The sequence below is a fragment of the Scyliorhinus canicula genome, unplaced genomic scaffold (assembly GCF_902713615.1).
Source record: "Scyliorhinus canicula unplaced genomic scaffold, sScyCan1.1, whole genome shotgun sequence".
Lineage (NCBI taxonomy): Eukaryota > Metazoa > Chordata > Chondrichthyes > Carcharhiniformes > Scyliorhinidae > Scyliorhinus > Scyliorhinus canicula.
Genome location: NW_024055490.1, coordinates 653,230 through 725,318, shown reverse-complemented (window position 1 = coordinate 725,318; position 72,089 = coordinate 653,230). Strand labels below are relative to the sequence as shown.

The 72,089-nt window shown below is 45.8% G+C and overlaps 1 long non-coding RNA gene, 2 other non-coding genes and 1 gene segment (V, D, J or C); 3 read left to right on the top strand and 1 right to left on the bottom strand.

The window, feature by feature from the left end:
* The first annotated feature begins 37,815 nt into the window (after window positions 1-37,815).
* LOC119960155 lies at window positions 37,816-38,390 on the top strand. The segment is given in 2 exon segments: window positions 37,816-37,892; window positions 37,978-38,390. Coding segments are annotated over 2 exon segments (459 nt in total).
* A 1,758-nt stretch (window positions 38,391-40,148) lies between these two features.
* trnap-ugg lies at window positions 40,149-40,238 on the top strand. Its single transcript is given in 2 exon segments — window positions 40,149-40,184; window positions 40,203-40,238. It is a non-coding gene; the product is annotated as a tRNA-Pro (tRNA).
* A 1,709-nt stretch (window positions 40,239-41,947) lies between these two features.
* trnar-acg lies at window positions 41,948-42,020 on the bottom strand. The gene has a single exon. It is a non-coding gene; the product is annotated as a tRNA-Arg (tRNA).
* Window positions 42,021-44,933: 2,913 nt separating this feature from the next.
* On the top strand, window positions 44,934-47,377 carry LOC119960169. The gene is made up of 3 exons (XR_005459329.1): window positions 44,934-45,051; window positions 45,726-45,832; window positions 47,317-47,377. It is a non-coding gene; the product is annotated as an uncharacterized LOC119960169 (long non-coding RNA).
* Window positions 47,378-72,089: the final 24,712 nt, after the last annotated feature.

Below are 72,089 nucleotides of genomic sequence, written 5' to 3'. Positions count from 1 at the left end.
AAATTTAGAGTCAGCAATTCATTTTTTCCAATGAAGCGGCAATTTAGCGTGGCCAATCCATCTACCCTGCACATCTTTTGGGTTGTGGGGGCGAAACCCACACAAACACGGGGAGAATGTGCAAACTCCACACGGGCAGTGACCCAGGGCCGGGATCGACGTCGGCGCCGTGAGGCAGCAGTGCTAACCACTGCGCCGCCGTGCTGCCCATCCTCATTCAATGATGCCTGCTGTGTTTCTAATCGCCTATCTCCTGTTTTCTCCCCCTAACCCCCGATCCCCTTATTAATCAAGAAACTATCTATCTCTGTCAGGCTGGTCAGATATTGGGAAAGATCCGTCGGCACTGCCACATCAAATCCTCACCACACTGTGCAGCTCAGGTTAGATACAGAGTAATTTTTTCTCTACAGTTCTCACTAAACACTACAAGGTAATTGAATGCTCCAACCACCTTTTGGAGGAAAACTCTCTCTATGTATCCCAATTCATTGGATTAGATCCATTTAGTTGGAAGCCAATGGGGTGTGATCGGGCTGAGAGAATATATTGGGCACATGTTGACTTCAATTTGTCGATTACAGACAATGACACATTGTGGAGAGACATGAGACGGAACCAATTGGGAGAAAGACACAGATATCAGACACAGGAAAACTTTACGAACACATTTGGCATGTCATAATATTTCGAGATTAAAGGGAAACTTTCCTCATTCTGAACATAGATATCATGATGACATTTTTCTCATATAACTGATGAAGAAGCACATGTCCAAAAACAATTACTACTTGAATCCGTTAATCTATTTACATCTTCATCTCTATTTCTGTGCTGTGTCGGCGGGGAAATAGTTGTTTTGTTTTTGTCAGTCTACAATCTAAACTGGGCCTTCTATTTCTGTGTTTATTTACATAAACAGCTCACTGGCACAATGTCAGCAAAACGAGATAAACTCATTCACTTATTGATTAGTTTCAACTCAAAATAGCGGGTTATTTTAAGAATATTTACAGTCTGTTAAAATGTATAGAAACCTCCATTAGAACAGATGTTACTTAATTGAAATAAAGAATACAGTTGAATTAGGTATTAATTCTGAAAGTTCTGATGTCTCAATTAATGAAGCATCTTCAATCAGGCTGTTATTCCACTGAATGCTAATTTGATTGACATGTTAACCGATTTAAAGTAGATAAATTTATACATCAGGCAGAGGAGTGAGCGATAGTCACATGAATCTTAGATCTTTCAAAATATTCCAACCTGCATTTTAAAATGTTGACATTTGGAAAGAGCTTGCTTTTGTGAAACGCTTTACTCAACGGTCATCCCAACGCCCTGACAACTCACTGATGTATTTTTGCTGAATTTAGTCACTGCTGTAATGTTGGAAACATAGCAGGTAATTTGTGCACAGCAAGATCCCACAAACTGAAATGTGATAAGTGACCAACTAATCTGTGATTTATGTTCAAGAACGAATACTGGTCGAGGATGCTGGGAAAATCAGCTCTGCTCTTTATCATTACGTCAATGAGGCAATCCACTAGAAATGTGAATCTGTTTCTCTCTGCTGATGCTCACTGACCTGCTGAGCAGCCTTTTTTAAATTTTGTTTTTGTTTTACATTTCCGGATTCTGCAGCACTTTGCACGGTTTTTAACATTCATTCCCTGCCTATGATCCAGACAGGTAACGTCAGCATTGCCTGTCCATCCTGAGAAGCCGGATGTGAAACACCTTTTAGATAAGGTGCACTTTGGACGTTTGAATTCACATTTGACTTTATGTAGCAGCCTCTCTTCAGCTGATTGGCTTGGTCGGCAATATCAGAGGTAGTTAAGCATCAACCACATCACTGCTGAACTAGTCACGTATAGGCCAGACAGCGTAAGGCGGGAAGATTTCTTCTCCTGAAGGACATTGGTGAACCTGCTGGGCTTTGGGAAATTTCGATAGCTTCATGAGTATTATGAATGACACGACGATTTTTATTTCTGATTTATTAATTCGTTCAATTGAAAGCCCCCCAGCTGCCATAAAACCATAAGATGTCGGAGCAGAAGTTGGCCATTCGGCCCATGGAATCTGATCTGGCATTCAAAGATATCGTGGCTGATCTGATTAAATCCTCAACTCCACTTTTCCACTTTATCCCCATAACTCTTGATTCCCTTACTGTTGAAACACCTGTCTGTCGCAGCAATTAGCATATATATTCACCCGGCCTCTCCAATTTGCTGCAGCAAAGAATTCCATAGAATCACTCCTTCTGAGAGAATAAATTCCTCTTCATCATCGTCTGAAATGAACGACACCTTACTCTGAGATTGTGCCCTATGGTCCTAGACTCTCCCACAAGCAGAAACAACCTCGAGCATCTGCACTGTCAAGCGCCCTGAGAATACTATATATCTCAGTAAGTTCGCCTCTCATTCTTCTAAACTCCAATGCTTGGAGGTCTAACGTACTTAACTTCTCCTCATGTCAGTCAATTTGGTGCAATTTGTCAACGTGTTTGGCTGTAAACCGAAAGGTCTGTGGTTCAAGACCATCTAGGGCCGGATTCTTCTCTATTTGGTGACAGGCGCAGTAACGATGGGCCGAAGGAATTCTTGCTGTGCTGTGAAATTCCAGCTACCTATGAAAATCCATCCATATGCATTAGCCCAATGAACCTTCTCTGGACTGCCTCCAAAGTATCTATCCTTAGTTAAGGAGACCAAAACTGCTCACATCATTGCAATATGCCCTGGTGGAATTTGTACTGCCTCTGGAGTAATAGTGAGGGCCTCCAGATTACCACTCCAATAATAATATTGCGAAACGACTATAATATCATCACATCCAAAAGATAGAACAACTGAACAAAAAATACTCCTACATTGGATCACAGGCTGTTGTGAGAGGTGATACTGATTCTAATGAAACAAGACTATTGACCTCTCAAGCTTTGCATTTTGACATTACATTCTGAAATCTTGCTCAGTGTATCTAAAGTTCGAATTCTGGGTCCAGCCTTACATCGGTCAATTTAATTTTCAGAGGCTAGTCTGTTATTAGTTTTGTGTCTTATTCTTTTATAAATTTAGAGTAGCCAATTATTTTTTTCCAATCAAGGGGCAATCCACCTACACTGCACATCTTTGGGATGTGGGGGCGAAACGGACGCAAACACGGGGCGAATGTGAAACTCCACACGCACAGGGACCCAGAGCCGGGATCGAAACTGGGACCTGGGTGCCGTGAGGCAGCAGTGCTAACCACTGCACCACCGTGCTGCCCCCGTCTTGCGTTTTATTCTGACACGATGGTAATGGTGAATGGGAAGTTCCACTGGCTCCAAATAAAATGTCAGTAATGCCAAAAATAGCATCTGAACACAAGCAATGCAGAAAAATATTTACAACTGGGCCTTCCCACTGCATGAGCTGCACGGTCAGAGCGGTTGGAAGCAGGGATTGTTTTCGTTAGAACCGAGCAGGTTTTGGGAGGAGTGGTAAAAATGGCCAAAATTATGAAGGGTTTTGTTTGATTAATTAGGAAGAAACTTGATTCACTGGCAGGAGGGGCAGACATCAGAAGACACTAATTTATGAAATATTAAGCCCCCCCCCCCCCCTCTGATTATAAACCTATAAAATTGCAATAGGACTAGACAGAGCGGATGGAGAAAGGATGTGTCCGATGTCGGGGAAGGTAAAACCAGGGGTCACAGTCGAAGGATACGGGGTAAATCATTTAATACTGAGATGAGGAGCAATGTCTTCACCCTGGGAGTTGTGAACCTGTGGAATTCTCTACCACAGAACAAAGTTATGTCCAAAGTATTATATGTTTTCAAGGAGGAGTTAGATATAGCTCTTGGGGATCAAAACTCTGAAGGGACCAAATTATGTGGTGGAAAGTGGGAACAGGTTACTGAGGTGGATGATCAACCATGATCAGAATGAATAGCGGAGCAGGCTCGAAGGGCAGAATGGTCCACTCCTGCTCTATTTTCTATGTCACTGTATTACATCAAATCTGTTTATTCTCATGTTAAATGAGACCCTGTCTTTATTTCTATCAAAGTAACCCCTGTCCCTGTCTATACTACACTGTACTGTTTGTGCTGCACTCAATTAATAATACGCTAGAACATGCATGGGATTATATTACATTAAATTCCGCCTCTATTATATTCCACCGGAATTTGTATTTTTACATCACACCAACGCCTATCTCTGTTGATATTACACCGGACCATGTTCCCGTTGTCTCTCGATATTAGAAATGATTGTACATGTTTGCTTGTTTCTCCGAGTAAAATCACCGTTGATTTTGAGATTATGTTAATTCCTGTTACCAGCCTCTCGTACCAGCCTCCCCGGACAGGCGCCGGAATGTGGCGACTAGGGGATTTTCATAGTAACTTCATTGAAGCCTACTCGTGACAATAAAGCGATTTTCATTTCATTTTCATAATATCTATAAGTAGTTGCATTAAATGTGTATTTGCTCTGCTATCATGTGGGCAATATTGAGTTGAATATTTTACCAACATCCCAGTAATGAACTGGTCTTGTGAGACATGTCTACATGTGAACACAGGTGCACTGCAATTTCCAACATTTAGTGGAAATCTCTGTTTTGTTCAAAATTATGAATTTACTCTTGTGTTATACTCGATTGATTGGAAAGGTTTTTTCACGATGATGATTATTTTCCTGCCTCGAATTATATTAACCAATCACCTGATGCACTGGCAGAGTTAGACAGAACCGTGTTCTCACAGTACCGTTGCGATGGTAATGGTGGGCACCCATAGGAGAAATGTCCACCCAATCATAAAACACTCATCTGGTTAAGGAAAGCAACTAAAATCGCTGCAAAAACGTATTGACCGTTCGTACAGGTGTGCATATGAAACATTTCTCGTAATTTTTGCAACTCCAATCGATCAAGACGTATTGTTATCTTCAGAATTATTTGGTTCACTTTGCGATGCCTTCATATGTCTCGGTCTTTAGCTCTGGTATTCATTTCCTACTCCTCTTTACCTCAATTCTATTATTAAAACCTGCCTCGTCAACCACGTTTTTAATCATCTGGCCTCATAACTCTTTACACATATATTAATCCAGAACCTGACCAGGAATCAATGCAATGGACCCTGTCTCAGTTTATAATATTCTAGATACTGTATGAATAATCACTGCTTTAGATCCTATCTCATTTAAGGTTAATCAAACTTTGTGTCAGTAATCGCTGCACTAGAACCTGTCTCGGTTCATGTTAATCTAGAGCCTGTATCAGTAATCACTGCAGAAGATCCAATCTCAATTTTGGTTAATCTACACCCTGTATTAGTGATCATCGCTTTAGACCCTGTCATAGAGTCATGGAGTCTGAGAGCTTTACAGTATAGAAAGATGTCCTTCCACCCACCATATCTGCGATGTCAATCACGCACCTATCTATGCTAAAATCGTCCACAGATGGTCTTCCTACCATAAAATCATAAAACATAGGAGCGGGACCCGGCCTTTCGGTCCATCGAGTCTGTTCTGCATTCAATCATGACTGTTATATTTCTAATCCCCATTCTCCTGCCTTCTCCCCATAATCCCTGATCCCCTTACTGATCAAGAACCTATCTATCTCTATCTTAAAGACACTCAGTGATTTTGCCTCCACAGCCTTCTGCGGGAATGAGTTCCACAGATTCAAGACCCGCTGGCTGAATAAATTTCTCCTCTTCTGTTTTCAAGGGTCGTCCCTTAAATCTGAGGCTGTGCCCTCGGGTTCTAGTTTCATCCACTAGGCCTCTCACTATTCTGTAAATTTCAATGAGGCCCCCCGCCTGGCCCCCGGCGCCCCTCTCCCCCCACAGCACTTCATCCTTCTAAATTCTACCCAGTGCAGCCCCAGAGTCGTCAACCGCTCCTCATATGTCAGGATGACAAGCCTGTCATTCCGAGGATCAGTCTTGTGAATCTCCTCTGGAGCTTCTCCAAGGCCACCACATCCTTCCTCAGAAAGGGGGACCAAACTGCTCACAATATTCTAAATGGCGTCTGGCCAGAACCTTATCGAGCCTCAACAGTTACACCCCTGTTCCTGTAATTTAGCCCTCGCAACATGGATGCTAACACTGCATTTGTCTTCCCAGCTGCCAACTGAACCTTCATGTTAATCCTAAGAGAATTCTCAACTAGAATGCCTAAGTCCATTTGAGCTTCTGATTTCCTCAGCCCGACCCCAATTAGAAAATACTCTATGTTTCCTCCAAAGTGCAGAACCTCCCACTTTATTACATTGTATTCCATCTGCTACTTCTTCGCACACTCTCTTAGCCTGACCAGGTCTTTATGCACACTCTCGGCTCCCTCAGCACAACCTGTTCCTCGGCGTAACTTTGCATCGTCTGAAAACGTGGAAGCAGTGCCCTCAGTTCAAAAGTAATAATAAAAATCATTTTTCGTTTTTACATTCCATCAGCTTTTAACGGCTTTCCCATCCTCTGGCATCCCATTAATCTTCGCCACATTGTTTGCTTATTCCTTTGCTTTTATGTTATCCTTGACTCCCCTTGTCAACCATGGATGCTCTGTCCTCCCTTAGCATGGTTCCTCCTCCTTGGGATGAATTTTTGTCGTGCCTCGTGAATATTTCTCAAAACGTCCTGCCACTGCTGTTGCAGCAGGGGCTGGTTTAGCACTGGGCTAAATAGCTGGCTTTAGGGCAGACCAAGGCAGGCCAGCAGGGCGGGTTCAATTCCCGTACCAGCCTTCCCGATCAGGCTCCAGAATGTGGCGACTAGCGGATATTCACTGTAACTTTATTTGAAGCCTACTTGTGACAACAAGCGGTTTTCATTCACTGACTTCCCTGCGCGACTCCCTATCCAATCAACTATGGCCAGCTCCGCCCTTTATCTTTGTTGTTACCTTTAATCAATTGTAATACCGTTACATTTGATTCCAGCTTCTACCTCCCCAACTGCAGGTGAATTCTATCATATTGTGGTCACTGCCCTGTGAGGGTTCCTTCACCTTAAGTCCACTACTCAAGTTTCACTCCATATCACCAAATGCAGAATTGCCTGTTCCTGACTGCGCTGTATCACAAGCTGCTCTAAAAAAAACTTCTCGTCGATATTCCACAAATTCCTTTTCTTGGGATCTGCTACCAACCTGACTTTTCAGTCCACTTGCATATTGAAACCCCCCTAAAATTATTGTAATATTGCCTCTCTTATATGCATTTTCTATCTCTTGATTTATTTTCTGCCCCACATTCTGACTACGGCGAAGGGTCTGTACGTAACTCTCATCAGGGTCTTTTTTCCTTTACGTTTCATCAACTCTGCCCACAGGGATTATATGCCTTCTTACCCTAAATTGCTTCTTGCTATCGAGTTAATTTCATTCCATACTCACAACGCTACCCCGCGTCCTTTTCCCATCTGCCTGTCCTTTCGATAGGACACATATCCTTGGATATTTAGATCCCAGCCACGTCTCTGTGATTGTGCACAATGAGTTCATTTACCTTGTTCCCTATACTGCGCACATTTAGGTACAACACCCTCAGTTCTGCGTTGACCATCCCTTTTCAATGTTGTCCCTTTTTCTGCTGTGTCTGAAGTTGCATACCTGCCACTTTCCACACTCCCTACATGTTCTGGAAATTTTACTAACCTCCCTGAGCCCTCGGCCCCTTTTACTTGGTTAATGTCCTGATCATTAACCTGCACTCACACCTTCTCTTTTAACTTTGGTTTTCTAATTTTTCATACAACCGACCTCCCCCTCCCCGCAGTATTTAGTTTTAATGCATCACTTCTCTGCATTGAATTTTATCTGCCACCTATCTGCCTGTGGACATGAAAAAGCCAGTGACCTGTTGCAGCCTAGGCTGGATGCATCCTTGTTCCAACACCAGGGACGGCGGGACTGCCATATGAGGAGAGATTGACTACGTTAGGATTGTTCTCGCTGCAGTTCAGAAGAATGAGTGGGAAGCTCATAGAGACTTATAAAATTCTAACAGGACTAGACAGGGTAGGTGGAGGGAAGATGTTACCGATGATGTGTGTGTCCAGAACCAGGGGCCATAGTCTGAGGATTCAGGATTCATTTCGGACAGAGTTGAGGGGACATTTCTTCACCCAAAGAGTGGTGAGCTAGTGGAATTCATTAGCACAGGAAATAGTTGATCAGAAAACATTTAATATATTCAAGAGGCGGCTAGATATAGCACTTGGGGAGAATGAGATCAATGGTTGTAGGGAGAAAGCAGGGTTAGGCTATTGAGTTGGATGATCAGCTATGATCGTGATAAATGGCGGAGCAGGCTCGAAGGGCCAAAAAGCCTCCTCCTGCTCCTAACTTCTATGTATCTATGTACGTAATCCTCTTTCCTGTTTACTACATTGTCAATTTGGGATACAAATGCAACTTTTGAATTGATATCCTGTGAACCCGAGTCCCGAGTCCTGTCTATTAATATATAACAGGAAAAACAATGCTGCTAATATTACCCACTGGAGAATAACACTCTGTACCCCACCCAATCTGAAACAATTGTTAACAGGTACACTGTATTCTGTCCCTTAGTCGCTGTTGTGTACATTCTGCTCCTGCCCCTTTCATCACCTGAGCATCAATTTTCCCCACTTTTCATATATTACACAGACATTAAGATATTTGTCCCAGACCTTTCCATTCCCCGTGTCCCATCAGGATTCCAAGGGCAGGTTCAGTAACGCTCTGCTTGTCTAAACTATTCCGTCTAATTCTCGCAGGTCAGGTACAGGACGGGGTTGTATACAGAGCAAAGCTTCCTGCACTCTGAACCAGCAAACACTCTCAGGCCAAATGCATCACAGGAAGAGATGAAGAATAAAGCTTCCTGAAACCTGTCCCATTTTATACTCCCAGGGCATCAACAGTAAAGATTTAGTTACTGAGTAAACTTCCCTTAACAATCTCCCCTCAAATACTCGAAGGACAGGTACAGTACAGAATAAAGCCCCCTCCACAACATCCGCCATCTGACGTGCGAAGGACAGGTAAAGCACATGTAAGGGACAGAGTAAAGCTTCTTTTTTGGCGTACTATCAGGTACTCGCAGAGCAGGAAAAATGCAGGGTATGTGGAGAGAAAAGTTCCCCATGCTCCATCCCATTAATCGGTGTATAAAACAAAGGAATTATTTGTGCAGGATTTTGGTGTGAAAATGGCCACAAACACAAAGGCTCAGAAAAAAATGCACATATGTATTAATGCATAAAATCTCAACCATTTAACGGTGAACACCACACTCGGCCCTTCATTGATTAACATTAATCTTGGGCCGACCCTGCAATCGACCCTGTCTCGCTTCGCCACTAGAATCTGACCCACTTTATAGTAATCTCAACGCTCTATCAACAATGAGTGTACTAGAACCCTGTCTAAATTTACATTACTGAAGACACCCCCCATCAGAAATCACTGCACTTGACCTTGTCTCAGTTTATATTAATCTAGACCCTGTGTCAGGAATTACTGTACTAGATCCTGTTTCAGTTTATATATAATTTAGGTTTTCTTGCATTACATAGAACAATAGAGGTATAGAAGCATGGACAATAGGTGAAGGAGTAGGCCGTTCGGTCCCTTGAACTTGCTCTTCCATTCATTCTGATCGTGGCTGATCATCCAACTCAGTAAACTGTTCTCGCTTTCCCTCCATATCCTATGATCCCTAAAGCCACAAGAGCTATATATATAATTCCTTCCAGCAAATATACAAAGTTTTGGCCTCAACTGTTTTGTGTGGGAGATAATTTCACAGGCTCATCACTCTAGGTCAATAAATTTCTGCTCATCTATATCCTTAGACTGTGTCCCTGGTTCTGGACACCCCTCCATGAATCATTGCTGCACACCCTGTCTCCGTTATTATGAATATTTACCCTGTAACAGTAACCCCTGCATTAGAACCTGTTCTGGAAAATACAGAATGTGTCATTTGAAACATAGAGGTCTGCCAACATCTGATCGGGGAGAGTGCAGGGAAAGATCCCACAAGAGGTTGGTGGCAGCTGAAGGGCACAGAAACTGTGGGCAGCAATTTCAGTCTATCAGAATGGTTATTACAACCTACAGCAGGAGAAAGGCAAAAGAAAAAAGTTTTTAAAAATCTCTTTGTGTTGTTGGAAAATTGTGATGGACTGCCCCTTTAAGACCCGAAGTCCGATCCTTATCAGACGTCCCGATCAGAACAGCTGAAACAAAGAAACCAGCGTGGACTTCAGACTCCTCCCCTTTTTCTCCCCACGAGGCAAGAAGCAAGAACAAAGACACCAGCAGCAGAACACCAGCGGCACCCGAAGAAGCAAGAAGGACAGCAGGAGCAGCGGCCCAGGAGAGGGAAGGCCCAGGAGAGAAGCGGCCCAAAAGACCAGACCAGACCAGAAGGAAGACGGCCGAGCAGCAGCCACAGAAGACAGAAGAGGAGGAAAAGAGAAAACTGCACCAGGAGAGATGACCAGGAGGCTTGAAAGTGAAAGAGAGAGAGAGAGAGTCTGAAGGCCTCACCAACCAACCAGACAACATCAAAAAGTAAATAATGTGTTTAATTTAATGAGATAAAAAGAGTATGTTAATAATAAAATAATTTAACCTGAAAAAGTGGTTATTAGCTTACTTCACTTCCTTAAGAACGCAGGACCCTGGACATCAATGCCATTAAGGGGTAAGTAAGTAAAATTCTTCAGTGAAGGTAGGAGTTATACCGGGGGATAACTTGAAAGGAGAGTTTGACCCGATTAGCACTCTCAGAGGCCTGTACTGGAGTCAGGGAGGTAGTTCCCTGTTCGCCGTTTTTAGAATATTGGCCCGTAAGGTTCTTTGGTATAAAGGGAATTCTAAAACATATAGGTGAAATTAGAAAAACATGGCGCCCAGCGTGGAGGCCTAGAATATTAGAAGTTTCTAGGTAAAGCGAGGCTAGAATATTAGAAGTTTCTAGTTAAGCAGAGTAGGGGCTAGAATATTAGAAGTTTCTAGTTCCCAAGAAAAGCCTAGAATATTAGAAGTTTCTAGGTAAAGCGAGGCTAGAATATTAGAAGTTTCTAGTTAAGCAGAGTAGGGGCTAGAATATTAGAAGTTTCTAGTTCCCAAGAAACGGGTGGAATATTAGAAGTTTCTAACCGGCAAAAAGGCTAGAATATTAGAAGTTTCTAGTCTATGTGTGAGTCAAACTTTACCTTCCGAGTTTAGTTTGGAAAGTCAGGTGTGATTGGCTTTTGTAAGGATATTCTGTGGATCGAGGGGACTGAAGCTCAGGTTGGGTGTGAAAATCAGTAGACTAGAAGATACTGACCCTGAGAAAAAGTCTGCAAGACATTTTGGTGATAGCACTAAAATCTTGCATCCATCACTGGTAAAAGGGGCTAAAGAATAAATCATCCTCAGAGTAAGGCGGATTGTGCGGACATTTTCTGGAAAATAGGGACGCTTATATTCAGAAACCAATAATCAATCGACCCTTAACTAGAGCAGGAAGATAGTGCCTTGGTCAGCCTTGGATAGGGCCCAGAAAGGGTACTTATCCTTAATTTCAGAGTGCACCTGAAAGGGACAACCAGGAACAGAACTAAAAATCCGAAAATGGCAATTAGGGTAATTCTCATGCCCTGGGATACGGTCAAGAGAAATGTAGAAATGAAAAGGGAATGGAAGAAATTAAAAGAGCAAAAGAAATCCTGGACAAGCGATATGTATCCAGACGGAGATATCTCCCTCTTTGTTAGAGTGCCAAAAGCCCTGCAATATACAGATTCAGTCAGGGTCCTTAAAGCACTTTGTCAGTTTGCATTTGAAAAGCGAGCTGAATCACTAATCGTATTTGGACACAGACAGAAGCATGCAGCTGCTCAAGTGGGCAAAGTGTGTTCCAAACTGATTAAAATCATTGACGGAGTAAACAGGACAGAAATAATACAGATCCATAGTAAACACAAAATTAACTCTGAAATGGTAGGCAAATATATAAAACAACTGCAGAAAAATGAACCATTAGAAATGGAAAGTGACGAGGAATCAGGCCTAGAATCAGATAGCCGAGAGAATTCGGACTCCTGTGAAAATTTCCCAACGGGATACAATTTTCCATACCCAGATCCAAGTCTGTTTCAGGAAGAAAATTGGCCTCAGCAATCTGCCACACATAAGAAAGAAGCGTTTATCGATCATTTCGTTGAACCACAAGAAAGTGAAGAGGAACAAGGCATAGTTGGGATTATGGCGCCTCCTGTGATGGGACAGGAAGAATTATCATCCTCATCCGAGAATGAGGAAATAGTCAAACCAAAGAGAGGAATAGGGAATAGAAAAAATTCTAAACCATTAGAAATAGGGGATTATAGCGATCACTGGAAACACCAACAACCTTCCACTTATCAACCAGTAAATAAGGATGTACCGTATTATATGTATAATCCAGAAGCAGAAATGGTACACCATAGAGATCAGGAAGGATGGGAAAGAGAGGTTACAGCTAGGGGACTTAAAATAGGAGAAATATTAGGCGGAAGTCAACAAATTGATTCTACGAAATTACTAGAATTACCAAACGTTACCCCAAAGCTAAAATTTGGCAAATGAGCAAAGGGTATGACAGTTTCGGAAGAGCCATGAGTAGGGTAAGGAACAGCACAGAAACACAAGGCCAGATAATAGCAGCACTAAGACCACAGGAAAGGATACAGAATCGTCCAAGACCCCAAAAAACTGCTCCTACTCCAATGGATAGGGCAAGTTATGCTCCACGAGATAGCCAGGTACCAAGTGCAAGGTTTGAAGAATATATAGAATCGGTGGAAGAGTTTGCACAACATGGTACCCCCTATTTTGAGGAAGAACCGGTACGACGACGGATACATTTCTCCGAATATAGGGACCCAGATAGAGGTGCCCCTTTGAGAACACCATGCCCCAGAAGTGAGAAAATAGTTCAGTCATTTACACCAGGTCCAGAGGAAGGACAGGGAGGCATGGTACCGTATAAAATAGTAGCAGCCGTAATGAAGACAGCAGGCCCAAAGAAACATGGGGAGAGTAAAATTGAGTATTCACAGAGGTTAAAACAGTTAGCGAAGAAAATGGGGGCATCAGGAGAATCCACCAAATTGATTGATTTACATACAGTGGGAGAAATAGTTACAGGCGAAGTCTCAGATTTAATAAGTGAGTTAGATTTGGGAAATGAGAGAGCTAATTTAATGAAAGAGATGACAGAGGCAGCATATGCAGGGGAACACCTCACACCATATATCGACCGAATATATGAGGTTAATAAGGAAGAGGGGGTCGATGTAGTCAGATTCCTGAGGGAATTAGGACCCAAGATTCCAGGGGGGAAAAGCCTCTCAATAATACTGTTAACGACCTCTAGAAGAGAAATAGGAAGAGAACTGGTTAAATTTGATTTGGCAGGCAAAGCATTTAAGGATAAGCCACAAAAGGGGAACAAAAAAGAGCAGCTGCCCAGAATAATGTTTCAACACAAAATGCTCAGATTAGACCACCAAACCGGCAGATACCTGACAAATCGGAACAAAATCCAGCACAACCAGCAATGCCACAACATGGGTATAATTTGCGGTCACAAGGGCCACCTCCACCACAAAATCTAGATTATTTACCAAGGGGACAATTCCTAGCCCTCAGTCGGGAGGAAAGAGACAGATTCATTGAGGATAGGAGAAGAAGAGCAGCTGGTCAGGGGAGGATTGAGCAAGGTAGATATCAACCACCAGAAGGGTATCCGGGACGCTCGCGAGGGGGATTCCGAGGAGGAGGCAGAGGAGGCCCCGGTATATATGGACAGGATTCGGCTTCTCCCCTTAAACAGGCTATACAAAATCTAACAACAGAAACAGACAAAGGAGAATTAGTAGTAGTATACAAGGGGGAAAGATGTATAGTGGACACAGGGGCTGAGATATCAATGATAAGGGAAGAAGCTGGAAATCCGACAGGAAAGAAATACATAGTAGAAGGAGCATTAGGGAATAAGGATATTAGGCCAGAAGTTAGATTGGGAGAATTACTGGCAATATCAGGAACTGATAATCTGATGGCAGGGAAAGATTTAATAAAAATAGATACTGGAAAAATAAGGATATTAAAACCAATTGATAACATGGAGGAAATAAGGAAACAGAAAGAGAAAAGTATTTTAAATGACGAAGCTTGGAAGAAGATGGAAGAAGTACTGATGGGAGCAAACCTAGCGATAGGTAAGAATGACACAGGTTTGCTTAGCCAGCAATTTCAACACACAATTCACGGGGGACAACACAGACCTCAAAAACAGTATCCTTTGCCTAGAGGAGCTAAGAGCGAGCTGGAGATAATAATCAAGGAATTGGAGCAGCAGGGGATTATTCAAGGGGTCACATATGCCTCAACAAATAGTCCACTTCAGGTAGTAAGAAAACCAGATGGTACATTTAGAATGGTAACAAATTACAAAGCTTTAAATAAAGTCACAAAGAAGGACAAGAGATATTTAATAAATCCACAAGCTACCTTAGAGCAAGTCGCGGGAAAAACTTACTTAACTAGTATAGATTTGGCGAATGGATTCTGGAGTGTTCCATTAGACCCAGACAGCAGGGAGAAAACAGCATTCACCTTGGAACTAAGCATTATGTATATTGTAGACTTCCACAGGGATATGTTAATTCTCCAAATCACTTTCAGGCAATAATCAGGGAGCTGATTCAAGATGATTTGGCCTTAGTATATATCGATGATATATTAATTGGAGATGACGATCAGGACAAACATGTGGAAAGAGTGGCCAGGATCATTAAGACACTTGGTGAAGCAGGCTTTAAAATAGGGCTAAAGAAATGTCAAATTGGGAGAAGCGAAGTCAACTATTTGGGTTATTCAGTATCGAAGGAAGGTAGAGAGGCCAGTATTGAAATGAGGAAGAAGATAGCTGAAATTACTGCGCCGGTTTCGAAAAAAGGGGTTCAAAAAATAATGGGAATGTTGGGATATCTAAGGCCAGTAGTGAAGGACTTCAGTCTCTATGCTAAAGCCATTTATCAAACCTTGAAAGGGGATTTTATTTGGACCAGCGAGGCCCAGAGAGGGTTAGATCAGTTAAAGGCAGCAATTGCGATATCGGGGTCATTAGTTGGGAGACAAGAAGAGGATGATTTAAGCATTAAATTAGACATATATAAAAATGGATATGGTATGGTACTTGCTAATCTTAGCAATCAGACACCTATCAAACATCTGACAGGAAACTGGTCGAGAGCTGAACAAAAGTTTTCAAACATCGAGAAATGTCTAGCAGCTATAACAAAGAGAATAGCAGAGATAGAAAACTTGTCGGGTGGTAAGAAAATTTATGTCACCACTGAGTTTTTGGAGTTAAAGGAGCTAACCAAGAGACAGATTTGCCAGCAAGGCGCGAATACAGCTCGATGGGAAAGATGGGAAACCATTCTTCTAAACCCTGACTTAATGTTTGTTCATAATATTCAAAAGGGACAGAAACTTGATGAGCCAGTTAGTAAAACGGAGTTGGTGAATGCTTGGGTATTATATACTGATGGTAGTAAAGTCAAGAAGGACGAAGAACAAGCCAGATGGGCATTCATTTTTAAAAATTCAGGAAACATAGTAGTAGAGGAACAGGGAGTAATCATTGGATCAGCTCAGACAGCTGAGGTAGAGGGAGTATTGCAAGGGTTAAAGGAGTGTCACCAGCGAAAGCTGCAGGAAGTTACCGTTGTAACCGATAGCTTTTTCGTGCAGCAAGGATTGGAGAAAGATTTGGAGTTTTGGAAACTAAACGGTTGGACGAACGGTAGAAATAAACTACTGGAACAGAAAGAACAGTGGGAAGAGATAGATAAAATTTTAGCCGATATGGAGATCCAGACAATTCATCAAAAAGCACACACAAAAGGAATTGGGGAACTGTGTAAGGGGAATCAGGAAGTGGATGAATTAGCCAGACTTAGGACAATAATCTTGGGGACTCTTGGGAACTCAGCAGCCGACCATCAAATGATAATTAAGCAAGTACATGAAGCCACAGGACATGGGGGTCATGTTGTAGTCGCAAGGGAGTTGAAGAAGTTGGGACTTAAAATAGCCTATTGGAGACAACATTTAACTGCAGTAAGGAGAAAATGTGAGAGATGTATGGCCTGTGGAGGACAGAGAGGAAATAAAACATATGGGAGCATAAAAACTGAGAAACCAATGCAGGAATGGTCATTAGATTATGCAGGACCACTTTTTCCCAGAAGCAGCAAAGGTAATTTGTATTTTTTAGTCAAAGCTGATAGCTGCACGGGAGAAATTGACCTTAGAGCAACCAGCAAAGCAAATGGAGCCACAACCAAAAGGGTATTGGCAGAAATGATGACCTCCAGAGGTAGACCAGAATCGATCCGAATGGACAACGCGCCACACTTTAGAAACAATACTGTTATTAACTTTTGTGCTGACAGAGGAATAACAATCAATTGGGCCGTGAAATATGCACCTGAGAGTAATGGAATGGCTGAGAGGTCTGTAAGAAAAGTAAAGGATTGGATCATAAAGAATCAGAATAATAAAGGCTGGGATAAAGACATTGAAAGAATAGTATTTGATCTTAATAGCAACCTTGGAACCTCTGTCCCCCAGGGACAAGGAGACCCAAGTGAATCTGGGAATTATCAAGTAGGAGACGAAGTTTGGGTGAAGTTACCAACTAAGACTGCGGGGAAAATCATTCGCGAGACTGTAAAATGTAAAGACAAGATTGTTCAGATTCTGGGTACACATACAATTGAATTAGAGAAGCATGGTGTCTGGAGCAAAAGAAATTGTGTCACGCTTGAAACACACGACCCAGTGAGCATCAGAGGAGTTTGAGATTCTTCGAATCTCACTCAGGGGTGCAATGACAGAAGGAGGCTTGACTACATCAAGGATATGGAATATAAACCAGTTCAAAAAGAAATGATGGCAAAAGGAATCCGGAAGTCCTGGAGAGGGCACTTCTGGGATAATCCGAATTAAAGAATAGGGCCCTCTCCACCCTTGATCTGTTCATTTGCTTTTTCAGGTGGAAAAAATTAATAACAAACCAGGTCGCAAGAAGGAAGAGAACTACACTCCAATAACAAACCAGTTCGCGAGAAGGAAGAGAACTACACTCCAGAGAAGAATCTGTTCGACAGGATTGGGGGGAAACTAATGATATAATTGGCTACAAATTTGAGGGAATTAAATGCAAATTAGAATATCAAATTATAACTGGACAGTGAAACCCCCGGTCAGACATCTCTAACTGGACATTAGTTGATGGATGATCTGTGGTCTCCATGGGGTATGTACTACGCAGTGGAATCATTAAGGTCTCGGCAGCAGATAGCAGCGACTGACGAGGAACCCCAATATGATCAATGATAATAGGTTAAGAATTTCAGTAGCTTGATACTACGGCGGGAAAATTGTTACCAATGCAACAAAACAATATTGCATTGAAGAGCTATAATCGTTGATAAGAAATTTTTTTTATTTTCATGTAAATTGATAGGGACTGTTGTATATATATGAGAAGGGGGGTATGTGTGTCGTTAAATAACTTGATCCGCATTTCTAAACTGTGAATGTTTTAATAGAGGGTTAGTTAGTATGTAATAATGATTGTTCCAAAAGCCAAGAAGCAATGTTTCGATATTGATATTAAATTGTTAACAGTTGAAAATATGTAAAGTGTAACACACAGTCTATTGGTTAGGTAATGAATAAGGTGTTAAGATAAGATAAAAATTTTACTATGTATAGAACAATAGGGAGAATTTGTTTGGGAAGAAAAAAAAAGAGACGGTTCAATGCGGTTTTGTAAATGCTGAAATGAAAAATATACACGGTCAGAAATATGTTCTCTCATGTAAACCAGGGGTTGGCAGACTTACATGATTCACGACAATGTTAGACATTAATGGGGAAGTTAGGAATACAAGCAGGATCAATTGAACATTTTAAATTAATAAGACTAGGGGATCAGTGGGGGGTAAAAGATATCACAATTACCACATTCCAATCAGAAATGGAAAACAAGACTCGTATTGACACTGGTCTATGATATGCATACAAATGACAATGATCAGGGATGTAGGTTAGTACAATTGGATGGGGGGACAATAAACCAAATTATAGTAATGTTTCAAATGTCAAGACGGGGTGTTCTGGAAAATACAGAATGTGTCATTTGAAACATAGAGGTCTGCCAACATCTGATCGGGGAGAGTGCAGGGAAAGATCCCACAAGAGGTTGGTGGCAGCTGAAGGGCACAGAAACTGTGGGCAGCAATTTCAGTCTATCAGAATGGTTATTACAACCTACAGCAGGAGAAAGGCAAAAGAAAAAAGTTTTTAAAAATCTCTTTGTGTTGTTGGAAAATTGTGATGGACTGCCCCTTTAAGACCCGAAGTCCGATCCTTATCAGACGTCCCGATCAGAACAGCTGAAACAAAGAAACCAGCGTGGACTTCAGACTCCTCCCCTTTTTCTCCCCACGAGGCAAGAAGCAAGAACAAAGACACCAGCAGCAGAACACCAGCGGCACCCGAAGAAGCAAGAAGGACAGCAGGAGCAGCGGCCCAGGAGAGGGAAGGCCCAGGAGAGAAGCGGCCCAAAAGACCAGACCAGACCAGAAGGAAGACGGCCGAGCAGCAGCCACAGAAGACAGAAGAGGAGGAAAAGAGAAAACTGCACCAGGAGAGATGACCAGGAGGCTTGAAAGTGAAAGAGAGAGAGAGAGAGTCTGAAGGCCTCACCAACCAACCAGACAACATCAAAAAGTAAATAATGTGTTTAATTTAATGAGATAAAAAAGAGTATGTTAATAATAAAATAATTTAACCTGAAAAAGTGGTTATTAGCTTACTTCACTTCCTTAAGAACGCAGGACCCTGGACATCAATGCCATTAAGGGGTAAGTAAGTAAAATTCTTCAGTGAAGGTAGGAGTTATACCGGGGGATAACTTGAAAGGAGAGTTTGACCCGATTAGCACTCTCAGAGGCCTGTACTGGAGTCAGGGAGGTAGTTCCCTGTTCGCCGTTTTTAGAATATTGGCCCGTAAGGTTCTTTGGTATAAAGGGAATTCTAAAACATATAGGTGAAATTAGAAAAACAAACCCTGCCCCAGTTATTGTGAATCCCGGTCTTTTCAAAGAATCATAGAATCCCGACAGTGCAGAAGGAGGCCAGTCGGCCCATCGAGTCTGCACCCGCCCTCCAAAACGGCACCCCACTGAGGACCAATCCTCCATGCTATCCCCGTAACCTCATCTAACCTTTGCACACTCAGGAAAAATCTTTTAGAATGGCCAATCCACCTAACCTGCGCATCTTTGGACTGTGGGAGGAAATTCTCGGTTTCCACTGCACTGCACTGTCTCCACCTGTATTAATCGAGGCCCTGTTTTAGTAATTCAGGTACACCGCCGGCTCCGTTTATTTAATGTCAGTTTCTGTACCTGTAAATGTTACGCTACATTCTGTTTTAGTTATTACTGTGCGATATAATACCATTATTAATCGTGCAATGGGTTGCATCTCATTTATTACCGCACTCGTCATATCATTGTTTAAAATAAAAAAGGTCCTTTCTCAGTTCTCTCTAAATTAGACCCTCTCAGTGTTTATATCTTTCGATATTATTTGTAAAACTGCACCAAATCTCCATTTATATTATACGATGCCCGCTCTCTGATATTATTTTGTTAGACTCTGTTTCATTCACGGCTGAAGTCTTCTGTGTCTCACTTTGTATAACAAACGTTCCTACCCCACAGAATAGAGCATCAGATTTATTTGCATTGGTTACCGCACAATCAGCATCCTGGGGGTTGTCATTGACCGGAAACTAATCTGGACAAGCCAGACGAATGCTGTGGCTGCCAGAGCAGTTCAAAGGCTAGGAATCCTACAGCCAGTAACTCACATCCCGATTGTCCAAAGCCTGTCCATCATTTGCAAGGCAAAGGTCAGAAGTTTAATGGAATACAAGCTCCACTTGTCTGGAGTGCAGCTTCAGCAAACCTCAAGAAGCTTTGCACCATCCAGGGCAAAGCAGTCGCTTGATTGTTGCCATCCACAAGATTTACTGTTGGAACTAATGAAGGTTTCATACTCAGCACCTACCTGACCCACGGCGACAACCATCAACAAGGACCTGAGCAGCAGATACTTTGAAACACCACCAACTGGAGATTCCTCTCCAAATCACTCACCATCTTGTCTTGCAAATATATCACCGCTCCTTCACTGTGGCTGGATGAAAATACTGGACTTCTCTCGCTAAAAGCAGTATGGGTGTAACTGCATATCAGGAATTGAAATGAAATGAAAATCGCTCATTGTCACGAGTCGGCTTCAAATGAAGTTACTGTGAAAAGCCCCTAGTCACCACATTTAGGCGCTTGTTGGGGAGGCTGTTACGGGAATCGAACTGTGCTGCTGGCCTGTTTCGTCAGCTTTCAAAGCCAGCGAATTAGCCCTGTGCTAAACAGCCCCACTGTAGGGACTGCAGCGATTCAAGAGGGCAGCTCACCACCACCTTCTGAATGGCAACTTGGAATGGGCCATAATTGCTGACCCAGTCAATGGCACCATAATCCCGTAAATGAATGAAAAACATAACGTTGTCTAAAATATAGACGGATAGATAGATAGACGGATAGATAGATAGATAGATAGACGGATAGACAGATAGATAGATAGATAGATAGATAGATAGATAGATAGATAGATAGATAGATAGATAGATAGATAGATAGATAGATAGATAGATAGATAGATAGATAGATAGATAGATAGATAGATAGATAGATAGATAGATAGATAGATAGATAGATAGAATGAAAGAAATATGGAATTTCATTTTCAAAATGCTAAATATTTTTTATTCATTCATGGGATGTAGATGTCGTTGGCTGATCCTGCAGTTGAAATGAAATGAAAATCGCTTATTGTCATGAGTAGGCTTCAATGAAGTTACTGCGAAAAGCCCCTAGTCGCCACATTCCAGCGCCTGTCCGGGAATTGAACTGTGCAAGAACAAGCTAGACTGCTTTAAAAACCAGTGATTTAGCTGAATGAGCTAAACCAGCCCCTGTTCTTACCCATCCCAGAGTCAACCACATTGCTGTGGAGTCATCAGGCATCATATGTCAACCAGACTAGTTAAGGGCAACAGATGCCCTTCTCTGAAGGACACCAGTGAACTAGATGGGTTTTGATTACACACGACAATGGTTTCATGGTCATCATTAGACTTTTAATTCCAGATTTTTCTTGATTGAAATTTCACAACCTGCCGTGGTGGAAACCCGGGTCCCCAGAGCTTGACTCTGGGTCTCTGGATGACGAATCCAGCGACAATACCACTGAGCCACTGATTTGTGACACTCACTTGTGTTTGGAAGAATACATTTTGTCGTGTTAATAACTATTAGCTGTGATGGACGTTCGTTGCAAAGGCAAATACATCTTTAAAACTACTGCCAATCTGATCTCATCTGTTTCAGTCTACACCTAGATTAATTAATCTCTCTGTCCTCTCTCAGACTTAATTCACTTATAAAAGCATAATGCATAATGCATAACTATTTGCTGTTGTGTGATTGGTCTGGTAATGGATGTGTAACATTTTGCTGAAAGATCGGAGTGAAATTTGTGCCAATCGCTTCATCACCAGACTGAGGAACAGAAACATAGGGGCGATATTGAAAATCACATTGCACAACACAGTCACAAATTCCATTGTGGTAGACATAGCACACAGAACATAGAACATTACAGCGCAGTACGGGCCTTTCGGCCCTCGATGTTGCGCCGACCTGTGAAACCATCTGAAGCCTATCTGACCTACACTATTCCATTTGCATCGATATGTCTATCCAGTGACCACTTAAATGCCCTTAAAGTTGGCGAGTCTACTACTGTTGCAGGCAGGGCGTTCCACGCCCTTACTACTCTCTGAGTAAAGAAACTGCCTCTGACATCTGTCCTATATCTACCACCCCTCAAATTAAAGCTATGTCCCCATGTGTTGGTCATCACCATCCGAGGAAAAAGACTCCCACTGTCCACCCTATCTAATCCTCTGACTATCTTATATGTCTCTATTAAGTCACCTCTCAGCCTTCTCCTCCCTAACGAAAACAACCTCAAGTCCCTGAGCCTTTCCTCGTAAGACCTTCCCTCCATACCAGGCAACATCCTAGTAAATCTTCTCTGAACCCTTTACAAAGCTTCCACATCATTCCTATAATGTGGTGACCAGAACCGTACGCAGGACTCTAGGTGCGGCCGCACCAGAGTTTTGTACAGCTGCAGCATGACCACCTGGATCCGAAACTCAATCCCCCTACTGATAAAGGCTAGCACACCATATGCCTTCTTAACAGCCCTATTAACCTGGGTGGCAATTTTCAGGGATTTATGTACCTGGATGCCGAGATCTCTCTGTTCATCTACACTACCAAGAATCTTGCCATTAGCCCAGTACTCTGCATTCCTGTTACTCCTTCCAAAGTGAACCACCTCACACTTTTCCGCATTAAACTCCATCTGCCACCTCTCAGCCCAGCTCTGCAGCTTATCTATGTCCCTCTTTAACCTATAACATCCTTCAGCACTATCCACAACTCCACCGACCTTCGTGTCATCGCAAATTTACTAACCCACCCTTCTACACCCTCTTCCAGGTCATTTATAAAAATGACAAACAGCAGTGGCCCCAAAACAGACCCTTGCGGTCCACCACTAGTAACTGAACTCCAGGATGAACATTTGCCTTCAACCACCACCCTCAGTCTTCTTTCAGCTAGCGAATTACTGATCCAAACCGCTCAATCACCTTGAATCTGGCTCGTTGGTCTCTGGGTAAGATTCTCGCTTCGGTGTTTGTGCTATATGAGAATGTGAGAGGTCCCGGGTTCAAATCCCGGACGAGCCCTTTGACAGGGCCTGGTTTAGCTTACTGGGCTAAATTGCTGGCTTTTAAAGCAGGCCAGCAGCATGGTTCGATTCCCGTACCAGCCTCCCCAGACAGGCGCCGGAATGTGGCGACTAGGGGCTTTTCACAGTAACTTCATTGAAGCCCACTCGTGACAATAAGCGATTTTCATTTTTCATTTCAATCCCATACTTCCGTATTTTCTGCAGTAGCCTACCGTGGGGAACCTTATCAAACGCCTTACTGAAATCCATATACACCACATCAACCGCTTTAACCTCATCTGTCACCTGTTTGGTCACCTTCTCTAAAAACTCAATCAGGTTTATGAGACATGACCTGCCCTTCACAAAACCGTGTTGCGTATCGCTAATCAACTTGTTCTTTTCAAGATGATTATAAACCCTATCTCTTATAACATTTTCCAACATTTTACCCACAACCGAAGTAATGCTCACAGGTCTATAATTACCAGGGTTGCCTCTACTCCCCTTCTTGAACAAGGGGACAACATTTGCTATCCTCTAGTCTTCTGGCACTATTCCTGTCGACAAAGACGACATAAAGATCAAGGACAAAGGCTCTGCAATCTCCTCCCTGGCTTCCCAGAGAATCCTAGGATAAATCCCATCTGGCCCAAGGGACTTATCTATTTTTACACTTTCCAAAATTGCTAACACCTCCTCGTGAACCTCAATCCCATCTAGCCTGGTCGACTGTACCTGAGTATTCTCCTCGACAACATTTTCTTTCTCCAGTGTACGCACTGATGAAAAATATCCATTTAACGCTTCCCCTATCTCCTCTGATTCCACACACAACTTTCCACTACTATCCTTGATTGGCCCTAATCTTACTCTAGTCATTCTTTTCTTCCTGATATACCTATTGAAAGCCTTAAGGTTTTCCTTGATCCTATCCGCCAACGACTTTTCGTGTCCTCTCCTCGCTCTTCTTAACTCTCCCTTTAGGTCCTTCCTGGCTAACTTGTAACTCTCAAGTGCCGTAACTGAGCCTTCATGTCTCATCCTAACATAAGCCTTCTTCTTCCTCTTGACAAATGCTTCAACTTCCTTAGTAAACCACGGTTCCCTTGCTCAACAACTTCCTCCCTGCCTGACAGGTACATACTTATCAAGGACACGCAGTAGCTGTTCCTTGAAAAAGCTCCACATTTCGATTGTACCCATCCCCTGCAGTTTCCTTCCCCATCCTATACATCCTAAATCTTGCCGAATAGCATCATAATTGCCTTTCCACCAGCTATAATTCTTGCCTTGCGGTAATTACCTATCCCTGCCCATTGCTAAAGTAAACATAACCGAATTGTGATCACTATCACCAAAGTGCTCACCTACATCTAAATCTAACACCTGGCCGGGTTCATTACCCACTACCAAATCCAATGTGGCATCGCCCCTTGTTGGCCTGTCTACATACTGTGTCAGAAAACCCTCCTGCACACACTGCACAAAAACTGACCCATCTATAGTACTCGAACAATAGTATTTCCAGTCAATATTTGGAAAGTTAAAGTCCCCCATAACAACTACCCTGTTACGCTCGCTCCTATCCAGGATCATCTTTGCAATCTTTCCTCTACATCGCTGGAACTATTCGGAGGTCTATAGACAACTCCCAACAGGGTGGCCTCTCCTCTCCTGTTCCTAACCTCGGCCCATACTACCTCAGTAGACGAGTCCTCAAACGTCCTTTCTGCCGCCGTAATACTTTCCTTGATTAACAATGCCACCCCCCCCCCCCATCCCCTCTTTTACCATCTTCTCTGTTCTTACAGAAACATCGAAATCCTGGAACCTGCAACAACCATTCCTGTCCCTGCTCTACCCATGTCTCCGAAATCGCCACAACATCGAGATCCGAGTACCAACCCATGCTGCAAGCTCTCCCACCTTATTCCGGATGCTCCTGGTGTTGAAGTTGACACACTTCAAACCAGCATCTTGCTTGCCGGTGCCCTCTTTCAAACTTTTAACCCTATCCCTGACCTCACTACTCTCAGCATCCTGTACACTGGGACTACAATTTAGGTTCCCATCCCCCTGCTGAATTAGTTTAAACCCCCCGAAGAGCACTAGCAAATCTCCCCCCCCCCCCCCCAGGATATTGGTACCCCTCTGGTTCAGGTGAAGACCGTCCTGTTTGTAGAGGTCCCACCTACCCCAGAATGAGCCTCAATTGTCCAGGAAACCAAAACCCTCCCTCCTGCAACATCCCTGTAGCCAAGTGTTCAACTCCTCTCTCTCCTTATTTCTCACTTCGCTAGCACGTGGCACGGGTAACAACCCAGAGATAACAACTCTGTTTATTCTAGCTCTCAGCTTCCACCCTAGCTCCCTGAATTTCTGTCTCAAATCCCCATCTCCCTTCCTACCTATGTCGTTGGTATCTATGTGGACCACGAATTGGGGCAGCTCCCGCTCCCCCTTATGGATCCCAAAAACACGATCAGAGACATCACGAACCCTGGCACCTGGGAGGCAACACACCAACCGTGAGTCTCTTTCGTTCCCACAGAACCTCCTGTCTGTTCCTCTAACTATGGAGTCCCCAATGACAAGTGCCCTGTTCCTCTTCTCCCTTCCCTTCTGAGCAATAGGGACAGACTCTGTGCCAGAGAACTGTGTCCCATTGCTTACCCCCGGTATGTCGTCCCCTTCAACAGTATCCAAAACAGTATACTTGTTATTGAGGGGAACGACCACAGGGGATCCCTGCACTGCCTGCCGGTTCCCATCGTTCCCCTGACGGTAACCCATCTACCTTGTTCTTTTACCTGAGGTGTGACTACCTCCCTATAACTCCTCTCAATAACCCCCTCCGCCTCCTGAATGATCCGAAGTTCATCCAGCTCCAGCTCCAGGTCCCTAACGCGGTTCTCGAGGAGCTGGAGGTGGGTGCACTTCCCGCAGATGTAGTCAGCAGGGACACTCGAGGTGACCCTTTCCTCCCACATTCTGCAGGAGGAACATTCAACTGCCCTAACCTCCATTCCCACTGAACTAACTTCCCAATTACTGAAAACGAAAAAATAAATTTAAAAAACTTGTTAGTTTAGCAATCCGACGGACAGAACTTTTTTTTGGTGACTGATTCAGACTTGTGTTCATCTGTGGCAACTACCTACTGTTTCCCTTCATGGGCCGAATTGACTTTCACCCTTTTTGCTGAATGGATTTCTGTTTGCTTTTGGTGTGGCCACTGATTGTGAGAGACAGAGTCTGAAATTGTCTGTGTATGTATGTATGTGTGTGAGTGTCTGTGTGTGGATATATGTGTTTATGTGTGTGCCTGTATGTCTATAAGGGCCGGTTGGTCTGGAACACATCATTATTAATTGTTTGCAAAATGGCGTTGCCAATAATTGCAATTATGTTTTAGCGCATGACGACATTTTATTGAGATTACCTTCCAGGTCCTGTGCTACACTCAATATGTACTTGTAATGTATTGTCTTGAGTGATCTAGACAGTAATATCAAGCTGTCCATTCAATTGAAAAGGCAAATAAATCTTTCAAATTACTTACATATCGGTTCACCTCGCTTTCTCTGTCTCAGGCTGCACCTAAATCAGTTGTTCCCGCTTCTCTCTCTCACACTTAACTCACTTACAAAGACACACACCAGCCGGGTCAGGCACCTCGTGTTTAAATCTTTTTTCTTGAAGGCACTTCATGTCTAAAACAATTAAGCACTAAAACGTCAGCAGAGGAAAATTCTGTGCCAAAAAGGCACCAGCTCATTCACTTAACCGCTCCCTCCCTCTCTCTCTCTCTCCCTCTCAGACATCAAGTGACTTCAAATTTTTCTACTTTAGTATAACCTCGGTTAACAGATTGTTGTTTTAATTTCCCTTCTTCTCTCCAGATTATTATTTGTACTGTGACCAGTGAAGATCATCTGTGCATCTCCCGATCGGTTATTGCGTTTTTAAACACATAATCTAACTTTTTAAAGTGAATGAGAATGGAGGTGAATGTAATGCTGAGGCCGGAAGCAATCTGTGTGGGTGTTCTTGATGCTGTCAGAGTGAGTTCACCCTCACAGGCAGGAAGACTGTTCAGGGTGATAACATGAAACTGACGCCTGCTGTTTCATTCTCAGGTAACACAACTTCCTGTTTCTCTGCTGCCGGTTCCAAACCACACATCTCACTTCTGAGCAGAAAATAAATCCAGAGACCCCAATCTGGTGAGAACATCTGTTAATGCGGTTTATATCTGTCCACAGAGTCAGGGCAGAGTCCCACAGATCACATTGCGGTGACATTTACAAATGAACCTGTTGTGATCTGTTCAAAGCTTCCATTCCAGGACATAACTGGATGGTCAGTGGATCAGTGACTGAGTTTCCCCGGTTCTCTGAAGCCAGGAAATTATATCTTGTTGCATTTCACTATTTTATCATTCTCCCTCTCTGTGTGTAATTTGTTTTTACTGTTTCTCAGTTTTTATCTCTCAACCCCGCGTCTCTCTTTCTCATTTCTTCGCTCAGTTTCACTCTCTCTCTCTCTCTCTCTGTATCTTTCTCCATCTTTATGTGTGTCTATTTAATTAAATTGCTAAAAAAAATCAAGGTTTGAATAGAGTAATTAGAGAGAGACTATTACAACTGGCAGGAGGGTCTGTACCCAGAGGACACAGATTTACTGTATTGAACAGGAGGATTGTTTTTACACAGCCAATTGTTATAAACTGGAACACACAAGGGGAAATTATGATGGAATCAGATTTAACAGTAACTTTGGAAAATGATGGATAAATATTTGAAGGTATTAAGATCTGAAGGATGAGAGGGAATGGGACCAGTTGGATGGTTCATCTATAATCATTGTCCCAGCACCTTTTCTGTATCTACCTCTGTCCTTCATTGAGGCCGAATAAAAAGCAATCATTACACAGCTTTCCTCTTATGCTGATCCTGTCTTTTAGCAGAACCTGGGTGTGTGTAGAAAATTGCCACGAATTTTTCAGAGGCTCGTTGCTGTTTGCAATCCACTACTTTGGACAAAGTAACAGTGAACAGCACTTGTTTCGACAAAGAGCAATTATCGTTAACTTTTGTGGCACTGATTCTTCCTGTGATGAGACGTTGGCTTTTAGTCTTTGAAAATGAAAATCGCTTATTGTCACGAGTAGGCTTCTATGAACTTACTGTGAAAAGCCCCCAGTCGCCACATGCCGGCGCCTGTTCGGGGAGGCTGGTACGGGAATCGAACCATGCTGCTGGCCTGCTTTAAAAGCCAGTCTGACCCGGGCCAGGCAGTCTCTGTTATTGATACACTGGAGCCGGTCTCTGTGATTATTATTTTCCCTGACGGCAGTCTGACCCCGGTCCGGCAGTTGGAAATCCCTTGACAAATCCAATGAGATTGAAGTTGCTTGTTTTTTTCGATGTTGGCAGGAACGTAAACTTTAATGATGTTCCAGGAGAGCGTCACGGAGGTGCGCTGGTTAGCACTAGTGCCTCACGGCGTTGAGGACCCGGGTTCGATCCCGTCCCCGGGTCAAGTCTGTGTAGCGTTTGCACATTCTGCCCGAGTCTCACTCCACAACCCAAAGACATGAAGGATGGTGGATTGGCCAGGCCATATGCCCCTTAATTGGAAATAAATTAATTAAAGAATGATGTCCCAGGAACCCGTCTTTCGCTGGATCGAGAGATTGTTCAGAGTTGTTCTGTCCTTCACCCTTTAGATTCTGAGGCGGGTAGACGGGGTATATCGAGCGAGGATGTTTCCACTCATGGGATAGTGTAGGACCAGAGGGCAGGGACACAGAATAACCCGGATTTGAGGAAGGTTTTGTTCTCTGAAAGAGTGGTGAATCTTGTGAATTCGTCACCCCAGGAAGCTGTGGAGACCGAGTCCTTGACCATTTGCACGGCTGAGATCGAAAGGTTTTAACCAGTAAGGAATAAAGGTTCATGGAATTTATGGTGGAATGCGGATTTAGTGAGTGTTCGATTAGCCATGAATGGGAACCTATTAAATGGTGAAGCGGGAACGAAGGGCTGAATGGCCGACTTTTGTTCCTATTTCTTCTGGTCTTATGGTCCCCTCAATGCAGTTGAGTCGAAGAAAATAATGGATACAAAAAACAAGGATTTTGATCCAAACTATCACCGTGAGAATTGAGAGTCAGGGGTGAGAGTGTCACTAACGAATTAATGGCCACAAAACCTGTTTGCATTTCCCATTACATTAGTACAAAGGTAACACACCACACATACTAGAAATCTAAAATAAACACATAAAGTGCTGGAAAGTCTCAGCAGATCAGAAAGGGGATGGAAATCCGTTTGCTTTTCATACATTCATATTATTTCCGCTCCCACAATAAGGTGTAGAGAGGGTGAAGGATTTTGGAGGCTGTTCAATAACCCGTTTCAGTTGCACGAACACTCCTTCCATGGTCACCAAACCCTGGAGTCGTACTTGAACCCACGACAAACAGCTCCGCAACAGAAGTTCGGCAAAATGTGCTGCTCTGGCGGGTCGTATTTTCGGAGAGGAATACAGTGAGTTTCAGGTTGATGAACCTGGTGCTGATATTCTGTCAGTGACATGAAACGTGAACTCTGTTTCTCTCCTCACATTCTGACTGACATGCAGAGAAATTCCAGCAATGTCGTTTTTTTTGCCATTACACTAACTTCATCCAGTCCATATTGAAATGGTGCTTGACTCTGTAATTAAGCATTTGGGGGAAAATCTGATATATCAATACGCGCTGAAACATTGGCGACAATGCAATGGGCGCTGTCTGTCTCTCTCTCTCACACATACACATGGTTATTTTATACATAACTTTGATTGGCTGTACTTTATCATCAGACCGGGGCCACTGATGTGTTCAATAATGCACTGCAGGTTGTAACTTTTTAAATTGCATAAATCTCTGTATTATTTGCATTTAAAATAAGTATACAATATGGGTGGACACAAAGACACTATGTGATGGTTAAAGTAATAGCATATCTGCCATTCAGGTTTTAATGCTTTGATTCTCTATTTTTAGCCCCATTATTATTAACGTCCCCGAAGACGTGTTTGTTAGGTGAATTGGACATGCTGAAATCCCCCTCAGTGTGCCCGAACAGGCGCCCATGTGTGGCGACTAGGGGATTTTCACAGTAAATTAATTGCAGTGTTAATGTAAGCCTATTTTTGACCATAATAAAGGTTATTATTATTATTTCTGGGAACTCTGTACCTGTCGGTTCTAAGAGGCTGTTTCCTGTATTGCTATTTTGACCTATTCCAATTATTATTGTACAAAGTATTTTTCCGATTATGACCACACAAATACACGCTTATTCCAATGCTAGATCGGGTGCTGACTTTCCTATGCCTACGTAATGCATATATCAATAAATGTTATTGCTCTCATGACAGGTTCGTGTGATCACTACTTTAGCATATATATCTGTCTATATTGGGCCAGATCCTGTATCTGCGCTCTATTGTTTAATTCATTGATGGGATGGGAGCGTAGCTGGTTAGGTCAACATTGCTTTTCGATCTCTTGTTGTCCTTCAGAAGGTGGTGGTGAGTTGCCTCTTAAATCATCGCTGCAGTTCCTAACGTATAGGTACGCCAGAGAGCTGTCAGGGAGGGAATTCCAGCCTATTGACCCAGCGAAAGTGACGTAACGGGGATATATTTCCAAGTCAGGATGGTGAGTGACTTGAAGGTGATCCCAGGTATCTGCTGCATTTGTCCTTCCAGGTGGCAGTGGTCATGGGTTTGGAAGGTGCTGCTGGAGGAACCTTGTTGAGTTGCTCTAGTGCATCTTTTAGGTGGGACAGAAAGCTGCCATTATTCGTCGGTTGGCGGGATATAACGTTTTTGGAAGGGTTAGCAATCAAGCGGGCTCTTTTCTCCCGGATGGTGTCTTGCTTCTCGAATGCTGTTGGAGCTGCACTCATCCAGACACGTGGAGGTATTCCATTACATTCCTGACTTGTGCCCTGGTGATGGTGGACAGGCTTTGGGGACAGGAAGTGAGTTACTCGCGGCAGCATTCCTCGCCTTCAACCTGTTCATGTCGCAACAGTATTTATATGGCGAGTCCAGTTCAGTTTCCGGGCAACAGCAGCCCCCTGGAGGCTGATAATGGGGATTCTGTGATGGTAATGCCACTGAATGTCAAGGGGAGATGGTTAGATCTTCTCGTGTTCGAACGGGACATTACCTGTACTTGCCACTTTTTAGCCCAAGCCTGAATATAGTCCAGATCTTGTTGTATTCTGACATGGATTGCATCTAATGAGTCGCAAAAGGTGTTGAACATTGTGCAATCAAAGGCAAACATGCTCACTTTTGTCCTGTGATGGACGATAGGCCATTCATGAAGCAGCTGGATATGGTTGGGCCCAGACCACTACCTTGAGGAACGTGGCAGCTTCCGGTAAAGCAATAACTGAACCAGTGCCTCAGGTAATACAAACAGTAACATGTTCTGGTTTAGTATCCGTGGAGATTGAATCTAGTGAAGTAACATTTGAGACATGAACTATTACAGTGGTTAGCACTATTCCTTCACAGCGTCAGGGCCCCAGGTTTGATTCACGGCTTGGGTCACTGTCTGCGTGGAGTCTGCACGTCACTGTCTGATGGGTTTCCTCCGGGTGCTCCGGTTTCCTCCCACATGTCCTGAAAGACGTGCTGTTAGATGAATTGGGTATTCTGAATTCTCCCCCTGTGTACCCGAACAGCTGCTGGAGTGTTGCGACGAGGGGCTTTTCACAGTAACTTCATTGCAGTGTTAATGCGAATCTACTTGTGACATTAAAGGTTCTAATTTGTAATAATAACTGAGATATGATCCCATGCTGTACTAACTTCCAGAGTACTTAGTGTAATATAAAGCGGCCTTTGGTTCAGCAGATAAACAGCTGGGATTGAGCCGAGTACAGTAACAACTGACACCTGCTGTCATAAAATCAGAAAGCTGACCTAACTTAATAGAATCAGAGACGGTGTCTGGTTAGATATGAATAGGGAGAGGGTCCTTGGCAGTAACAATGGAGGCAATCTCTGTTTCATGTAATGTCAGCAATCACGGTGTCGCTGCCATCAACTGGCCAAACGTTGCTATTGCAGTTACTGATTTATAAAATATATTTAATGAGATGTGGCCTCATTGGCGAGGCCCACATTTGTTGGCGATTACTAATCTCACGAACTGCTGAGTTACAGGGCCTCTATTTGCATTTTTAAAGCACACTATCAGCTGTAGCAGGATTGACATCTCAATTACTGCCCCAGTGACATTACAGTTAACCCACTGCCATAGTCAGGGGAGTCTTCAGTGCAGACGTAGGCTGTTTGAACAAATATGTATGTGTTGACCGTCTATAGGTGCGATTTGCTGAATACCATTCTTTTCCCGCAATCTAGCATTGTTTTTCCCTTTGAGATAATAATCCAAAACCGCTTTGAAAGCAGCAAGTGACCCTACCACCGCGACACAAACAAAGAGTCCAGTCCATCCTAACCACTCATTGGGTGAAAATGTTTCTCCTTATGTCTCCATGCTTATTTTCCCAATTCCTTCAATCAGGCACTCGGCCCTCCTGCCAGTGGGATAGGTTCCTCCATATCTACTCTGGAGAGAACCCTCATGATTTTGAATATCTTCGTCAGATCACGTCGTAACCTGCTCGTCAAGGGACATAGTCGCAACTTGTCCACTCTATCTTCCGAGATGAAGTTGCTCATCTCTGGAGCTATTCCCGTGAGCATTTTCTGCACCCACCCTAATGACTCACATTGTCCCGTAAGTGTGATACCCATACTGCTTCAGTTCAGTGGGTTCAGGATTTAATACAAGTTTAACATAACGTCCATTCCTCTGTATTTTATATACCCATTGATAATGTCCTTTAATAATTATTTTAATGACCGCGCTCTCAACTGTCCTATCCCCGTCAGTAATTTATCTACATATAAACAGGCCCCTCGGGTAAAAGCAAATTACTGCGAATGCTGGAATCTGAAACCAAAAGAGAAAATGCTGGAAAATCTCAGCAGGTCTGGCAGCATCTGTAAGGAGAGAAAATAGCTGACGTTTTGAGTCCAGATGACCCTTTGTAAAAGCTCCCTCTGATCCTGCATTGCCTTTTGAATTATTCCCTTTATTTTCTTTTGTCTTTCTGCGGTCTGCAAGACATATGAATTACTTCAATCTTTACTGCACTAACTTTAATCTGCCAATTTCCCACCCATTCCTGTGTTTGTTGTTTTGAAGTTGTACATTATCCTACGAATGGTTCGCAACACTGTCACATTGTGTATCATTCGCAGCTGTTAAAAATCTCCCCTATTAAACAAGGTCCAGGTCATTAATGTGTCATATATAAGGCCGCAATATAGATCCCTGGAAAATTCACCACAACATCCCTTCACTCCGAGAAACAGCTGATCCCTACAGCTAGTTGTTTCCTGGAAATTTCGTGTCCACCTTGCTACTGTCCATTTTACCTCAGGAGCTCCATTATTGCTCACATGGTGGCGCTGCAGAACGTTATCAAATGGCATTTGGAAGTTTATCAACAGCAATACTCAGATCAACCATCTTTGCTATTCATCAGAAAATTCAAGCAACTTAATTAAACATGATTTTCCCTTAATAAATCGTCGCACGGCTTAATTTATCAACAAAGCACTGATGTACCAGCTCATAGTCTTCGCTGATGGTCCCAAAATTTAAACTGCAGATTAATGTGAGTTAAGGTCAGCGAAATTGCAAGGTGCCTCAATTGCTGTTAATTTATTTTTTTGATTATCTTATTTGAAAGGATGAATGTGGAGCCATGGGAACCACACGTTGCAATGTGATGATTTGTGCAAGTGAGTGGACCTAACAAACTAAACCTGACGTGAAATTAATCAAACTTACAATGCTGATTAATTATTCCACTTGCTAAAAAGGAAATGAACATTTACTGCTCTGCAACGTGTTTCACATTCATTTCCGATCCACAATATTCAATCTTAACGCTTTAGCTTTATTTCCTCCCGACGCCTTCCAACCTCATAGAATCATAGAATCTTTATAATGCAGAAGGCCATTCAGTCCATCGAATCATCATCGACCCTCTGCTAGAGCAGTAAAAAAAATCCTTGGGTGACATCTGGTGCTGGAATAAAAGAAAGTTGTTGAACATAAAATAAAACGTGTGGTGTTCCTGTGTAATATAAGAAAACCAGAATCTTAGAAATATATAAAGTATGAGCAGGAATCGGATATTCGGTCCTTCGAGCCTGCTTCGCCATTCAATAGTGTATCGGGTGATCCTCTATCTCGACACCAGACTCCAGCTCTGTCCCATACCCCTTCACGTCTTTAGAGACGAGAAATTTATTCATTTCCTTCAGAAATATATTCGGTAATTTGTCCTCTGCAGCCACCTGTCGTAGATAATTCTGCATGTTCAAAACCTTTGAGTGAAACCTTTCTCCTCATCTCTGTCCTAAATGGCTCACTCTGAGACCGTGACCTCTTGTTGGCCACTCCCAGAGGAAACATCGTCCCTGCATCCAGTCTGTCCAGCCCTATCAGAATTTTATACTTCAACGAGATCGCGTCTCATTCTTCTAAACTCCAGGGAAATCAGGCCTGGTTCATCCAATCTGTCCTCACACGATAATGGTGCCATCCCAGGCATTATCCTGATGAACAGTCGCTGCACTGCCTCCATGGAAAGCATTTCCATTCTGAGGTAAGGAGTCTAAATCTGCTCCCAATATTCCAGGTGACGCCCACCAATACCCTGCATATCTGCTATAAGACAGCCTTGCTCCTGTTCGCAAGTCCTCTTGCAATTAAGGGCAACATACCACTTGCCCGCCAAACTGTTTGACGCACCTGCATTCTAATTTTCAGTGATAGATTCCGCCAAAGATCAAGTTAATTTAAAACATTCTGCAACTTTTGTCTGCAGAATTGTTCATAACAGTGAGCTAAGTTTCTGAACGAAGAAGCTGTGAGACGACGTTCATTGTTACGACTTAATTGCACCAGTTGTTACATTGAGAACGCGTCAGTCAGTATTGGTTGTTGCAACGTGACAGGAGGTGGGATGCGCCACCTGGTGGTAGGTTTGAACGAATCTCTCTTCAAATTACGTCACAGACAGGGTAATGGTCCCAGTTGTCCCGGGGCCTTTGTGTGTTGACCTCAGCAGACAGCACTGTCAGTCAGCTGCAGCCCATTCAATGTGAAAATTGTGATATTCTTTGGCGTATTCAGAAGAAAAGGAAACGAATGTTAACCTCTTTCGTTCCAAAGAAATATGTATGAAGTACGAACGTGGAAGCATTGTTCTGGGTCTGACAATAAAAGTAGAACAGAAAAGTTCACATTTGGAGGTTGAACAGATACAATATAAGATCAGCGGATTGAGCTTCTGTTACTCACTGTCCGACCCGATCTCCAGGAACCACTCCTATTTGTGGTTAACACACACAGCAGAATGATGAATTAATAGAAAGTTGATGGTTGCGTCGATATATTAGATTGATATATCAATCGATTGCTCAATAGATAGATACGTAGATAGACAGACAGATGGAATGAATATTAAAGCTGATAGCATTTTATCATTTTCAAGAACCCGTCGGACGGGCGGACTAATGGAGAGACTGGGTGAACCAACCCGAACTTAATACAACGTATAACGTAATACAAAGGATAGTCGCTTTTATAAATCGATCCTCACGGTTAATGGGAAACAAGTTCCGGGATGTTCATGCTGCTAACATGCGCAGTTTGATCGCTATGAATATCCAACATGATATTACCGCACTGACACAAACTCAGGGATTTCCATCCCAGAAAGCTCGCTCGGACAAGTCCAAGGTTTTTGAAAGTGTCTCTGACGGAATTTCTCCTTTGTGTTTCTATGGCTGTGTTAATCTGGCTGCTTATTTACTTTAATTGTTGGCTGTGTGTCTGTTTGAGAGATCAGTTTGTGGGTCGATCACTGTGTTTACCTGTCTCTGTGTCTATGTTTGTGCTGATTCTGTGCTGTAAACGAGGCTGCTGGGAGATGGACATATTCACTTACTTTCACCATTAGCAACTCAGGCTAATATGCACTCAAAAATCATGTCAACGAATGTTGGAATTTATTGCAGTGTCTGTGCATGTCTGGATGATGTTTTCGTACATGTTGTTGCACGTGGCAGTGTGTAGGCGGTTGTGCTGTCCACAGGAGGGCGCTCTCTGATCACGTATCAAACATCACCGACCCGTTCCAGAGGAAGCGGCCGCTTTAAGACGTGAAGGTGGGCGGAGCGAAGAAATCGGATTCGAACTCATAACATCTCGCTAATTGTTTTATCTCCGCCAATTACAGGGCTGGTCCAGTCAGTGATACCTGTCTCTGTATCTGGAGTTCAGATTCGAACCATGGGGCTGATACTCTGCCTGTCTCTGGTTATTGTCCTGATGACAGGTTGGTTATATTGAACCTCTGTACAAAATCCTCCAATTCCCAAATGGGTTCTTATTTCCATCTTCGGGTGCTCATCCTCCTCATGATTCTCCTTCTAACCAGCTTTTTCTTTTTAGGGATGAGTAAGGGAGACTCGGTGTCTCAGGAAGAACAACGAGTCGACGCAGAAGAGGATGAAGATTCAGCCATACCCTGCAGTTACTCGGTATCGAGTTCAGCTACAAGCTATTACCTCTTCTGGTATCGCCAGTATCCACACCGAGCTCCTCAGTATCTGCCCAGAGCCGATAGTTATGGGTTCAACGAAACGGCTCCCGGCTTTGAACGTTTCAGCGGGAAACTCAACCCGACACAAAGCACTTTTCACTTGTCCCTGACAGATTTGAAGATGACAGACAGCGCCGTGTATTACTGCGCGCTGAGACCCACAGTGGATGAGGGCCCGGCGGGGCTCATACACAAACTGGCGCAATTTCCGTATCAAGTAAGCACAAGGAGTTGCATTGGTACAGATAATAAACGGGGCAATCCAGCTCCATCTGAATGGGTTTCCCTCAATGAGGTCAATGGTTCTCACTGTTGGGCCATTTGACATTTGGCGGTCATATTACCCCAGAATCAAATTCCATTTATATAAACCTGCCGATCCCGGAGGATCATTTCATCAATCTGTATTTGTGAAACTTCTTGATCAGGTGGTAATCTACCATGCAGCACTTTTTAAAAGTGATCAAATTCAGAGTTGTCACTGTTTATATTTCCTGGGGTACAAGTGATGACTGACTGAAATCAGTACTTTACCGGTACAAGAGACCCCAGTGGAAGCGCATCTTGGTGTAGAGTTGGATGACTATTTATCCCGTGTACCCTTAAAACAGTAATTATTAATTATGTTTGTGCACTGAATGGCCTCGTTAACATCTGTGTGTGAGGCTGATTTTAAAATATTTATTTTATCATTCACATTTTTGGGGAGGAATATCTACCTCAGGAAAGATGTGAAAGTTGAGGTCGAAGGAAAACGATTTCAACCGAGCAAGTGACAGAATTACGGCAATGTGAGAAAGGCAAACACACAGCCAGGGATGGAATGTGATTGGAGAGAACGCGCCCTAATAAACGCTCAACTGACAGTGATTGGCCCTCAGCTGACGTCAGAGCTGAGAGACCAGCCAAATCGTAGTACTGACAAACGCCCCTCAGTTTCCCACGAATTGATCTGCCTTTACTCTTTGCCTCTGATCTGGGTTTGCACTTTGATATGAGACTAGAAGCAACAACATATTTGAAACAGTGTCGCTGTTTACTGTCCAATCAGGAACCATGTGCTCCCTGTGTGCTTTACTGATAATAATGGTCTTGCTGCCCGGTGAGTCTGAGCTCAAATCCTCAGTCTGTGTTTCATGGGTTATATTTACTCACAGATTTATGACACATTCTATACGTTGTTACAGGAACCAGTGGCCAAGATTCGGTTTCCCAGGAGCCGCCTGAATTAACGGTTCAGGAAGGACAGACAGCAACATTGAACTGCAGTTACAAAGCAAAATATACTGGCGAGACTCTCTTCTGGTACATCCAGTATCCAGGGGAAGCTCCGAGATATCTACTGAGGAAATATAGCACGGGGAAGGGAGAAAGGTCTTCAGATTTCCCTGGCCGGTTTTCTGCTGATTTAGACCAGGATAAGAAAACGGTTCCCTTAAATATCACCGGGGTCTGTGTCTCTGACTCTGCCGTGTATCTCTGTGCGCTGAGCCCCACACTGTTACAGAGGCACAGTCAACCCGTACAAAAACCGGCAATGCACTTTCACATCCTCTCACGGAATCCGATCTTTCACCTGGATTGTGAAGTATTAATGTAAACAAAGCAATGTTATAAAGAGCAGCTAACCCTAATTATTTGTTTCTGTAGTGCTGAACGTGTATCATTGTCTGCTAAATCCATTTTTATAGTAGTTTCTGTGCTTTGCGAGCAGCTCTCCAAATGCCACCGTCATCACAACACTAAATAGCATCCATCTGTGCCCTGTCTCAAAGATACGCTCAGTAACAGGACTAACATTCGCTTTCACGCCCTCTCTGTGTCAGAGAGCGACGGTTGTTCGTCGTTTAGTTGTTTCGAGATATATGTCAGATTTGGGGATATTCGGGGAAATAAGGGATATGAGGATGGTGCAGGAAAGTAGATTTCAGGTCGAACAACTATGATCTGTAGAATTGCAGAGCACCCCCATGTGAAGGGGCAAATCGTCCACTGCATCTCATGCTCCTCATCATCTGATGTTTTTGTGTTTAGTTCATTGTTCTGAAAACAGGTGCAAGTGATTCCGGGCTCCTCGCTCTGACGTAACAAAGAAACGGATCTAATTGGATGAAATGTAGGACACAGGAGCTTTGAGCTGATTGGGTGTCTCCTGCTGGCTCTGTCGGGAATGAACCAATCGGTAGTGAGGCCGGATATTACTCACATCTTCTGAACTCTGGACTGCAACAATTCAGCTGCAACTCACTGAGTTCAAATCCACTACCATCTCTGAACATGTTGTGTATTACCTTTTACATTTTACAGCTGCAACTCACTTAACTGGTAAGTTCCCAAGGGGCACAATTTCCAGACAGCTCGCGATACTTACATTGTGATCCACACTTAACTGTAATATATACAATTCCATGATTGCATGATTTCTAACAAAGTAATACAAAGTTTAAGCTCGGATTTCTATTTTTTGCAGCTGTTATCGGTGCAGATTCGGTTTCACATGAACCGGTTACAGCGACAAAGTTTGAAGGATAATCGATAACTATTGATTTCAGCTATTCGACCACAGCTGATACATATTATTTGCAATTTTACCGTCAGGACCGGGACGAAGCCCCCATATTCTTGATCTACATTCCTAATTACGGAGATATTTTCCAGAGCAGTGGGCGTGGGGAGTCGATTTTCTGCATCTTTGGACAGTTCGAAGAGTGAGGGTAATTTCAACATCCGGGAACTGCTGCTGTTTGACAGCGCGGTGTAGTACTGCGGACTGAGAGACAGTGACAGCAACCAGAGGGAGTCTGGTACAAAATCACTGTCGCAGTGTGACACGGTGAATGGAACTGGGTACATACAGATTGGGAGATAAACCTGCAGATTGTTATAATTTGAAAATATTGAAATAAGTATAAAGCCGCAAGTAATAGTGTGCATTGGGAAAGTTCTGTTCCATTCCATTCACATTAAATACATTCTAGACAGAATGAAAAGAAGTGTTTGGAGCATTTGTACCTTTTTGTAAATGAACGATGTTGAGAAAGAAATGTTGAAAATAATACTTAACGATGTGATGTAGCGGTTACAGGAAGTAACACAAGTTAATGCAGCCGCAGCAGCAGGTACACAAGCTGGATTCAAAAACCGTTTCTTCCCCGCCGTTACCAGACTTCTGGATGACCTTCTTATGAACTGAACTGACCTCGTGTGGTGACAAAAGGTGACGGTGAAAGACGAGCTTTGTTGTCCTGTCGATGAATGCCGCCTGACTCCCTGAGTTGTTGCAGTAATTTCGGCGTTCTCCCCATATGTTAGATTGATTTTCGATGGCAATGACAGTATGCTTCTGCTCCTTTCGCGGGGCTCGTTGGTCTAGGGGTATGATTCTCGCTTTGGGTGTCTTGCTGTCGGAATTTGCGAGAGGTCCCGGGTTCAAATCCCGGACGAGCCCTTTGATGACGTTTTCCGTTGGTCAAGCAACATGTTTTCTTCATTTCTTTGCGGCTTAGACGGCGGGATTCATTCACATTGTGTTTGCTTTGAGAAGCTGAGCTCACACTGCATGGAACCAAGGCGTTCCCGAGAAAATCGAGAAATTTTGGCAAAGCTTGTCGATGTGTGGACATTCACATATCTATTGATTCATTCTGGTGGACTCAGACAGCTCTCTGTCCGTTTTATTTTATCAGTTCAACAATTTCAGACTGTGAACTCTCTCCTCCCCCTCCACCACCTGTTCATTTCCATCACCTTATTTTCATTCCATCCATTGATATGCTTTACCCTCAGCATTGCCCCCCCCATCCATTGATATGTTTTACCCTCAGCATTGCCCCCCCCACCCCCACCCCACACCCCCCCACCCCCACCCCCACCCCCACCCCACACCCCACACCCCCACCCCACACCCCCATCTATTGCTGACACTCTATCGAGGCCCAATAGGGCCCGCCACCCCCGCCCCAGCCACAATAGTCTGAGTCTAACCCTATTTCCCGTTCTCCACCTTTGACAAAGAGTCAACTTGACTGGAAACATCAGCTGCTACCTCGCTCCCCAGAGGCTATCAGACCTGCTGAGATTGTCCAGTGTTCTTGTTTCCGATTGAAGCATCCGCAGTAAGTTGCATTTGTCGTTCATTTATGTTTGGGATGGGAATTAAATATGTTCATCTGCATTTGGAAATCGATGAAACTCTGTTGTGGATGAACTTGCTGCTAATACCGAAATGAGCCAAAATTGGAAGATCCTTTTCCTCTCATTGCCTGTCGAAAATTTAGTACTTGTGACTTAATTTTAGTGGCTCACGTGAGGCGAAATCTCATTTTCCTCCATCATCCGAGACTCCGGCAATATTAAGGATCAGACGTATTTTGTGCAAACGTTCCTCCAGGAATTGCTAAATGTTTGATGTTTTTGCCTGGTTTCGAAACGGGGACTTTTCGCATGTGAAGCGAATGTGATAACCACTACACTACAGAAACCGCTGGCTATCAATGGACGTGCGAAATGTACCACCTCACCGTGCTGCAGATTCTAATGGTGAGGCTGAGAGACCTGGTCACTTATTACAAGACAACAGCTTTTTCTTTCAAAAAAACAGATGTCTCAACATATAAAACCATGAGATGTCGAACTTAATATAAGTTATGCTTAGCATCGGCTCGGTTTGAAATTTGTGCTTCACGAGATGGGGGAACACAAGTGCATTGTGCAAACTTTCCTCACTCAACATGAGAAGCAGTTGATGTGTCTACCCGGTATCCACCATGGGACCTTTCGCGTGTTCGGGGAATGTGATAACCACTACACTACAGAAATCGCTGGGAGTTCCGCAATCAGTGGACGTGTGTAATGTTTAACCTCACTGTGTTGCTGCAGCTTCTAATGGTTCCGCTGAGAGGCCATGTCACTTATTTCAAGAAGACAGCCGTTCCTTTAAAACGGATGTCTCAGCTGATAAAACCATCAGATATCGAACTTTACTGACCTGAAGATAAGTTGTGTTTTGCTTGAAGTGGAAGTTAAATTTAGAAGGCAGGGCTTTCATAAGTAACCACAGCTGAAACGAGAATTGATGATGCCCTGCTCACTTTGCTCTGCATCGGGAACCAGCTGTCCAACCCACTGAACTAAAGGGGACGCCAAAACTAGGAACTGCGAGCCAGCCAGGAGTCGAACCTGGAATCTCCTGATTCGTAGTCAGACGCGTTATCCATTGCGTCACTGGCCCATAGCGTCACTGGCCCATAGCATCACTAGCCCATAACGGTGCATGGCTTCTGGTATTCCTCATCGATGAAGACCAGTTACGAGATTGAGGTAATATTCAGCAACAGACTAAACTAGAAGTACGAGATGTTTCTGCCGGTTTCGGGCTGGGGACCTTTCACGTGTTATATTTTGCTTAAGCTCGGTCTTAAATGTGTGCACTTTGGTCCCAAGGTATGGATTTAGGGATTTTAAATTGAATTTTAATTTCAATCAATACCCATGGGAGCGGTCGTGGGTTTAAATCCAGGACAGGCCCTTTACTCCAGGTTAGACATTGTGAATGGTTTGCGATGCTGACGGCGGGATTGATTTACATTGGCCCACTCTGACTGGAGACCAGTTACCAGCGGTGTGCCACAGGATCAGTGCTGGTCCTCTGCTATTTGTGATTTTTATCAATGACTTGGAGGAGGGGGTTGAAGGGTGGGTCAGTAAATTTGCTGATGATGCCAAGATTGGTGGAGTAGTGGATGAGGTGGAGGGCTGTTGTAGGCTGCAAAGAGACATTGACAGGATGCAGAGCTGGGCTGAAAAATGGCAGATGAAGTTTCATAGAATTTACAGTGCAGAAGGAGGCCATTTGGCCCAGCAAGTCTACATCGGCTCTTGGAAAGTCCACCCTACCCAAGGTCAACACCTCCGCCCTATCCCCATAATCCAGTAACCCCACCAAACACTAAGTGCAATTTGGACAGTAGGGGCATTTATCATGGCCAATCCACCTAACTTGCACTTGTTTGGACTGTGGGAGGAAACCGGAGCACCCAGAGGAAACCCACACACACACAGGGAAGATATGCAAACTCCACACAGACAGTGACCCAAGCCAGAATCGAACCTGGGACCCAGGAGCTGCAAAGCAATTATCCTAACCACAATGCTACTGCACGGCATATTACAGGGTCAATGGCAGGGTTCTGATGAATGTGGAGGAACAGAGTGATCTTGGGGTTCATGTCCACAGATCTCTGAAGGTTGCCACTCACGTGGATAGAGCCGTGAAGAAGGCCTATAGTGTGTCAGCGTTTACGAAGGGGGGCTTGAATTCAAGAGCTGTGGTGTCATGCTGCAACTGTACATGACACTGGTGAGAGTGGTTACTCAGAGAGTGGATAGGGTGTGGAATGGACTGCCTGCTGAGATAGTGGAGTCGGACACTTTAGGAACTTTCAAGCGGTTATTGGATAGGCACATGGAGCACACCACAATTACAGGGAGTCGGATAGCTTGATCTTGGTTTCGGACAAAGCTCGGCACAACATCGAGGGCCAAAGGGCCTGTTCTGTGCTGTGCTGTACTGTTCTATGTTCAAGGTCTTAATCGAACCCAGGTACCTGGTTCTTGAGGCAACAGTGCTAACTGCCGAACCACCCCCGAAACTCTGTCACAATTAGACAATAACCTGCCTGTTATCACAATTCTGGTGTGTGTTACTCTATTTTCGTTATTATTAGACAATAACCTACCTGTTATTCCAATTCTGGTGTACGTTATTCTGTCACTATTATTATTAGACAACAACGTATCTGATATTGCAATTCTGGTGTGTGTTACTCTGTTACTCTTATAATTAGACACTAACAGGAGGGCGAGATGCAAGGTAGCAATAATATTTTGAAGTATCTGTGTTACAATGAGTGTCACTGGGAGGTGTGATAAAATAGGAATGGAAACATTATGACAAAAGGTGGCATGGTGGCAATTGTTAGCTGTTTAGCTCACAAGGCTAATCGCTGGCTTTGAAAGCAGACCAAGACAAGCCAGCAGCACAGTTCGATTCCCGTAACAGCCTCCCCGAACAGGCGCCGGAATGTGTCGACTAGGGGCTTTTCACAGTAACTTCATTTGAAGTCTACTTGTGACAATAAGCGATTTTCATTTTTTCATTTTCACTGCTGCCTCATGGTGCTGAGGACCCAGTTCGATCCTGGCCCCGGGTCACTGCCATGTGGCTTTGCATATTCTCCCGTGTCTCCGTGGGTCTCACCCGTACAACTCAAAGATGTGCAGGCTAGGTGGATTGGCCACTCTTTTGAGGTCCACCAGCAAAATAGAACAAAGGAAATGTTCGGGCAATGCCTCAAACTGGAGCGGCCCTTTTGCTTTTTCCCTAAGTTTGTTTCCTTTGTTCTATTTACCTTGCATCTTGCCTTCCTATTATTGTCTAATAATAATAGTGACAGAGGAGCGTTCACTAGAATTGGAATAACAGGTAGGTTATTGTCTAATCATGACAGAATTACGGGGGTGGCTCAGTAGTTAGCACTGTTGCCATAAGCACCAGGTACCTGGGTTTGATTCCGACCTTGGGTCAGTGTCTATGTGGAGTTTACACATTCTTCCCGTGGCTGCGAAGATTTCCTTCCACAGTCCAAAGCTGTGCTAAATTATCCCTGGGTGGGGTTACGGGGTTAGGGTGGGGGATTGGCCAAGGGAGGGTGATCTTTCAGAGGTAGATTCACTGGGCCAAATGGACTCCTTCAGAACTGTAGGGATTCTATGATTCTACACTGGATCCAAAGATGTGTTCACTCACACACTGCAGCCTGACTCTGATTATGGCAACAGACACTGTCTTTTTTACTCTCAAAGTGAGTGAATCCTTTGCTGTTTCTCCTCTGGGCCCCATCTCCACTATTATTGTCTGATTGTCCCACTGAGACTCTCACTGTTATTATTGGACAATCAGCGAGTCAGCCTGAGCCTGTGGCCGCTCTCACCATCTGGAAGCGTCACAATGCCCGGGTGATTGACGGCAGCTCTCGACCAATAGGAAGATGAGGGGCGGGAGTAGAGGCCCGACCGGGAGCGGCTGGTCGTCCAACCAATCGGAATGAATGTGGTGCGGGGCCCGCTGCCCGCATGCGCAGTGTGGGTATTGGCGAAGGAGACGAACGTGTTGTTCAGATTCGAAATTGTTAACAGGCGTTTAACAATATGGAGGCAGCGAGAGATCGCGGGGGTGGGCGGAAACGTTGTGTCAAGCTGTTGTAAGCTGCAATCCTCGGAAAACAGTTTCCAGGACCCCCTTTGTACAGAGCGGAGCTGCAGCTCCTCATTTCAGTTCGGGTTAACGGGCGCCATCTTTCTTAGATGTGCATCAGGGCGCATGCGCGTTTCTCATCTTTGTCGGGGCGATGTTTCAATGAGTGGGAGGAGCTTGTTCCCCATTGTTCAGAATGGAGACAACTTGTCCATCAAACTGGATTAGTCTTTGAGTCCCAATGTCTTATTGATGATGCAAAACGGTGGCAGAGATGGAAAGAAAAGGAAGCCAATCCTGCTCTCCAGATTCCATTGTCTTATGAGAAATCCTGTCCCATGTGTCCAAAGCTCTGCGGCTCTGTTCAGTCACATGAAGACCCAGGATAGAAATTCACAACCCTGAGTAGTAGACGTCACCCACAAATCGAGGGACTGCTGATGATAACGAGGGTCAGTGCGCAGCGGGGGGTATGAGCGGTCATCCTGGACCCATAAGCAGGAGGGGAGAATGTTGTAAATTTCTATCCTGGACTAACAGTGATTAATTTTGTAAACTCCTTTTACAGGGGATTAGTAGGTGAGGATTTACACACAGCAAATTCAAACCGGGAGAAATATTTATCTTTCCTGAATTTTATTTCTGGACTGACAGTGATGCCTTTGTAAACTTCTTTCACAGGGGCTTAGAAAGAGATTCGCAGACAGGAAACTCACAACCAATCCTCACATCAAATTCTAACACCACTGTTTGAGTTACCGGGACCTGGAGATTATCAACCTTTGTGTGTAAGCATTGAGTTCAGATCATTATCACTCACTGTATAAAATGTCTACCTCCTATCTCCCCTGTAGCTCTTGTTCACAATCTTAAATCTGTGTCCCGTAATCCTTATACAATCTACTGATGGAAACAGTTTCTAAAAATCTTTTGCTGGGTTTGCCGTTGTTGTTTCTGGTGCCTGGGTCGATGCTGGGTGGTCCGTCTGGTTTCATTCCTTTTTCATGTTTTTGTTGTGGTTGAATCAGCTTGGACCAGTCCATTTAGGGCCCAGAACACAATTGAAGTCTCCTCCAAGAATCAATTGCCGGGGAGCAATAGAAGCTGCAGAGTGAGCCGGGAGGCTTCAACCCCCGAATAAAATGTTAATGGTTTAAAAAAAAATTTCTGAGACGGCACTGAACAGAGTGAGAGCTGAGCGGTAACAGACCCGGGTTACCAGCCGCCATCTTTACAGAGGACAATGCGCCGCAGGGAAGGGGCTGGTTTAGCACAGTGGGCTAAGACAGCTGGCTTGTAATGTGAACAGAGCCAGCAGCGCGTGTTCAATTCCCGTACCAGCCTCCCTGAACAGGTGCTGGAATGTGGTGACTAGGGGCTTTGCACAGTAACTTCATTGAAGCCTACTTGTGACAATACATGATTATTATTATTATTATGCGCTGCGAGTCTGGACCGGATGCCAATTAGCCCGGATTGACTGACTGGAGTCTCCAGGATTGTATTTTATTCATTTGTGGGAGTCACTGGCTGGGCCAACATTTATTGCCCATCCCTAATTTCCCTCAAACCGAGTGGCTGGCTTGGCCATCTCGGAGGGCATTTAAAGAGTCAACCACATTGCTATGGTTTGGAATCATGTCGGCCAGACCAGGTAAGGATGGCAGATTTTCTTTTCTGTTCATTCCCGGGATGTGGGTGTCGCTGGCTGGGCCAGCATTCACTGCCCATCCCTAATTGCCCTTGAACTGAGTGCATCTCAGAGCATTTTAAGAGTCAACCAGCTGACTGTGGATCTGGAATCACATGTAGGCCAGACCAGGTGTGGATAGAAGATTTCCTTCACTGAAGGACAGGAGTGAACCTGATGGGTCTTTGCAACAATCGACAATGGTTCCATTGTCATCAGTAAACTTTGAATGAAATCAAATTTTACCTTCTGCCTTGGTGAGATTCATACCTGGGTGTCGAGAAAATCATTGGGACAGTAAAGAAGATTTTTGAATATTTCTCTTCAGATATTGAAAATGGGATAAAGGTTGATTGGCTGACAGTCAATCACTGTCCTGTAAGGTAATGAGTCCTTTTGCTTCCCAATTGGCCGAGGAAGGCAGTGTGTCACAAGGATGGATGTGTTGACCGATTAATGGCTGGAGGATGGGGACAGGTCATGTGATCAAACCTCCAGGAATACATTTAATCAAAGTTGGCGAGGAGAGAATGTTGTGAATTTCTATCCTAAACTGACAGTGAGGTTTCTGTAAATTTATAGGATACTGGAAGAGGAGGTTTAACAGACGGGAAACGCAAACCAAACGTCACATCGTGATCTGACAGAGTCACTCGATTCATTAGAAACTGAATTTCAGCAGCATCTGGGTGTGGAAGGTAAAAGGTTTGTCTGTTCTGTCTGTGAGGGAAGATTTCAGGTCTCAGTGTGACTGGAAAAGCCCCGAGATTCACAAACCCTGGTTAGACCAAACCTGGAGAACTGTGTTCAGTTCCAGGCAACAAGCCTGAGGAAGGATAGAATGGCCTCGGAGGGAGTGTAGCACAGATTTACCTGAGTGATATCTGAACCCTCTGGGGTTAAATTACAAAACTAGATGACACAAACGAGTCAGAGACATGATGGCACAGAGAATGGCATGCGGCCCATTGAATCCATGCTAGCTCACTGGAGCAATCCAGTCAGTGCCATTCTCCTGCTCTATCCCTTTATTCTTGCAGGTTTATTTCCCTCAAATCCAATTTCCTTTACAAATCAAATCATTCATTGTGTCTGTTTTCAAACTCCCTGATCGGCAGCAAGTTTCAGGTCATTGCCGCTCGCTGTGTAAAAACATATATCTCATATCACCTCATATCTCCTGTACCTTTTACATACAAACTAGGATCAGGCCACTCGGCCCCTCGAGCCTACTCAGCATTCAATAAGATTGCGGCTGACCTCATTCTAACCTCAGTTCCACATTCCTGCCTACCCCTGATGACCTTTCACCCCCTTGCTCATCAAGAATCTATCCAGTTCTGCCTTAAAAAGATTCAAGGACTCTGCTCCTACTGCCTTTTAAGGACGTGATTTCCAAAGTTTTACAACCCTCGAGAATAAAAAATCCTCATCTCCATCTGAAATGGGTGACTCCTTATTTTGCAACAGTGATACCCTCGTTCTCGATTCTCCCACAAGAGGAAACATCCTCTCCACATCAAACTTGTCAAGACCCCTCAGGATCTTATATAGATCAATCCAGCTTTTACCCAAAACTTTAAATCTGTCTACCTAGTGCTCGTACGATCAGTGAATGGAAACAGAGTTTCTTTGTCCACCCGATGGAAACCTCGCGTAATCTTGTGGACCTGAATCAAATCTCCCCTCAACCTCCTTTGTTGGAACCATTCTGGCAATTTTCTGCCCCTTCTCCAAGAACCTTCACATTCTTCCTGAAGAGTGGTGACCAGAGCTTTAGAAAGATTCATAGAATAGAATTAGAACCATAGAATTCCTAGTGCAGAAGGAGGCCATTCAGCCCATCGAGTCTACACCGACTCTCTGGACGGGCAGCCTGTCTAGACCCACACCACTACCCTGTCCCTGTAACCCCACAGCACAACCTAACCTGCACATCCCTGGACACTAAGGGGCAATTTATCAAGGTCAATCCACCTAACTTGCCCTTCTTTGGACTGTTGGAGGAAACCTGAGCACCGGGTGGAAACCCACGCAGACATGGGGAGAAAGTGCAAATTCCACACAGTCATCAAGGCCGGAATTTAACCCAGGTCCCTGGCACTGTGAGGCAACAGTGCTAACCACGTGCCACCAGAAGCATAGTTTTGGCATCAATATTACTGTCCATGAAGCTCAAGATCGAATTTGCTTTGCCATCTATTCTCTTTAATCTGGCTTGTAGATATACAAAATCCCTCTTCACCTCTTTCTCTCTCCTCCCAAAGAGGCCAGTTGGGTTTTTATGACAATCCAGCAGTTTTCATGGTCACTTTTTCCCAGTGTCGGCCCCACAAATGGCCAGATTCATTCAGCTCAATTTCACAACCTGCCTTTGTGTTTTTGTGGGTTCTCTCTCACTCCCTATTTTCTGTTTTAAATCAGTTTCACAGGGTGTTCGAAGGGGAGGCTTCAAAGTCCGGAAACTCAAACTAAGCATAACATCAGGATCTGACAGAGACTTCAATTTATCATATCCGGAATATCATGGAACATGAAAGCATTTTTCACAGTGCGGGGAAACCGTACACGTGTTGTGTGTGTGGACGAGGATTCGCTCGATCATCAGGCCTCACAAGCCATAAATGCAGTCACAGCGAGGAGAAACCCTGGAAATGTGCGGACTGTGGGAAAGGATTCACTTACCCATCCCTGCTGGAAACTCATCGACGCAGTCACACTGGGGAGAGACCATTCACCTGCTCCAAGTGTGGGAAGGGATTTACTAATTCATCCCACCTGCTGAGACACCAGCGAGTTCACACTGGGGAGAGACCATTCACCTGCTCCAAGTGTGGGAAGGAATTTACTATTTCATCCCACCTGCTGAGTCACCAGCGGGTTCACACTGATAAGAGACCGTACCAATGTCCAGACTGTGTGAAGAGCTATAAAAGTCCTGGGGATCTGATTCGCCATCAACGTGTTCACACTGATGAGAAACCGTTCAGGTGCTCTCAATGCGGGACTGGGTTCAGACGATCATCTGACCTCACTGAACATCAGCGAATTCACACTGGGGAGAGACCATTCACCTGCTCCCAGTGTGGGAAAGGATTCACTCAGTCATCCAACCTGCTGAATCACCAGCGAGTTCACACTGATGAGAGACCGTTTCAATGTCCAGACTGCGGGAAGTGCTATAAAAGTTCTGGGGAACTGATGCTCCATCAACGTGTTCACACTGACGAGAGACCATTCAGGTGCTCTCACTGCGGGACTGGGTTTAGGCGATCGTCTGACCTCACTGAACATCAGCGAGTTCACACTGGGGAGAGGCCATTCACCTGCTCCCAGTGTGGGAAAGGATTCACTCGGTCATCCAACCTGCTGAGTCACCAGCGAGTTCACACTGATGAGAGACCGTTTCAATGTCCAGAATGCGGGAAGTGCTATAAAAGTTCTGGGGAACTGATGAGCCATCAACGTGTTCACACTGACGAGAGACCATTCAGGTGCTCTCACTGCAGGACTGGGTTCAGGCGATCGTCTGACCTCACTGCACATCAGCGAATTCACACTGGGGAGAGGCCATTCACCTGCTCCAAGTGTGGGAAGGGATTCACTCAGTTATCCAACATGCAAATGCACCAGCGAATTCACGCAAGGTATAGGCCGTTCACCTGCTCCAAGTTTGGGAAGGGATTCACTCAGTCTTTCAACCTGCTGAAACACCAACGAGGCCACAAGTAACCACAGTGATTGGATTTTGCTGTTCTTCACATTCAGAACTGAACCATGTTCATTTGGGTCTCTTTCTGCTGATAACAAACTCCAGCCCATTTACAGGGGCTAATATTCTGCCTAAAAGTCAAATAAATTAGATTTGTGTTAAATACGCAGTGTGTTGAAACTTTTTAATTATTCTGACACAAGTTAGTTCCTTTTGAAGTTCTCTCGCTCTCCCCTGTCTCTTCCATCCTCACCTCCAGCAAGAAGTGTGAGGAGCGTGTGGAGCTTCTTTGTGACTGAGATCGAGTAAATCCGATCAACTGCCTCTGCTGCTTCCCTCCCTTCCACGAGCCCACCGGACCAAACTGTCTCAAAAGTAATCCTTTCCCGAGTCCTGAACTCACATCTTTCACTACTTTCTCTCCCATCTCCCCTCATGCCCTCTCCGAGCTCATCTTGTCCATGAGACCCAGCTCCTGCTCCATCGACCCTATTCCCACTAAGCTACTGATCAGCCAACTACCCTGTGTCCACGGATATTGTCAATATTTCTCTCTCTCCAGGTACTATCCCTCTGTCCTTCAAATCTGCCATCATCACCCCCTCCTCAATAAAACAAACCCTTGACCATGCCATCCTTACAAATTACTGCCCCATCTTCAACCTCCCTCTCCTCTCCAAATTCTTTGAACATGTTGTCACCTCCCAAATCCTTGCCCATCTTTCCCAGAACTCCCATGTTTGAATCCCTTCAATCAGGTCTTTGCCCTGTCACAGTGAAATACAAGAGACAAACAGAATCTTACCCAGAGAGAAAGGCAGACAATTCGTGGGCTTGGATCCAACACGGATATGTTCATAAAACCAGAAGACAAGGGTAGCAGCACAGTCATTATCGAGAGACAACACTACCTGCTGGCGTCAGACAGACAACTAGACAACACAAATGACAACACCAAGCTACCTGGACCCATATACACGAGCAGCGCCGGCCCTAGGGTTGCTGTCGCCCCGGGCAAGCTGAACTTCGGCGCCCTTGGGGGGGGGGGGGCATGGGGGGGGGGGGGCATGGGGGGGGGGCGAGGAGGGGCGGGGCCATGGGGGGGATTGGGGGGGGGCCGAGGAGGGAGGGGCCGAGGAGGGGCGGGGGGGTGGGGCCGAGGAGGGGCGGGGCCGAGGAGGGGCGGGGGGGCGGACCCGAGGGGGAGGCATGGGGGGGGAGGACCCGAGGAGGGGGCGGGGGGGGAGGACCCGAGGAGGGGGCGGGGGGGCGGACCCGAGGGGGGACGGGGGGGGGGCGGACCCGAGGGGGGCGGACCCGAGGGGGGGCGGACCCGAATGGGGCCTGGGGGGGCGGACCCGAGGGGGGGGGGCGGACCCGAGGGGGGGCGGTCCCGAGGGCGGGGCGGACCCGAGGGCGGGGCGGGGCGGACCCGAGGGCGGGGCGGGGGGCGGACCCGAGGGCGGGGCGGACCCGAGGGCGGGGCGGGGGGCGGACCCGAGGGCGGGGCGGACCCGAGGGCGGGGCGGGGGGCGGACCGAGGGCGGGGCGGGGGGCGGACCCGAGGTGGGGGGCGGACTGGCGGGGGGGCGGGGCCGCCCTGGGGAGGGCGGCCACCGCGCATGAGCTGGTTGGCACCGGCCCAACTGCGCATGCGCGGGACCCGAGTCTGGCGCCCCCTAGCACATGCGCCCCGGGCGACTGCCCGAGTTGCCGGTGCCTTGAGCCGGCCCTGTACACGAGACAGGAAGGAGAATTGGAGACAGACTGGAAGAACTCAGAGTCCAGACACATTAACCAAAACAGATGGAATAGCTGAGGGGATAACAGGTAGAACCAAGGAGGGTCTAGCTGCTCTCTAAAATACCCAAACACGTATTAATAATATTCTTTGTTATTGTCACAAGTAGGCTGACATTAACAGTGCAATGAAGTTACCGTGAAAAGCCCCTAGTCGCCACAATCCGGTGCCGGTTCGGGTACACGGAGAGAGAATTCAAAATGTCCACATTACCTAACAAGCACATCTTTCTGGACTGTGGGAGGAAACCGGAGCACCTGGAGGAAACCCACACAGACGAGGATGGACGTGCAGACCCAACGCAAATTTAACTCAGAATCCTGGCGCTGTGAAGCAACAGTGCTAACCACTTTGCTACTGCCGGAAAATACCAGCAGACAGACACATCGGATCAAACTGTGAGAGAAAATCCTCCAGAACCAGAGAATTTACAATGCAGAAGGAGGCCATTCCATCCATTGAGCCTGCATCGGCCCTTGGAAAAGCACCCTATTTAAGACCATGCCTCCACTCTATCCCGGTAACCCAGTAACTCCACCTAACCTTTTTTTGGACACTAACGGGCAATTTAGCATGGTCAATCCACCCAACCTGCACATCTTTGGAGAAAACTGGAGCACCCGGAGGGAACCTACACAGACACAGGGAGAACGTGCAATGCCACAGTCACACCAGGCTGTAATTGAACCCAGGTCGCTGGTGCTGTGATGTAGCAGTGCTAACCACTGTGCGACCATGCCACATCTGTGGCGAGTGAAACAGAGTTAACGTTTGTTGTTCCTTGTTGTAAGAGTTCTGTAGAAGGGTCAATGGACTCTTAAAAAAAGTCCATTGAAGTGGAAAGAAACTGTTTTATTCAAAAGTTTGACTCAGGAAGAAGTTTTAGTCTGTGTGAAGCTCAATCTTCAATCACTCAAAGCCCACAGTCTGATTGGCTGGAGGACCAGAGTCCATCCGATCCTCCAAGTCTTCCCATTGGTCAACACCTCTCACGCAGGAAATGAGATTCTGGAACCCACCTCACGTGGCCAACAGGAAGAAAAAATTATGCGGAGTCTCAGCCAATAAGGGAGGTCCACGATCAGCCCCCGCCCCTTATTCACTCTGATTGGTTGGCGAACCAGCCGTTCCTGCTCGGTCCTCCAGTCACGCCCCCTCTTCCTATTGGTCTGGACCTGCCGTCAATCACTCCCCAGGGCATTGTGATGTGGAGCATGCGCAGTGCGGCTCATGTCCAGGGACAGACGCTTGATTGTCTCATCTTCAGGCGGGAAGGAGGCGGATAGGCGGAGGCAGCGTTAGGGGCAGTGGGTGGGAGGGGAGGCTTCACACACCCAGTGGGGGCCTCAAAGCTAAAACAAGAAATTACTGCTCCCCAGTTTGCACCGAGTGGGAAGGTTTTCCTGCAAAGCCTTTCCCCAGTTAACCACCACCATCCTCATATGGTGCAGCAGGGTGCATGCGCGGTGATCCCTGTCCACTCAGCAGGACTGACAGTAATAGATTCTGGAAACTCCTTTTACAGGAGGTTACAAGGGGAGGATTTAAACACAGCAAAGTAAAATCAAACAAGACATTAAGACCTGAAATTCTGTTTTGAACCAGATGTATTGACAATTTTTATATGATGCAAAGCAAGGCCAGCAGTGTGGGCAGCACAGTGCTGAGCACTGTTGCTTCACACCACCAGGTTCAATTCCTGACTTGGGCCACTGTCTTTGCAGAGTCTTCCCGTTCTCCCTGTGCTGCGTGGGTTTCCTCCGGGTGCTCTGGTTTCCCTCCACAACCCCGAAAGACGTGCAATTAGGTAATTAGGACATTCTGAATTCTCCCTCGGTGTACCCAAACAGGCCCGGAATGTGGCGGATTAGAGGCTTTTCACAGTAACGTCATTGCAGTGTTAATGTTAGCCAACTTGTGACAATAAAGATTATTAGAAATAAATCAAATCAAATGAAAACCAGGGTGACGATCACATTCAGGAGAAGTTATTAAAATGGAACCACATACAGATAAACTATAGCAGGATTTACTGATATTTCCATTTTAATCACTGCTCCTGGTACCTGACACCTCTTAACTTGATCCATCACACCAACACTTGGCGGAACTGACTGGGCTGAGGTCTGTCTTGGATAAAAACTCGAGGATCACTTGTCATCACAGAATCCTAGAAATTTACAGCACAGAGGAGGCCATTCAACTCATTGTGTCTGTGTTAGCTGAAAATGGTTTATCCCAGTCCACTTTCTGCCTCTTGGTCTGTTGCCCTGCAAGTCACAGAAACTCCACATCAGGGTGTCTTTAAATGTGATGAGGGTTTCTGTCTCTACCTCCCTTTCAGAGTTCCAGACCCCCACCTCACTCCTGGGTGAAGAAAATCTTCAATTCCCCTCTAATCCTTCCAATAGATACTAAATCTCTACCCCCCGGTTACTGACCTGTCTGTTAATGAAATAGGTCCTTCTGCCTTCTGATCCACTATATCAATGTGGGTTTTGAGGAGAGATTTAGCCTGCTGCTGCTGAGTAGACTGAACACTGGTTCTGAAATACTGTCACACTGATCCAAATCCTCCCAGTCAATCCAGATTTAAGTAGAATTATTTAAGTTAAAAAACATGTACCATTTAAGTTCTTTAAACTTGGGTCAGCAAACCCCGTCACAGAAACTACAAGAGATAGTCTTTGAGATTAATTATTCCTTTAATGTCTATGTTGCTCTGAATGTTGACAGTATTAACCTTCTCCCTAACATGCACTTACCCTTCTTTAGGTTAATTCTAAAAATGTTTAACTAACTTGCTGGAGTTTTTTGAGGAGCTAACAAAAGGCGTTAATGAAAATCGCTTATTGGCACAAGTAGGCTTCAATGAAGTTACTGTGAAAAGTCCCTAGTCGCCACATTCCGGCGCGGCTGGTATGGGAATTGAACCGTGCTGCTGGCCTGCTTGGTCTGCTTTAAAAGCCAGCGATTTAGCCTGGTGAGCTAAACCAGCCCCTGAGGGGGGGTAATGCTGCAGATGTGGTGTACATGGACTTTCAAAAGACTTGTGAGCAAAGCTATAGTTCATGGAATAAAAGAAACAGGAGCAACATGGATACAATATTGGCCGAGTAATAGGAAACAGAGAGGACTGGTCAATGGATATTTTTGGGAACCGCAGCACCCAGAGAAAACTCATGCAGACACGGGAGAACATGCAAACTCCACACAGGCAGCCATCCAAGGCTAGTATTGAACCCAGGTCCCAGGTGCTGTGAGGCAGCGGTGCTAACCACTGTGCAGCAGAATAATAAATCCAGGATACTGAGTACTTTTGTTTTGTATCATCCGCAAACTTTGAAATTGTTCCCTGTACACCAAACGTCTAGATCATGGATATACCTTCACTGAAGGACAGGAGGTGAACCAGGTGGATATTACAACAACCAGCAATGGCTTCATGGTCATCAGTAAACTTTCAATGAATTCAAATTTTACCTTTTGCGTTGGTGAGATTCATACCTTGGGTGTCTAGAAAATCATTGGGACAGTAAAAAAATATTTGTGTGACTCCGGAACATGATTAGGACAGTAAAGATATTAATTTTGGGTCTCTGGAAAACCGTTAGGACAGTAAAAAGTATGCTGTTTGTCAGCTGGATGTTTTGAGATGACCTGAGGTTATGAGAATGTTGAAATTCTTCATTTCCTCAATGGGTAAAACTGGGGCTTAATATTGATCCTAAATAGCTATCTTTTACCTATTAGGTGTGTTTAGGAAATAGTTGACTTCTACACCCGAGCTTTATAAAGATTCACAGAATAGAATTAGAACCATAGAATTCCTATAGTGCAGAAGGAGGCCATTCGGCCCATCAAGTCTGCACTGATTCTCTGCAAGGGCACCCTGCCTAGGCCCACACCCCTATCCTGTCCCCTGTAACCCCATAGCCCCACCTAACCTGGACATCCCTGGACACTAAGGGACAATTTATCAAGGCCAATCCACCTAACCTGCCCTTCTTTGGACTGCTGGAGGAAACCTGAGCACCGGGTGGAAACCCACGCAGACACGGGGTGAAAGTGCAAACTCCACACAGTTCACCAAGGCCGGGAATTGAACCCGAGTCCCTGGTGCCGTGAGGCAGCAGTGCTAACCACCGTGCCACCAAGTGCATAGTTCCACTATCGATATTACACTTAATGAAGCTCAGATCGAATTTGCTTTCCCAACTCCTCTCTTAATATGTCTTGTAGATATACAAAATCCTTCTTCACCTCTTTCTCTCTCCTCCCAAAGAGGCCAGTTGGGTTTTTGTGACAATCCAGCAGTTTTCTTGGTCACTTTGTCCGAGAGTCGACCCCACAAATGACCAGATTCATTCAGCTCAATTTCACAACCTGCCTTTGTGTTTTTGTGGGTTCTCTCTCACTCTCTATTTTTTCTTTTTAATCAGTTTCACAGGGTGTTCGAAAGGGAGGCTTCAAAGTCGAAAACTCAAACCAAGCATCACATCAGGATCTGACAGAGTCCCTCAATTTATCATATCCTGAATATCATCGTACTTTAAACATGGAAGGAAAAAGCATCGTTCACAGTGGGGAGAAAACCGTACACATGTGTGTGAGGACGAGGATTCACTCGATCATCAGGCCTCACAAGCCACAAATGCAGTCACACGAGGAGAAAACCGTGGAAATGTGTGGACTATGGGAAAGGATTCACTTCCTCATCCCAGCTGGCAACTCATCAACGCAGTCACACTGGGGAGAGACCATTCACCTGCTCCAAGTGTGGGAAGGGTTTCACTCGGTCATCCCACCTGCAGACACACAAGTGGGTTCACACTGATGAGAGACCGTTCCATGTCCAGACTGCAAGAAGTGCTATAAAAGTTCTGGGAATCTGATGCACCAATCAACGTGTTCACACTGAGGAGAGACCGTTCAGGTGTTCTCACTGTGGGACTGGGTTCAGAAAATCATCTAACCTCACTGTGCATCAGCGAATTCACACTGGGAGAGGCTATTTGCCTGCACCGTGTGGGAAGGGATTCACTCAGTCATCCGCTCTGCAGCAGCACCAGCGAGTTCACACTGGGGAGAGACCATTCACCTGCTCCAAGTGTGGGAAAGGATTCACTCAGTCATCTACTCTGTCCATACACCAGCGAGTTCACACTGGGGAGAGGCCGTTCACCTGCTCCCAGTGTGGGGAAGGGATTTACTAAGTCATCTGACCCTGCTGAAACACCAGCGGTTCACACTGATGAAGACCGTTTCAATGTCCAGACTGCGGGAAGTGCGACAAAATTTCTGGGAATCTTAAGGCCATCAACGTATTCACACTGACTTGAAACCGTTTAGGTGCTCTCACTACGGGACTGGGTTCAGACACTCATCTCACCTGCACTGTACATCAGCGAATGCACACTGGAGAGAGGCCATTCGCCTGCTCCCAGTGTGGAAGGGATTCACTCAGTCATCCTCCCTGCGGAGACACCAACGAAGCCACAATTAACCATAATGATTGGTGTTTTGCTGTGTCCTCCATTCAGGACTGACCATGGTCATTTGGGTCTCTTTCTGCTGATAACAAACTCCAGCCCATATACAGGGGCTAGTATTCTGGCTAAAAGTCATAAATTAGATTTGTGTTAAATACGCAGTGTGTTGAAACATTTTTTTTAAACAAACAATTTTAATGAGGTATTTTCCAGCATCCTAAACAGTAGAATTACAGAACATGAAAAAAAGGGCTGTGCAGTAAACAAAGTACATAGTGCAATTGCCGTAGTCCACCCCACCCAGATCTGCCTAAATGACCCCCTATACACATTACCCTAACCCTCCCTCCCCCCGCCCTGCTGACGATTAATTATCCCCAAAGAAGTCAATAAATGGTTGCCACCTCCGGGTGAACCCTAACAACGACCCTCTCAAGGCAAACTTGATTTTCTCTAAGCCAAGGAAACTCGCCATATCTGACAGCCAGCCTTCCGACCTCGGAGGCTTTGAGTCCCTCAAAGCTAGAAGTATCCGTCCCCGGGCTACCAGGGAAGCAAAGGCCAAACGTCGGCCTCTTTCTCCCCCTGGACTTCCGGGGCCCCTGAAACCCCAAAAATCGCCACCTCTGGACTCATTGCCAACCTCGTGTTAAATACTCTGGACATGACGTCCTCGGATCCCTGCCAGTATCTCCTCAGTTTTGACATTCCCAAAACATGCCGTACCAGCCTCCCCGGACAGGTGCCGGAATGTGGCGACTAGGGGCTTTTCACAGTAACTTCATTGAAGCCTACTCGTGACAATAAGCGATTTTCATTTTCATGTGGACATGGTCTGCCGGTCCTCTCAGCCACTTTACACACCTGTCCTCTACGCCGAAGAATCTGCCCATCCGGGACACTGTCATGTGGGCCCGGTGGACGACCTTAAATTGAATCTGGCCAAGCCTGGCACATTTTGCAGTCCCATTAACCCTGCTCAGCATGTCCACCCACAGGCCTTCCTCAATTTCCCCTCCCCTCTCCTCCTCCCATTTATGCCTCAGCTCCTCGGTCTATGTCTTCTCCACCCCCATGAGCTCCTTGTAAATATCCGAGACACTTACCTCCCCCACCCATCCTCTAGACACGACCTGATCTTGGATTCCCTTTAGAGGCGAGAGTGGAAAAGATGGCACCTGCCTGCGCAAAAAGTCCCGCACCTGAATATACCGGAATTCATTCCCCCTCGTCAACCCAAACTTGGCCTCCAGCGCCCTCAAGCTCGGGAAGCTCCCTTCCAAAAACAATCACCATCCGCTCAATCCCAGCCCTCTGCCATACCCAGAACCCCCGTCCAACCTCCCCGGGGCAAACCGATGGCTGTCACATATCGGGGACCAGACCGATGCTCCCGTTGCTCCCACGTGCCTCCTCCACTGCCCCCAGATCCGAAGGGTCGCCACCACTACGGGGCTGGTGGAGAAGCGCGCTGGCGGGAACGGCAGAGGTGCCGTCACCAACGCCCCCAGACTGGTACCCCTACACGAGGTTGCCTCCACCCCTCCCAAGCCAACCCTCCCCCACCACCTACTTCCTTATCATGGCTACGTGAGCCGCCGAATAATAGTTGCTGAAATTCGGCAGTGGAAGCCCCCCATCCCCCCCGGTTCTGCTCGAGCATCACCCTCTTCACACACCGATTTGCCCGCCTATGCAAAGCCCAAAATGATCTTGCTTACCCTCTTAAAAAAGGAACATGGAATGAAAATGGAGAGACATTGGAACACGAATAAGAACCTCGGGAGGACCGTCATTTTAACTGTCTGTACTCTCCCAGCTAACGACAGCGGGAGCGCATCCCACCTTCGGAACTCCCCTCGCATTTGATCTACCAGTCGGGACAGGTTCAGCTTGTGCAGTCGACCCCAATCCCGCGCCACTTGTATTCCCAGGTACCTGAAACTGTCCCCAACTAACCGGAACGGCAGCTCCCTCAGCACCCCCCCCCCCCCCCCCTTCTCCCACCTCCCCTCCGGGTTGCTGCTGCTACTGTCCCTGTACCCTATCGTTGAGCCAGAAAGTCGAGAAAAGGTTGCCACCCGCCTAAAGAACCCTTGTACCGACCCTCTCAGGGCGAATTTGACCTTCTCTAGCTTAATGAAACCCGCCATGTCATTGATCCAGGTCTCCACGCTTGGGGGCCTCGCATCCTTCCATTGTAGCAAGATCCTTCGCCGGGCTACTAGGGATGCAAAGGCCAGCACACCGGCCTCTTTCGCCTCCTGCACTCCCGGCTCCACCCCAACCCCAAAAATCGCGAGTCCCCATCCTGGCTTGACCCTGGATCCCACCACCCTCGACACCGTCCTCGCCACCCCCTTCCAGAACTCCTCCAGTGCCGGGCATGCCCAGAACATATGGGCATGGTTCGCTGGACTCCCCGAGCACCTGACACACCTGTCTTCACCCCCAAAGAACCTACTCATCCTCGTCCAGTCATGTGGGCCCTATGCAGTACCTTGAATTGGATGAGGCTAAGCCGCGGACACGAGGAAAGAATTAACCCTCTCCAGAGCATCAGCCCATGTCCCGTCTTCGATCTGTTCCCCCAGTTCCCCCTCCCACTTAGCTTTCAGCTCCTCTACTGATGCCTCCTCTGCCTCCTGCATAACCTTGTAGATATCAGATATCTTCCCCTCTCCGACCCAGACCCCCGAAAGCACCCTGTCGCTCACCCCCCTCGCGGGAAGCGAAGGGAATCCCTCCACCTGCCGCCTAGCAAATGCCTTTACCTGCAGATACCTGAACATGTTCCCCGGGGGGAGCCCAAATTTCTCCTCCAACTCCCCAGGCTCGCAAACCTCCCATCAGCTGTCTGATGCCCGCTCTGTGCCAACCCTGAAATCCCCCATCAATGTTCCCCGGGACGAACCTATGGTTCCCCCTTAACGGAGCCTCCATCGAGCCCCCCACTTCTCCCCTGTGTCGCCTCCACTGCCCCCAAATCTTGAGGGTAGCCGCCACCACCGGACTCGTGGTATACCTCGTAGGAGGGAGCGGCCACGGCGCCGTTACCAGGGTCCCCAGGCTTGTATCTCCACAGGACGCCCTCTCCATCCGTTTCCATGCTGCCCCCTCCCCCTCCATTACCCACTTGCGCACCATCGACACATTGGCCGCCCAATAATACCCCGAGAGATTGGGTAACGCCAGCCCCCCCCCCTCTCTACCCCGCTCCAAGAAGACCCTCTTCACCCTCGGGGTCCCATGCGCCCAAACAAAGCTCATGATGCTGCTAGTCACCCTTCTAAAAAAGGCCCTAGGGATAAAGATGGGCAAACACTGAAAAAGGAACAAGAACCTCGGGAGAACCGTCATTTTGACGGAGTGCACTCTTCCCGCCAACGATAGCGGTACCATGTCCCACCTTTTAAATTCCTCCTCCATCTGCTCCACCAGCCTGGTAAAATTAAGCTTATGGAAAGTCCCCCAACTCCTGGCCACCTGCACCCTCAGGTATCTGAAACTCTTCACGGCCCTCTTAAATGGGAGTCTCCCAATTCCATCCTCCTGATCACCCGGTGTACTACAAATACCTCACTCTTGCCTAAATTTAACTTATAGCCCGAGAAGCCCCCAAATTCCGCTAACAGCTCCATCACCCCCGGCATTCCCCCTTCTGGATCTGCCACATACAACAGCAGGTCGCCCGCATACAGCGATACACGATGTTCCTCCCCCACCCGCACCAGACCCCTCCATCTCCCTGACTCCCTCAACGCCATAGCCAAAGGTTCAAACGCCAGTGCAAAGAGCAAGGGGGACAGGGGGCACCCCTGCCTGGTCCCACGGTAGTGTCTAAAGTACTCCGATCTCCTTCCATTGGTAACTACACTTGCCATCGGAGCCTCGTAGAGCAGCCTCACCCATTTGATGAATCCCTCCCCGAATCCGAACCGCTCCAGCACCTCCCACAGGTACCCCCACTCAACTCTATCAAACGCTTTCTCCGCATCCAGCGCCACCACTATCTCCGCCTCCCCCTCCACTGCCGGCATCATAATAACAGTTAGCAGTCTCCGCACATTCGTGTTGAGCTGCCGTCCCTTGCCAAATCCTGTCTGATCCTCGTGTATCACCCCTGGCACACAGTCCTCTATCCTGGTGGCCAGGATCTTCGCCAGCAACTTAGCGTCAACATTGAGGAGCGAGATAGGCCTGTATGATCCACACTGCAAGGGGTCCTTATCCCGCTTCAGGATCAGAGAGATCAGTGCCCGCGACATCGTCGGGGGCAAAGCCCCCCCCCCCCCCCATGCCTCATTGAAGGCTCGCACCAACACGGGGCCCACCAGATCCGCATACTTTTTATAAAATTCCACCGGGAACCCGTCCGGCCCGGCGCCTTACCTGACTGCCTTTGTCCAATCCCCCTGACTAGCTCCTCCAACTCTATCGGCGCCCCCAGCCCCTCTACAGCTCCTCTTGAACCCTTGGGAAACATAGCCTGTTCATGAAGCTCTCCATCCCCCCTCTCCCCATCGGAGGTTCTGACCGGTACAGTTCCTCGTAGAAGTCCCTAAAGATCCCATTTACTTCTGTCCCCTTCTGCACTACATTCCCACCCCTATCCGTCACTCCACCAATTTTCCTAGCCGCATCTCGCCTGCGGAGCAGATGCGCCAACATCCTGCTCGCCTTCTCCCCATACTCATATGTGACCTCCTCCACTGTGTCTCCTCCGCCTTTCTGGTGGTCAACAAGTCAAATTTGGCCTGCAAACTGCGCCGTTCCACCAGCAACCCCTCCTCCGGTGCCTCCACGTATCTCCTGTCCACATCCAGGAGCTCCCTCACCAGTCTCTCCCTCTCCTTCCTCTCCCTCCTTTCCCTATGGGCCCGGATGGAGATCAGCTCCCCCCGGATCACTGCTTTCAGAGCCTCCCAGACCATCCCCACCCGGACCTCCCCCGTGTCGTTGGTATCCAGGTACCCTGCAATACTTCCCCGGACCCTCCTACACACCTCCCCATCAGCCAGCATCCCCACATCCAGGCGCCAGAGCGGGCGCTGGTCCCCGCCTCCCCCCATCTCCAGATCAACCCAGTGCGGAGCATGGTCTGAAATCGCTATGGCCGAATACTCTGCATCCTGCACCTTCAGGATCATTCCCTGCTCAAGATGAAAAAAATCTATTCGGGATAGACCCTATGGACATGGGAGAAAAAGGAATACTCCCGCGCTCTCCGTCTCCCAAACTCCAGGGATCCACCCCTCCCATCTGGTTCATAAACCCCCTCAGCACCTTTGGCCGCCGCCAGTCTCCTACCCATCCTTGAACTGGACCGGTCCAGTGGGGGATCCAGCACTGTGTTAAAGTCTCCCCCCATGAGCAGCCCCCCGCCTCCAGGTCCGGAATGCGGCCCAACAAGCGCCTCATGAAGCCGGCATCATCCCAATTCGGGGCATATACATTAACCAGCACCACCTTCTCTCCTTGCAAGCCTACCCTTCACCATATATATCCTGCCCTCCTTGTCCGACACCACCTCAGCCGCCCTAGAACGCCACCCTCTTCCCCACCAGAATCGCCACCCCCCCGGTTCTTCGCATCAATTCCTGAGTGAAAACCCTACCCCACCCACCCCTTCCTCAGACGAACCTGGTCCGCCACCTTCAAGTGGGTCTCCTGGAGCATAGCCACGTCCGCCTTCAGCCCCTTCAGATGAGAAATACCCTAGTTCTCTTAACCGGCCCATTCAGTCCCCCTCACGTTCCAGGTAATCAGCCGGATCAGAGGGCAACCTGCCCCTCTCCCCTGCCGGCTAGCCATCGCTTATCGACTGCTCGTCCCAGGCCAGCCGACCCCGCCTGACCCGTTCCCCATGGCGATAACGCCTCTCTTCTACCCCACCCGGCCCACACCAGCTCCTTCCTGGCCCATTCCAGCAGCAACCCGGTATCCCCCCCCACCCCCCCACGCTAGGACCCCTCCAGCCGCGACACACCCTCCATGGTACTTCCGTGAGTCACTGACTTCTGCTGACCCAGCAGCTCCCGCCAAAACCCATCTCCTCCCCGGCATGGGGTCATCCCCCTCTTGCCACACCTCCTTGGCACTGCTTCAGCGGGGGAAAGAAAACCAGTGAAGGCCACGCCCCACCTGCCAGCTCCGCCCCCCCGCCCCGCAGCGCGGACATCAGAGGAAAGCCGTGCTTTCACACTGCCACACCCCACCCTTCTGACACAGCTCCTCAAAATCCAGTTTCACCCCAACCCCCAGCCCCGTACAGAAGAGAACATATAAAGCACATACCCCCAACGTTCCCCACACCCATACCCAACAGACAACCCACCCGGAAACAGAGCAAAAAGAAAACCAGCTTAAAAATACACCTGTCAAAATGAAGAACAGCGACAGTGAAACAGCAACGGCCCATAGTGTGTCCCCAGACCCTAGTTTGAGTCCAGCTTCTCCGCCTGTACAAAGGCCACGCCTCCTCCAGGGACTCGAAGTAGTGAGTGCCGGTCCTTATGTCACCCACAGACGCGCAGGCTGCAGCATTCCAAATCTGACCTGCTTGGCATGCAGCACCGCCTTCGTCCGGTTTGAACCCGGCCCGCCGCTTTGCCACCTCCGCACTCCAGTCCTGGTAGATTCGCACCACCGAATTCTCCCACTTGCTGCTCCTCTCTTTCTTGGCCCAGCGCAGCACACACTCCCGGTCACTAAACCGATGGAACCCGCACCAGCACCGCCCGCGGGGTTCATTTGCCTTAGGCCTCCTGGCCATCACTCGATGAGCTCCCTCAAGCTCCAGGGGCAAATGGAAGGACCCCGCTCCCCTCAACGAGCTCAACATCGTGGTCACATACGCCGGGAGATCCGACCCCTCCAGCCCCTCCGCCAGGCCCAGGATCCTCAAATTCTTTCCACCTCGTGCGAACGTCAGCTCCTCCATGCGGTCTTGCCACTTTTGTGAAGTGCCTCGGCAACTCCACTTTCCCACGAGGACCACGGCTTCCTCCTCCCTCTCAGCGGCCTGCTGCTTGCAACTCCCGAATGGACGCCGCCTGGGTACCCAAGCAGCTTGTTTTGTAGTTGCATTTAGGGAGTCCAGCAACTCAGCCTTCAGCTCCGCAAAACAGCGCAGAAGAGAGGCCTGCTGCTCCTGCGCCCATTCCACCAGTCCTCGGGTGTTCCACCGGCCGCCATTTTGTCTTTCTTCCCCTGCTTTTCTTGGGGAGCTGCTGCAGCTTTTTCCTTTGCCCCACTCCGGGTGAGCACCATAAATTATGGGGAATGCTCCTCTAGACACCTTCCCCCACTGGGATTCGTCGGGACAGCGTCGACTGCTGCTAGAATTCAGCTTCATAAAGGCCCTCAAGTCAGCTTGAGAAATCTGAGCTGGCCCTTCCCCCGCCTGCCTGCTTGTAGAGGCTATGTTTGCTGCTGCTTTCCGCCCAATCTGCACTGTTTCTGAGGGTCTGATAACCCAGAAACATACTATTCCTGGGGGGAAAGTACTCCTTGAACATTCACCTACGGCTTTTCATCGAAATTCCAACCTGTGCCGCCCAAAAAAGAGCTCTTTCTGTAACCTTGGGCAGGAGCTGCCTCTGTGTGCTCACTCACTTCATGCTGCACACCGGAAGTCCATTGTTACTGTAAATTGATCACACACATTTAACTCAAACGACAAAGCTATTATGCACAAGACCTTAACTTAACCCTTAGTGTTGGATGGGGTTACTGGGTTATGGGGACAGGGGTGGAGGTGTTAACCTTGGGTAGGGTGCTCTTTCCAGGAGCCGGTGCAGACTCGATGGGCCGAATGGCCCTCCTTCAGCACTGTAAATTCTATGTCTATGTCTTAACTTCAAAGTGACTAGCAAGTCCAGATATTGGCCTTTATCTGTATCCCGAATCTTGTAGTCCCCAATGTTCAGTCCTTGGGTCTGGTCTGTCCCTGGCTCTGGTCCTCCTTCAGTTGGTCGGGTGATGGTCTACTTCGTCCGACCAGTGGAAGTCACCGTTGTTGGTTACTGCTGCAGAGGGATTCTAAACTGTGCAGAACCTTTTAAAACCCTGCTTCAATTTCCTCCACTTGGAGGGTGGTCTCTGGTCATTTGTCAATCATATTGATCATGGATCAATCAGCCTGATCGATCAAGTCCAATCAGGGGCTGCCACGTCAATTTTGGGGTGGGCACTCAGTGACCATGCCTGGAAGTGTTCGGGGCAGGTAGGCTTTCCAAAGGAATTTAGGTGCCGCTGTGTCTGGTAAAGAAGCGTGAATGACAGGACAATTCTATTGTTCCTGGAGATGGCCTGGAGATGGCCATTTGCTTATGTTATTTGCATAAACCTGTAAATATTTTGAAGTCTGCAAACCCTTTTGCTGCAACTTGTTTGATCTGTTCTGCAACCTGCCTGTGCATAAAACATGACCACTTTCCCAGCATGCCTTTGCTGGACACCATTTGAGGGCGGCCACAGAATAGAATGTGAACTGGCACAATACAGAAAAATGGATTGTAAAAGTTTCTATGCTACATAAAAAGGAAATGTTTGGCTAAGACAAAGGTTTGTCCATTACAGATGGAGTCAGGAGAATTTAGAATGAGGAATAGAGATCTCTACAGCCACCTCGTTCAACACTCTGGGATGTAGATCATCAGCTTTTGGGTTTTATTAACTTTCAACCCCATTAATTTCTCCAGTACGACTTTTTCACCAATACTAATCTCTGCCAGTCCTTTGGTTCTCTGGTGTTTTGGGGACAGTTTCTGTATCTTCCTCTGTGAAGACAAACGCACATTGTTTAGTTTCTCTGCCATTCCTTACTCCCATTATAAACTCTCCTGTCTCTGCCTGGAATGGACCCACATTGGTCTTTGCTAATCTTTCTTTTCACATTCCTATGGCAGCTTTTCCAGTCGTTTTTTATGTTCTCTCGCCAGTTTGCTCTCATCAGTTTCTTGGTCCTCCGTTTGCTAATTCTAATGGATCTCATGAATCTTTAACTGTTCTGTTCTCCACGGTTACATCACTTTTCCTGTTGGATTTTTGTTCCTTGAAGAAATCTATATTATTGTATACATGTTGTCAGGAGGATGTGCCTTTAACAAATGAGTGTTTATCAAATAGCTGCAGTGATGTCAGTGTGTGGGAGGAGCTGGGCTGTCTGTCTTTCACTTTTGTTTTTGAGATGGCAGCTGCAGTGTGTTTTTGGTTTTGTTTCAGAGGTGAAGAGCTGCATTCACAGCAAGAAGATGTTATGATCTCTCTCTGCAATCTAAACATCATTTGATGATTTCAAAGTAATACCTGTTTCTGTAGAGAATTTAAACCAGCTGTCTTTATTTTAAAAGGGTTTAACTTGTGGATGCTGTTTGGAAGGTTATCAAGGGTTATCTATAGAATACTGTATCTTTGTGGGGGGTCAGCATTGGTAGTTGATAAACTGTTTACTATTTGTTTATAAAATGTTAACTGGATTCATAGAATAAACATTGTTTTTGTTTTAAACATACTTTAGCTCTCTGTTACATCACACCTGTAGAGTGGGCCTTGTGCTCCCCATAACCAAAATCTATTTAAAGTTGTGGGTGAACTCCATGGTATACTTGGTGTTCACTAAACCCTGACCCATAATAAATTGGGGGCTAGTCTGGGATAAAAGTCTATCATTTGTGATTGGGTTGGCTTAGCGAACTCAAAGACAGTGAGGGATGAGCATATTTGTCTTTGCATTTCAGGTGTGGAATTCCACTTTAAGTAGGGAGTGTGTTGTGGACACTGGCTCTTTCAGAGGCTCGGGCATTTTGGGGGTGGAGAAGGTCACATGCAGTACCTTACAAACAGAGACTAAAAAAGGCTTTTAGATTGGCAAAAACATTGCAGTTAGCGTTACCTGACAGCACACTAAAAGTAGAGGTACTTACAGCGCTAGTTGAGCATTTAAAATTGTCTGAGATACAGTCTGACTCAGTAGAAATGGCAAAAATTCAGTTACAAATCACAAGCCACTTGAACATGAAAAAGAATTAAAGCAGCTTGAATACGGGCAGCACGGTGGCCTAGTGGTTAGCACAACCGCATCACGGCGCTGAGGTCCCAGGTTCGATCCCGGCTCTGGGTCACTGTCCGTGTGGAGTTTGCACATTCTCCCCGTGTCTGCGTGGGTTTCGCCCCCACAACGCAAAAATGTGCAGAGTAGGTGGATTGGCCACGCTAAATTGCCCCTTAATAGAAAAAATAATTGGGTAATCTAAATTTATTTTTTTTAAAAGCAGCTTGAATACAAAACGAGAGAAAAAGAGAGAGAAAGGGAGATACAGATCAGGGAAAAGGAAAAGAGAGAGAAGAAAGAAACAAAGAAAGAATAGCCCCAGCACAACAAAAAGAAAAAGAGAGGAAAAGGCAAAAGAGAGTTTGAACTTCAGAAAATGGCCATGTGACATGAGTCAGTTAAAATTGGCGGATGTAAAGGGAAACATACAGTTGTAGGGAGGCTGGTGATAAGGATAAAGAGAAAGAGCATCTTAGTCGAAGGTTTGGTGGTTAGCTATATAATATGTCCAAGCATTGCCAAGATTTGATGAGAAGGAGATAGAAGCCTTTTTCATTTCATTTGAGAAGCTGGCTGAACAAATGACATGGTCACAGGACATGTGGGTATTACTGATTCAAACAAAGCAGGGAGGTAGGGCTAGTGAAATGTTTGCATCACTATCAGAGGAGGTATCTGGGACGTATGAGGAGGTGAAAAAATCCATCTTGGGTGGCATATGAACTAGTGGCCTGAAGCCTGCAAAGGTTTTAGAAATTTAAGGAAAGAACCTGGTCAAACATACATGGAATTTGAAAGGATCAGAGTAATTTTGAAAGGTGGATGAAAATAGACCACACGTATGAAGCTCTTAGTGAAATTATACTTTTGGAGAAGTTTAAAAAATTCCAATTCCTGCTGTAGTGAGAACTCATGTGGAAGAGCAAGGGTTAAAACTGCGAGGTTAGCAGCAGAAATGGCAGATGATTATTAATTTAGTTAATAATCAAAGCTGGTTTCCGACATCAGTTTCAGCCTGTGAAGGTCAGAAACTGGGGAAAAGAGAAATACTTAAGTGGGAGAGGTAAAGGAGGTCTGATGGGAGATAATAAGGAGAGCATACCTCAGATTAAAAAGGAAATCCAGGAGGGTGGAAGGGAAATGAAAAGTTTCAAATGTTTTCACTGTAATAAACTAGGCCATGTAAAGTCACAGTGTTGGTGGTTGAAGAAAAGCACGGGGAAGGCTGATGTGGTAAAACAGGATAAGACAGTGGGGTTTGTTAAAGTGGGAAAGGAAAGCCCAAGTGAAGCGAAGGAGGTGCAAAAGATTGTACAGCCTGATCAAGTGGTGACTGATAAGAAGGTGCCAGATCTCTTTAAAGAATTTACTTGTGTGGGTAAATTTTACACATGTGTATCAGGAGGAGCAGGTAAAAAAGTCACAATTTTAAGAGATGAGGGAGCTAGTCAATCTTTAATGTCAGAGATGAGGAGTTATGTAGTTTGGGAAGAATGTTGCCAGAAATGGTGCTAATATGTGGAATTCAGGGTGAGAAGAGTAGTGTTCCATTATATAAGGTAAGGTTGGAAAGTCCAGTGAAGAATGGTGAAGTGGTAGTAAGAACAAGAGAAACTATGTTGTCCAGGAATACGGTTTATCTTGGGTAATGATATAGCTGGATTGGAGGTGGGAGTGATGCCTACTGTGGTTGATAAGCCAGTGGAAAATCAGACAACTGAAGTGTTGAAGGACGAATATCCTGGGATTTTTCTGGATTGTGTAGTAACGAGGTCGCAAAATCACAGGTAAAGACAAGAGGAGAAATCAAAGAGATTGAAGATGATGGGGCTGGTTTAGCTCACTCGGCTAAATTGCTGGCTTTTAAAGCAGACCAAGCAGGTCCAGCAGCACAGTTCGATTCCCGTACCAGCCTCCCCGGATAGGCGCCGGAATGTGGTGACTTTTACTTTTCAGCAGTAACTTCATTGAAGCCTGCTCGTGACAATAAGCGATTTTCATTTCATTTCAAGTGCAATTACCAGAAACGATTTTTGATCAGATGGTTGGAAAAGAACAGAACAGGTGGAGGATGAGGCGGATATTTTTAGCTCAGGAAAATCGGCGGAGTTACAACAGAAAGATAAAGAAATAAAACGGACGTATCAGAAAGCATACACGGAAGGGGAATCTGGGTGTATACCAGAGTGTTATTACCGTAAAAATGATGTCTTGATAAGAAAATGGAAACCTTTACATATGCAGGCGGATGAAAAGTGGGCAGAAGTTCATCAAGTGGTATTGCCGGTAGAGTATAGAAAGGAGATGTTGCGAGTAGCACATGAGGTACCAATGGGAGGTTATTTGGGAGTGTGGAAACTCAAGCTAAAAAACCAAAACCTTTTAATTGGCCTGGACTGCAGAAAGATGAAGTTAAATTTTGTCGATCATGTCACACATGCCAATTGATAGAGTAACCTCAAGCAGTGATAAAACCAGCGCCCTTAATACCCATTCCAGCATTTGAGGAACATTTTTACAAGAGTCTTAATTGATTGCGTAGGACCGCTTCCTAAAATGAAAAGTGGGAATCAATATCTTTTAACTATAATGGATGTGTCTATTACGTTGCCTGGGCCATTCCAGTATGTAAAATTACAGCTAGAAAGATTGTGGAGGAGTTACTTAAATTCTTTACTCAATATGGACTACCCACAGAAATACTATCGGATCAAGGATCAAATTTTACCTTAAGGTTATTCAAAGAAGTTATGGCTAGCTTAGGAATAAAACTAATTTAAATCAACTGTGTACCATCCAGAATCGCAGGGAGCATTAGAAAGGTGGCATCAGACATTAGAGACAATGTTGAGGCTTATTGTCACGATTATCCAGAGCATTGGGACAAAGGAATTCCATTCGTACTGTTTGCAATAGGGATGCACCTAATGAGTCAACCAAATTCAGGTCCTTTTGAACTAATTTTTGGTCATGAGGTAAGTGGACCACTTAAATTGATAAAGGAAAATTTGGTGAGTCAGCAGTCGGAACTTACACTATTGGATTACGTGTCAAATTTTAGGGAACGATTAAATAGAGCAGGGGGATTGGCTGGACAACATTCAAAGTTGCACAAAATGTGATGAAATGGATAGCGGACAAGAAAGCAAAAGTTTGTAGTTTTGCCAGTGGAGGTAAAGTTTTAGTGTTATTACCAATGGTAAGTGAACCTTTAAAAGCAAGGTTTTGTAGACCTTATCAGATTGAAAGGAAATTAAGTGAGGTGAATTATGTGGTAAGAATGCCAGATAGAAGGAAAACTCACCGAGTGTGTCATGTGAATATGCTTAAAAGGTACTTTGAAAGGGGAGAGCAAAGGAGGAGGTGTTAATAATTTAAACTCAAAGTGACGAACCAAATCCAGATGACTTTGAATTGACATCACTCAAATTAAATTGTAAAACGAGGATGTTCTTAAAAATTGGGATAAATTGTTGAGTTACCTTCCAGAGGAAAAACAAACTTTGGTGTTCGCTAATCCCTGGCCCATAATAATGTGAAATAAAAGTCGCAAAAATCCCAGAGGACCATAGGCTTCTCTCCCATTTGACAGAGAGCGAGAGCTGACTGGAGGTGATTTAACCTGAGGGTCAGCCACCTCAGGCAAGGGGCCTGTTTGAGAAGGTGGGGCCTTCCTGAATAGAGTCAACCAGTACGGGAGTTGAATCCTCACTGTTGGCCTCGCTCTGCATCACCAACCAGCCGTCCAGCCAACTGAGCTAACCGACCCCCTGATAAATATGTAATAATTCCTTAAATATTAGGTATTCCCTGTACCAATCAGTTTCCCAGTCCACCTCAGACAACTTGCGCCTCAAACCCTGATAGGTTTCTTGTGTGAGGAACACCCACATAAATTAAACAAAAGAACCAGGTAACCACCAGGGTCCATCTCCATGGCAACATGGTATGCTTTGTGGGGTTTGAAACAGAAATGGAAACTAAACATCTTCTAACTTCCAAACACCCTTTCACTTTGTGATCCTTGTGCAATTTGAAGCCAGGTATTAGCAACAAGGCTCAAAGAGAATCAGCCCACTGGAGGCAAAGTGGTGAGACCAGCCAGTCCAGCAGAAAGAAACCCTCCGACCATCCCCACTGACCACCTGTCAGAAGGAACAAAATGCAGTCCTGGCTGTAGAGCAGAAACAATAACAGCAGAATCCAACCTCTGTAATCGATTGTGAAATTGTTGGTGTCACAGGAGGCGCGATGAAACAGGCAATCCCGTCTCACAGCGAGAGGTGGACGGCG